Raw genomic sequence first — 72,089 nt, forward strand, 5'->3', positions numbered from 1 at the left:
GCCAATCTCCAGCCTTCTGACACCTCACCTGTGACTATTGATGATACAAATATCTCAGCAAGAGGCCCAGCAATCACTTCTCTAGCTTCGCACAGAGTTCTAGGGTACACCTGATCAGGTCATGGGGATTTATCCACCTTTACCCATTTCAAGACATCCAGCACTTCCTCCTCTGCAATATAGACATTTTGCAAGATGTCACCATCTATTTCCCTACAATCCATACCTTCCATAACCTTTTTCACAGTAAATACTGATACAAAATACTCATTCAGTATCTCCCCTTTTTCAGCAGCTCTACACAAAGGCTGCCTTGCTGATCTTTGAGGGGCCCTATTCACTCCCCAGTTACCCTTTTGTCCTGTATGTATTTGCAAAAACTCTTTGGATTCTCCTTAATTCTATTTGCCAAAGCTTTCTCATGTCTCCTTTTTGCCCTCCTGATTTCCCTCTTAAGTAACACTCGTACTTCCTTTATACTCTTCTAAGGATTCACTCGATCTATCCTGTCTATAACTGACATATGGTTCCTTCTTTTTCTTAACCAAACACTCAATTTCTTTAGTCATCCAGCATTCCCTATACCTACCAGTCTTTCCTTTCACCCGAACAGGAATATACATAAAGAAACATTAATCACAATATTTCAGCATCAAAACTCACAAAGAACTGACCCGAAAAGAACGATCTTTGTTTAATTGTTTGATCTGTGGGCAGACTGTTAACTTCAGGAACGATGGTCACACCTACATTGAATCTCTGTGGAAATGTTCCATTTACCAAGTATCCAGTGAGGACCCAAGGTGCAGTGATAGGAACTATTGTTTCTGTAGATAGAGAAAAACCCTGTTATAACATTTTACTCGGTGATCATCTGTGGTGTCACTGACAGTGAGTCAGAGGTTACAGGTGAGGGGTCAGGGTGACATTGCTGACGTGGGGCAGACACTGATGTGACAGATTGAATAATAGCCTCACAGTGAGACACAGCGCTGGGGGAGGGGACTCCTGTGCTGGCTGTTTGGTTGATGGAACCAGCTCATTACACTGACCTGCTCTCTTTCCAAACATTCACATCTTTTCTCCCATTATTTAGATGTTCATCTTTGAACGCTGTGATTGAAGTTATTTCCTGCATTATTCCAGGCAGAGAATTCCACATCATACAGGAACACACGTGGACACAACCATACAAACGGAGAGCAGGAGAAGGCCATTCAACCCCTCACACCTGAACCACAGCATTTCCTTCTCTTTTGCAAATTTGACAATTGTTAATTCGGTTTCTTCCTTGCGATTCTAATTGTTAATTGAGAAGCTTCAGGCACAATCTCCTAAATATTGAGCACTGTGTCTTTGACTGTGTTGTACTCTGCAGTTCTACTCCGCTTGTCCCTCTGACAATCTGACACACTCAGTCAGAGCTGTACCTGCCAAAACACACTGTCCTGTTCAGGTCCAGACCTCTCGAAGCCACAAAACCCTTGTTCAACAACCTTTTCAGATGAGGCACAAGACCTTTTGACTCCATTGTCAATAAATGTAAGGATTCTGTGTAGATTCTTGGTTTAAGGAAATCCCTGATTGGAACCAGAATCATCCTCCAAGCTCCTCCCTCCTTCTTTCTTCATTTTCCCACTGAAGCTTTTCTTTCGCTCCTCCAGTTCTCAGAGTTCCCTGGCTCTTTAGAATTCAAGTTTTCTTTCTTTAAGATTCCTTGGTTTCACCTTGCCTCCATTTTAATTTTTCTTACCTTTTCCTCCCATTCTATTTCAACTTTCTCTGAACTCTCTTTCCCTTATTTCTGTTCTTCTCCAAACTGAAGGCCTGTCATTTCTATCTCTAACTGTGTTACTTTCACCTGTGACATCATACTTTCATTTTCCTTTCTTCAACTGGGGGGACGTCATGGTCCCATGGTATTATTGCTCATGTATTAATCCAGAGAGCTCGGTAATGTCCTGGGGACGCCGGTTCAGGTCCTGTCAGGATAGAATTTGAGTTCAAAGGTGAACAAAAATCTGTAATTAAGTATCTGCTGATAGCCATGTAACCATTGTTGGGGATAAAACACCATTCTGGTTCAATAATACCCCTTTGGAGACAGAAACTGCTGCCCTTGCCTGGACTGGTCTATATGTGACTCCAAACCTGCAGCAAAGTGGTTGACTTTTAACAGCCGTCTAGACAGGTAGGGATGGGTAATAAAGGCTGGTGTAGCCAGCAATGCCAACACCCCAGGAATGAATGAAACACATTCACATTGTTGGATCATTACTTGAACAATCTCATCTGCATGAGATCCTACTTTACATTGTACCTTCCATTTATCTGATAATTCCCTAGTTTTAATTTTGATCAAATAACCACTGTTATTACTTTAACTCCCACAAAGCTGTCAGCAACATTAAAATGTGCAACAAACATCACCACAATGCTGCTGTTTTAGGTACCGAACCATCGCCAAGTTGTGACTTCAAAAAGAAAGACATAGATCTTTCTTAAATGCAGCAATTTAACAAAATTCATGTCCAGAAATCCAAACATTATGATCCCAGCTGATGGTATTACAGCCCAAATCAGATCCCAGATGGGTCTGTGGCTGGATCGATCATATTGTGAATTGTTCTTAGTTCAGAGTGAGACCAGTCACAAAAACCACAAGCACTCAAACGTGCAGATTGCTTTGAACAGTAAAGCAGGTAATATTTATAAGTGTAAATAAAACAGATTGAAGTGAATTATTTTCATAGAGCGTACATTTAAAGATTTCAAAACATACCCCAAAAGTATTTCTATTCCAAAAACACCTTTGACATTCTCTATCATCCCCTACAGAGCTTCAGCAAACTTTAGTTTCTCTTTCTGTCTTGAGCAACTGTTTTACACATCTGCCATCAGTGAAGAACACTGCAGAAAATCCCCAAACAGAAGCTAAATCATAAGACCATAAACCAATCCCATTTCTTCCCAAATGACAGGGGTTTTGGCCCATTAACAAAATCCATCCTTGATCTTCTAAGTGAGAGCACAATACACATCTGTTTCCCCTGTTCACACATAAAAGTTTCCCAATGTGACCAAAATCCCATTTGTGCAGAAATTGAATTCGATGCTGAAAGGGGAGAATGTGCTGAGCTATGAGGAGAAGGTGGAGAAGTGGCATTTTGTGAGTGGTCCTTCAGAGAGCTGGCACAGGCATGATGGGCTGAATGGCCTCTTACAATGTAGTAAACAGGTTATCTCTCTGTTCGATTTCCCCAGCGTGAAATAGATCACATTGTGAGAGGTAGAACAAAGAAATTATGTTTTAAACTTTGGTTCACAACAGCTGTTTCAAGAAAGAATTAGACCTTCCCAAAATGGCGAAATAATTGATTTGCAGTGTTCACAATGCTGAGATTACGTTTGTCATCTTTAGAAGGAGAGCCCAGAGACCACAAGGAGACTGTTCACAAGACAAATACTGTACCAACAGGACAGCAGTATAGTTTTGGACAGTGTCCAAGCCATCAGAGCTATTTTAATTGTATTACAATGTTCAATGTTAAAGAGACGTCAGTGAGTGAGGCTGTTTGTGGGTCTTTGGGAGAGATGGAGGGAATCACAGATGGTGAATGTGCAGTGTGTCACCTTCCACAAGGACTCCAACAGTGGGCTTCATGCCTGGCAGGGAGCCTTTATTTGTGTGAGGACAATTCAGCGATCATGGCTGAAGTCAGACAGTGAGATTGAAATCCCACTCCCACCACAAGAGGGAAACCTTTCCAGATTCTGGGACCATAAAGCCAAGTATCAAAAGAGGGTGACACTTTGACTAAATAGCAGCATGTGACCAAGGGATCCCCAGGGATTGACAGTTGTGGAATGTTTTGTCAATGTGTTTGTCAATGTAGAAAGTATTAAGCAAGAAATGTGAAAGAGTGAACAGTCACTATATTCTGTTGTTACTTTGATGGGATATCTGATATACCTTCAGCATTGCCAAAACGTGAATACTTGAACAGTTTGTCCAGACCGAGCTCCACTACTTGCTCCAAATCCGTTCCATGAACCTCTGTCTTAACATATTGTAAGTTTATGTATGTCACCTCATCATAATTCTGAAATGAGAGTAAAAAATGTCACTGTATGGTATAAACTGTACTCCCACCAAAGTGCATCAATGCTGAGAGAACTGTCCCAAGTGTCCAGGTGTGGAAGAGCCTTCATGTTCTGGAGGGACTGAGTCTGAAACAGAGTTTGGAGTTTTTAATGGGATTCCTGACAGCAGCACCTCCTGATTCATTCCCTTTCTCTCTCACTCTCTCATCTTTCATGTTGTCCTGTTCTGTCCCTTTGGGTTATCAATAACAACATTGAGATAATGTTATTGAAATGCTTCTACATTGAGCCAATGTTAATGCCCACATGTCCCAGTGTTGTGCATCTCTCTGTCTGTTTTAACACATTATTTAAACAGAGAAATTCTTTGAGGTATGAGGAATGATCACCAAATGGGACTTATCACAAGGGTATTAATCCAGAGACCCAGGTCATGTTCTGGGGACGTGAACTGAACCCCACCAGGGCAGATGATAGAATTTCAATTCATTGAAACAAATATGTGGAATTAAGGGGCAATCCAGGGTTGGGGTTGAGGAGATTCCACTCACAACCAGACTTGGCCTCTTCCACATTGAACACAGAGACCTTCAGCCTGTGATCAGCTGCCTTTCCGAAACAGGGTTAGATTGAGTGAAGACAGGAGCAGTAGGAGATCTCCCTGACTCTACAGTCCTTGTGTTGTCCCCCACCAGCCCCCTCTCTGTGAGCACACTGACCACTCCCTTCACCTGCTGCTGGAGATGGAAGCCCTGATATTCTTCTTACTGCACAAGCTGGCAGTGGGAGCCAGGCAGGCTATGGTAGCTCATGTAGAAAGTGTTAATGAGGCCCGAGGAGTAATTTCAGTCCAGCCTCATGGTTCAGGGTTGGGATGTGCACTGTCGGTGCACTGCAGGTTAGGGACTAAAAACAACATGGAATAATTTCCACTGGTACAAACACAACAGAACAGAGGAAACTCTCAGCTGTACTGACCGTGTCCTGGATGACTTGATCTGGCCCGACACAGTCAACACCCTTACAGAGGTCGATCACCTCCTGCTCTGGGTCCCGTGCAGCAATTTGATGCCCAAAAAGGACAGACACAGTGAAAAAGATTCTCAGCATCTTGGTGTTCTCTCAGATCACTGGTGGACGCACTGACAGACTCTCAGCACCTTCAGGTGGATCTGCAGTTTGAGCACAGACTTACACTCGTTATATACTCTTTGATGAAGATGGTTTTGAATACAGCTTATCCTCAGGTAGGAACGTCATGGTGGAGGAACATTCCAGCTAATTAATTATGGAAATTTCTCTTCGCTCTGACTTTACAATGGATTAACTCTCTGTGTGCTGGCTCCTGGGAACACTGAACACTTGGGAAAGCTGTTTTTGTAATTGCTACCCACTCACATGGTCAGGGTTGTCACTCTTCCCGGTTTGGGAATGCACTGGATTGGAAGATTGATCTCCCAGTCACTGGTGATGAGGAGAAAACAATTTCACCTTTGGGGTTCAGTTTTTACATCTTCATTTCCTGGGTTTCCTGCAGCTTTCCCTGCAGTCAGTTTGGACACGGGGGCTATTCTGCTCCCTGACCATGGACAGACCACTGTTTACTCACAGTAGCAGGGTAAGGCCGGTAGGGTGTTCACTGCCCTATGATTGCAGCATCTCATAAAGATCCTGTTTGTGTCTTTCCCTCCTTCCCTGAGGTATACTGAGACTGGCTGAATGATTTCCCCCCCAACTTCAAAACTACTCCCACTGATATCCAGCTCCTGACACAGCCTGTCACTGGGGTACACTTCCCCTGACACTGTTTATCACTGCATTAGTGTTCACATGGCATTGACTCTGATGGGGTCACTCTTTCTCTGACTCTGTCTCTCACTGAATCAGTTTCCTGGCACTGACTCGCACTGGATCACCATTTCCCTGACACTGACTCACACTGGATCATCACTTCCCTGTCATGGAATGTCACTGGATCACTGTTGTCCTGGCACTGACTGTGATTGGACCAATACTTCCCAGGCACAGACCGTCACTGGGTCACCACTGCCTTGGCATTTACTCTCCACTGTTTCCTGATTCTGGCAATTGGCCTAATTATGATCTTAATTCATATGTTTGTAAAACATTGTTTACAAGTAATCAAGGGCTACAGGGAAAAAGCAAGAGGATGGTGTTGAGAAACTTATCAGCCATGATGGAATAGCAGAGTAGACTAAATGGGCTGAATGGCCAAATTCTGCTCCAATGCATTATGGACTTACAATTTAATTCCTTGGAAGGAGAGGTAGAATGTGTTGTATCTGTACTGGCTGATGGCCGAAAGATAGTTGGAAAAGCAAATGAGGTGGAAGTCATAGCCACGTAAATGCAGCTGTAAAATTCAGTGATGGAGAAACAGAATTTGCACAATTTCTTCCAATATTTCACTTTTCAAATATCAATAAAAACAGCTGCTTTCAGCAACTTGAGGATATGCAGTAAAGCCCTCTGTGTTCCTGAACAGCTCCCGAGGTGATCAGAACGCTGCTCACAGACTAGATCACTGAATTGCTTCTTAAACATCATGTAATTTCACCATTGAGTGCATAAAATAGCACTGTTTATCAATGCATTTATCAATTTATTTCAGAAGAGGTTTACCAGGATGTTCCCAGGAATGGAGGATTCGGGTTATAATGAAATGCTAGACAGGCTGAGAATGTTTTCACTGGGGTGTCGGAGGGTGAGAGATGACCTTATAGAAGTTTATAAAATCACGAGGGGTATAGACAAGGTGAATGGCAGGTGCCTGTTCCTTCGGGTGGGTGATTTCAAGACAAGAGGGTATATGTTTAGGATGAGAGGAGAAAGATTTAATAACGACATGAGATGCAAGTTTTTTACACAGAGTGGTTCATGTGTGGAATGAGCTTCCAAAGGAAGTGGTGGATGCAGCTACAGTTACAACATTGAAAAGACGTTGCGATAACCACATGAATAAGAATTGTTTGGAGGGATATGGGCCAATCGCAGGCAGGTGGGATGAGTTTAGTTTGGGATGATGGTCAGCATGAACTGGTTTGACCAAAGGGTCTGTTTCCGTGCTGCATGACTTGGTGACTCTCATCCCAGTTTCAGAAACAACTCTCCAGGTTTGGTGGTGTGAAACAGTTTTCTTCAAGATCACGAGGATGCTGTCTGGAGTCAAGGGCATGTCTTATGAAGAAAGGTTGAGGGGCCTTGGCCATTTCTCATTGGAACGAAGAAGGATGAGAGGTGACTTGATACAAGATGATGTAAGTCAGAGGTAGAGTGGATAGCCAGAGACTTTTTCCCAGGATGGAAATGGCTATCACAAGGGGGCATAATTTTAAGGTGATTGGAGGAAGGTTTAGGGGTGATGTCAGAGGTAGGTTCTTTACACAGAGAGTGCTGTGTGTGTGGAATGCACTGCCAGCAGTGGGAGGAGAGTCAGATACATTACAGACATTTAGTGAGTATTGGATCAGCACTTGGATGATAGCAAAATGTTGATCTCAGAGTAGGATAAAAGGTTGTCACAACATCAAGGGCTGAAGGATCTGTAGTGTGCTATGCTGTTCTATATTCTATTGGGCTTGGTGTATTAAGTCAGGAAACCCAATGAATATTGTGTCCTGATGAATTAAATATGAACTTTTATCCATATTGCTAATTATGTCTCGTTAACTTATTGTTGTATCTTCCCAAATCTTTCCTTTGATGTTCAATTGCTTTGATCCAATCAGCTGAAACATCACTCTTGGAAAAGGGGTTAAATTTTAACGTAATTTCTTAAAGTAAGAATTCTCCCTCTGTGTAAAATATGCTTCACATTTTCCCACAGGACTCCGAAACAAACATGATCAGCAAACTGATTGTCATCCTTCCATCTGTGAGAGATGGTGGGAAAGCAGCCTCAGTATTTGCTGAGATTATCTGCTGCCCTCCGAATGTCTGAACAATTGATTCTGGAAAGAATCATCATCAAACACACCCTGACAAGCTGTCTCTCTCTGACACGAGTGATAATGAACTGGCCCAAAACAGGGCAGCAAACAGTGAGCTCCTGACCAGACTGAATTTGAATGAAATGTGTCCCAGGGACTGAAGGCAGGAAACTTCATGACGGAAATCAGCTGCCTCTTGATCAGCTCCTGTTCCTACAATTATCATCCTGAGGACGACAGACAGAATGAAGCAAAAACTCAAAATATCGATGTTCCCTCAGATCGGTGAATTCACGGTTCGATTCTCAGCATCTTCAGGTGGATCTGCAGTTTGAGCAGTGAGTTCAGATATTTTCATGCTGTTTTTGGGCCTGTTTTTGGAATAAATTACTCAAACATGAAACACAGGAGGCAAGTAGCAGCAATTTGCTTCTGGAACAGTTTCCTTCATTCCAACTTTGAGATGGATTTTGAAATGATTAACTCACTGAGTGCTGGCTCCAGGGAAGTCTGAAGGTCCCCAGCAGCATTTGCTTTCAGCTCCCACAGTGTCAGGCTGAGAGTTTCCCTGGTAATACAGAAAGTACAGTGTTGTCAGAGTAGTTTGTCAGAGTAGATGAGATAAATCAACTTCACTCAACAACCTTCCCTTGCTCTCAACGCTCCCATTAAGGAAGTCACACTCCAGGGTATTTAAATGGCTGGTGTAATCTGCAGTCTGTGCTGGGTTAGACAATCTCACCCAGGTGGCAGGAAGGTCACAACAGGAAGTTTAACCTCCTGGTGTCAGGATGGTGACTAGCATCGTCCCAGTTGAGGGAAATAGCCAGTGAGCTCTGCTGAATTATGTCTCTGTGTGGGTGCTGAGTGAGGACAGTGATGTTTAAATAACACATCACTTCCAGTGGGGTCAGAAACATCTCAGAGGTGAGAAACCACACGAGACACCCTGATGTCTCGGTGAAATACAGGGCCAGCTCCTTCCTGCAGTGATGAGTGTTACAGTCTGGTATGGCAGGAGCACTTGCTCTGTCAATGTCTTTCTGAATTCTGCTTCCTCAATGGTGAACACAGAATTAAATAATCCCCTCGGGGGGCTGTTCTCTGCTGACTGGGGTCTTCAGGTTCTTTCTTTATTCCTCAGATAATGAAGCAGTTCATGCACACACACAGCAATTCAGAGCGGGACAACATTGATGCCCAGATGGCAAGTGAAATCCATGCGGTGAAAGTGCCAGGCAGTGGCCATGTCTGATCATATTAACATTATTGGGTCCAAGTTTCAAACTCCTGGTCATGCTCATTGGCCAGAAAGTGAACTTGACCAGCCACATGAATACTGTTTCTATCCGGCCAGATTCGAGACTGCACTGACTCACCCTCTGTACAAATAAACCTTAATAAACATCACAATTCGGGTGTGCCATGGAATATTCCCAATTTCCTGGGGGTGTGTTCCCACTCCAGACACTAGACACAACAGACCTCAATATATCAATCCCCTTGACCAGAATCCCATCCATTATCTTCAGTACTCCATTTTCTCCTCTGTTGGTATATTGCATGTCAGTCTGTTCTTGCTACAGGATGGACTGCAGTGAGGTACTGCAGCTTCCTCAGCTGCTCATTCTCATTCCCTAACATTCACACTCAAAGGACAAATGCAGCAGGTAGATGGGAACACCATCACCTCCAAGTTCCCCTCTGAGACATTACTCTCCATTGTGTCACCATCACTGGCTTCATAGCCTGGAACTGCCACCTTAACAATGCTGGTGTACAGACCCCAGATAGAATCATGGAGATGTACAGCATGGAAACAGTCCCTTCAGTCCACCTTGTCCATGCTGAACAGATATCCCAACCCAGTCTCGTCCCACCTGCCAGCATTCGGCCCATATCCCTCCAAACGCTTCCTATTCATGTACCCATACAGATGCCTTTTAAATGTTGCAATTGTACCACATCGTCTGGCAGCTCATTCCATACACGTAACATCCTATCAGTCTATTCAACCTCTCCCCATACCTCAAGATCGTCCAATCCTGGCAACATCCTTGTTAATCTCTTCTGACCCCTTTCAAGTTTTGCAACATCTTTCCGATTGGAAGGAGAACAGAATTGCAGGCAGTATTCCAAAGGTGGCCTAACCAATATCCTGTACAGCAGCAACATGACCTCCAAACACCTGTACTCAATATTCTGACCAATAAAGGAAAGCATACCATATGCCTTCTTCACTATCCTATCTACTTGCAACTTTACTTTCAAGGAGCTATGAACCTGCACTCCAAGGTCTCTTTTTCAGCAACACTCCCTCGGACATTATAATTAAGTGTATCAGCCCTGCTAAGATTTGCTTTCCCAAAATGCAGCACCTTACATTTATCTGAATTAAACTCCATCTGCCACTTCCCATTGGCCCATCTGATCAAGATCTCACTGTAATTTGAGGTAACTTTCTTCGCTGTCCACTACACCTCCAATTTTGGTGTCATCAGCAAACTTACTAACTATATCACTTCTGCTCACATCCAAATCATTTATATAAATGATAAAAAGTAGTGGACCCAGCACGCATCGTTGTGGCACTCCACTGGTCACAGGCTTCCAGTCGGACAAACAACCCTGCACCACCACTCTCTGTTTTCTACCTACAAGCCAGTTCTGTATCCAAATGGTTAGTTCTTCCTGTATTCCATGAGATCTAACCTTGCTAACCAGTCTCCCATGGGGAAGCTTGTCGAATGCCTTACAAGTCCATACAGATAACGTCTACAGCTCTGCCCTCATCAATCCTCTTTGTTATTTCTTCAAAAAACTCAATGAAGTTTGTGAGGCATGATTTCCCACGTGCAAAGCCATGTTCACTATCCCTAATTATTCCTTACCTTTCCAAATAGATTTACATCCTATCCCTCAGGATTCCCTCCAACAACATGCCCACCATCAATGTCAGACTCACTGGTCTATAGTTCCTTAGCTTGTCCTTCCCAACTTTCTTAAACAGTGGCACCACGTTAGCCAACCTCCAGTCCTCCGGCACCTCACCTGTGACTATTGATGATACAAATATCTCAGTATGAGGCCCAGCAAATCACTTCTCTAGCTTCCCACAGAATTCAAGGGAACACCTGATCAGGTCCTGGGGCTTTATCTAGTTTTATTCGTTTCAAGACATCCAGCACTTCCTCTCTGTAATATAGACATTTTTCAAGATGTCACTATCTATTTCCCCACATTCTATATCTTTCATTTCCTTTTCCACAGTAAATACTGCTGCTAAATACTCATTTTGTATCTCCCCCATCTCCTGTGTCTCCATACAAAGGCCACCTTCCTGATCTTTGAGGGTCCCTACTCTCTCCCCAGTTCCCTCTTATCCTTAATGTACTTGTAAAAACCCTTTGAATTCTCCTGAATGCTACTTGTCAAAGCTATCTCATGTCCCCTTTTTGCCCTCCTGATTTCCCTCTTAACTGTAATCCTATACTCTTCTAAGGATTCACTCCATCTATTCTGTCTATATCTGACATATGCTTCCTTCTTTTTCCCTACCAAACCCTCAATTTCTGTAATCATCCCACATTCCCTACGCCATCCAGCCTTTCCTTTCACCCTGACAGGAATATACTGTCTCTGGCCTCTCATTATCTAATTTCTGAAGGATTCCATTTTCCAGCCATCCCTTTACTTGCAAACATCAGCCCCCAATCAGCTTTTGAAAGTTCTTGCCTTATGCTGTCAAAATTAGCCTTCCTCCAATTTAAAACTTCAATGTTTAGATCGTGTTGGTGGCTCAGAGGCTCAGTGGTTAGCACTGCTGCCTCAGAGTGCCAGAAACCCAGGTTCGATTCCAGCCTCAGGTGACTGTGTGGAGTTTGCACGTTCTCCCCATGTCAGTGTGGGTTTCCTCCCACAGTGCAAAGATGTGCAGGTCAGGTGAATTGGTCATGCTAAATTGCCCAGAGAGTTAGGTGCATCAGTCAGGGATAAATAGGGGGAATGGGTCTGGGTGGGTGACTCTTCAGAGGGTCAGTATGAACTGGTTGTACTGAAAGGCCTGTTTCCACACTATAGGGAATCTAAAAATATCTAGTCTCTCCTTTTCCATCAGTATTTTAAAACTAATAGAATTATGGTCACTGGCCCCAAATGCTTCCCCACTGACAGCTCAGTTACCTGCCCTGCCTTATTTCCCAAGAGTAGGTCACGTTTTGCACTTTCTCTGGGAGTAACATCCACAGACTGAATCAGAAAATTTTCTTGTACACACTTAACAAATTCCTCTCCATCTAAACCCTTAACACTATGGCAGTCCCAGGTGGACGACAGCAATTCAAACAGAGGACTGACCACCATCTTTGGGCATCAAGGAATGGTCAATAAACAACAATCTTGTCAGAATCTCCCACACCCCAAGAAGGAATAAACAACACTGAGTGTCTGCAATGTGAAATTCCTAAACCGGGTATGTTTCTGTTCAAGTGTTTTCCAGCTTCATTTTTTTGATGTCAATGAAGAACACCTGAACTACCTCTAAAGATGAACATCAGCTCCAGCCATTGCTCTGAAATGCAGACCCTGTAAATGTCTGATGGTCGTGTGGAATTTAGCTTCAGGTCTGCCTTTTGAGTTTGACTTTACTTCAGTGAATATTGGGTGGTCCAGATTTGACCAACATTTACACCATTGCTGTTCATGAGCGAGATACTGAGCTAACTTTATTACTTTGCACTAACAGAAACACAAGTCACCATTTGGCCACTTTTCTCATTAACGTCTCCATGGTGACAGAGCATTTTAATGTTGAATCATGAGTGATGCAGAAAAACATCATTCCGAGCCCTAAACTGACTTCATCCACACCTGACCATCCGAATCCCTGAATTTGACTAACTGCAAATTTTACAACATGAGACACAAAATGTACCCGTAATTCTGCCAGGCTCTTTACTCCCTGGAACAGTGACACATCTTGTGGTAAAACCTGAACCAAGCAGGAACGAGGAGGTGGGTGGTGGGTGGGAGAGTGATACCACACGACATGGGGACACCACCTGAGACTGGAGGGAATGATCCCTGGCATCGGAAAAGTGGTCCAGGCAAAGGTCTGGGAGAAATTACAACTGGGGAAGGGGAAGAGAAACCTGGAGCAGGGAGTGGTGAAGAGATGGGAGTGGGAGCTGGAGTGACACTTGGACAGACCCGAGGGTGGGAATGGAGGGACAGTCTCGAGGGGTTGAATACTGTATTCTGCCATTTTTACCCAGGAAAAATATTACAAATCATTAAAGCCCAACATTTAACTGGACTTCTTCTAAACAAAATGCAAAACCACGTCAGGTTTGTGCTGACAGATCTCACAAGAGGAGTCACAGTCTCAGAGCCTCTTCCAATGGTTAAAATCACATCTGAAGGGGAAAAGTATCATAGAATGTGTAAAAATGCAGTCAGGGAGGGGAATGAGGAAAAGGCTGTAAACTTTGATTGAATGTCAGAGGGCTCCATCACCAGGTTTACAGCAGAACAACAGTCAAAATTGATGAAGGGAATGCTGAGAGATGGGCTCAACCCATCGGGCCATCCCCACTCCAGGGGAAAATGTTAATGGATGGTTCTGAAGAATGATAAAGATCAGAAAGAGGAGTGATCATTGCCACTTTATATTTACAGTTGTGTCGATGAGTTAATACTAATACAAGAAGAAACGGTGAGTCAGTGGCTGCAGCAGGTGTCGATGAGGATAAGGTAGAAACAGCTGAAAAATGGGCAGTAGACAGGGACACCCCGTATACTGAATCACAGCTGTGTACCTCACTACACTGCACGGAGGTGGGAACTCACCCCATAGTTAAAGAGGGCTCACTGAAAATTAGGCTGTTGTTCATGCACAACATCAAAGATTCAAAATTGTTTTAATAATGAATTTCAAATCTTTGGGAGTGGAGTGAACTGTGTGTTTGTTATTCTAATTAAAGTCACATGTTTGTGCTTTACACCCTCTGGGTTGTCTCACAATCCAGATAAACTGTCATTTGGCAAATTCCAAACTGAACTCAGCCTATGAGAAATGTTTAAGAGGAACAGAGAAAATGTAAAGGTGAGAGATAAATGCTTCTGCTGTGAAGTTGATCTTAAAAATAGGAAAGGGATTGGAGCAATTGAAGGCAAAGTATAAAACCATAGGGAGGATTATCAAATTCATAAGGTCAGTGTGAAAATGGACAGCAAATTGCAGCAGTGTTCTTGAACATCGACCCATCCAGGTGCCTTTTAAATGTTGCAACTGTACTAACCTCCACCACTTTCTCTGGCAGCTCATTCCACACATGGAACACCCTTGGCATGAAAACATTGCCCCGTAGGTCTCTATTATATCTTTTCCCTCTCACCCTAAACCTATCCACTCTAGTTCTGGACTGCCCCACCCTCGGGAAAAGACTTTGTCTATTTATCCTATCCAAGTCCCTCATGACTTTATAAAGCTCTATAAGGTCACGGTTTAGATTAGAGTGGTGCTGGAAAAGCACAGCAGTTCAGGCAGCATCTGAGGAGCAGGAAAACCAATGTTTCAGGCAAAAGCCCTTCGTCAGGAATACAGGCAGAGAGTTTGAAGGGTGGAGAGATAAATGAGAGGAGGGTGGGGATTGGGAGAAAGTAGCATAGTGTGCAATAGGTGAGTGGGGGAGGGGTTGAAGGTGATAAGTCAGGGAGGGGGGTGGGTGGAGTGGATAGGTGGAAAAGAGGATAGTCAGGTAGGACAAGTCATGGGGACAGTGCTGAGCTGGAAGTTTGGAACTGGGGTGAGGTTGGGGAAGGGGAAATGAGGAAACTGTTGAAATCCACATTGATGCCCTGGGGTTGAAGTGTTCTGAGGCGGAATTTGAGGCGTTCTTCCTCCAGGCGTCTGGTGGTGAGGGAGCGGCGGTGAAGGAGGCCCAGGACCTCCATGTCCTCAGCACAGTGGGAGGGGGAGTTGAAATGTTGGACCACATGGCGGTGTGATTGATTGGTGCGGGTGTCCCGGAGATGTTCCCTAAAGCGCTCTGCTAGGAGATGTCCAGTCTCCACAATGTAGAGGAGACCGCATCAGGAGCAACGGATACAATAAATGATATTGGTGGATGTGCAGGTAAAACTTTGATGGATGTGAAAGGCTCCTTTAGGGCCTCGGATGGAGGTGAGGGAGGAGGTGTGGGCGCAGGCTTTGCAATTCCTGTGGTGGCAGGAGAAGTGCCAGGATGGGAGGGTGGGTTGTAGGGGGGCGTGGACCTGACCAGGTAGTCACGGAGGGAACGGTCTTTGCGGAAGGTGGAAAGGGGTGGGGAGGGAAATATATTCCTGGTGATGGCGTCCGTTTGGAGGTGGCGGAAATGTCGGCGGAGGATTTGGTTTATGCGAAGGTTGGTAGGGTGGAAGGTGAGCACCAGGGGCGTTCTGTCCTTGTTATGTTTGGAGGGGTGGGGTCTGAGGACAGAAATGCGGGATGTGGACAAGATGCGTTGGAGGGCATCTTTAACCACGTGGGAAGGGAAATTATGGTCTCTAAAGAAGGAGGCCATCTGGTGTGTTCTGTGGTGGAATCGACCCTCCTGGGAGCAGATGCAGCGGAGGCGGAGGAATTGGGAATACGGGATGGCATTTTTGCAAGAGGTAGGGTGGAAAGAGGTGTAATCCAGGTAGCTGTGGGAGTCGGTGGGTTTGTAAAAAATGTCGGTGTCAAGTCGGTCGTCATTTAATGGAGATGGAGAGGTCCAGGAAGGGGAGGGAGGTGTCAGAGATGGTCCAGGTAAATTTAAGGTCAGGGTGGAATGTGTTGGTGAAGTTGATGAATTGTTCAACCTTCTCGTGAGAGCACGAGGTGGTGCCAATGCAGTCATCAATGTAGCGGAGGAAGAGGTGGGGAGTGGTGCCTGTGTAATTACGGAAGCTGGACTGTTCTAAGTAGCCAACAAAGAGACAGGCATAGCTGGGGCCCATACGGGGTGCCCATGGCTACCCCTTTGGTTTGGAGGAAGTGGGAGGATTTGAAGGATTGTTAAGGGTGAGGATCAGTTCGGCCAGAAGAATGGGAGTGTTGATGGAAGGGTACTGTTGGGGACGTCGGGAGAGGAAGAAACGGAGGGCTTGGAGACCCTGGTCATGACGGATGGAGGTGTAGAGGGATTGGATATCCATGGTGAAGATGAGGCATTGGGGGCCGGGGAAACGGAAGTCTTGGAGGGGGTGGAGGGCGTGGGTGGTGTCTCGAATGTATGTGTGGAGTTCCTGGACTAGGGTGTATAGGACAGTGTCTTATAACTTCCCTGGATGTATTTCTAGGAATATCTTCCCTAAGTACAACTGTAATGCGATCCCTTATCAAAACCCCCACTCCCCCTCCTGTCTTGCCTCCCTTTCTATCCTGCCTATAGTGTTTATATTCTGGAACATTAAGCTGCCAGTCCTGCCCATCCCTCAGCCATGTGTCCGTAATTGCTCTGATATCCTAGTCCCATATTCCTAGCCATGCCCTGAGTTCATCCCACGAGGAGTTTGAACAGTTCATCCACTACACTAACACCTTCCACCCCGACCTCAAATTCACCTGGACAGTCTCGGACTCCTCCCTCCCCTTCCTAGACCTTTCTGTTTCTATCTCAGGCGACCGAATCAACACGGACATCTACTACAAACCAACCGACTCCCACAGCTACCTGGACTACACCTCCTCCCATCCTGCCCCCTGTAAAAACGCCATCCCATTCTCCCAATTCCTTCGTCTCCGCCGCATCTGCTCCCAGGAGGACCAGTTCAAAATACGTACAACACAGATGGCCTCCTTCTTCAAGGACCGCAATTTCCCCCCCGACGTGGTCGACGGTGCCCTCCACCGCATCTCCTCCACTTCCCGCTCCTCCGCCCTTGAGCCCCGCCCCTCCAACCGCCACCAGGACAGAACCCCACTGGTCCTCACCTACCACCCCACCAATCTCCATGTACAGCGCATCATCCGCCGTCACTTCCGCCACCTCCAAACAGACCCCAGCACCAAGGATATATTTCCCTCCCCTCCCCTATCAGCTTTCCATAGAGACCACTCCCTCCGCGACTCCCTTGTCAGATCCACACCCCCCACCGACCCAACCTCCACTCCTGGCACCTTCCCTTGCAACCGCAGGAGGTGCAACACTTGCGCCCACACCTCCCCCCTCACTTCTCTCCAAGGCCCCAAAGGAAACTTCCATATCCGCCACAGATTCACCTGCACCTCCACCCACATCATCTACTGCATCCGCTGCAGCTGGTGTGGCCTCCTCTATATTGGGGAAACAGGCCACCTACTTGCGGAGCGATTCAGAGAGCACCTCTGGGCCACCCGGACGAACCAACCCAACCAACCTGTAGCACAGCATTTCAACTCCCCCTCCCACTCCACCGAGGATATGCAGGTCATTGGACTCATCCACCGCCAAACCACAACAACCCGACGGTCGGAGGAGGAGCGTCTTATCTTCCGACTGGGAACCCTCCAACCGCAGGGGATGAACTTGGACTTCACCAGTTTCTTCATCCCCCCTCCCCCCACCTTGTCTCAGCCGGATCCCTCCAGCCCGGCACCGCCTTCCTGACCTGCAGTCTTCTTCTTGACCTCTCCGCCTCCATCCTACTCCGACCTATCACCCTCACCTTGACCTCTTTCCACCTATCACATTTCCAACGCCCCTCCTCCAAGTCCCTCCTCCCTACCTTTTATCTTCTCCTGCTGAACACTCTCTGCTCATTCCTGAAGAAGGGCCTGTGCCCGAAACGTCGAATCTCCTGTTCCCTGGATGCTGCCTGACCTGCTGTGCTGTTCCAGCAATAAAGTTTCAACCCTGAGTTCATCTGCCTTCCCTGTTAGGCCTCTTGCATTGAAATAAATGCAGTTTAATTTATCAGTCCTACCTTGTTCTCTGCTTTGTTCCTGCCTGCCCTGACTGTTTGACTTGCTTCTTTTCTCCACTGTACCAGTCTCAGATTGATCTCTTCCCTCACTATCTCCCTGAGCCCCACCCCGCCTTCCCCCTTTACTGGTTTAAATCTTCCTGAGGAGCTCTAACAAATCTCCCTGCCAGTTCAGGCACAATCCATCCTTCTTGTACAGGTCACTTCTACCCCAGAAGAGATTCCAATGATCCAACACTGTGGATTCTTTTCCCATAACCAGCTCCTCAGTCAAACATTCACCTGCTCTATCCTCCTATTTCTATTCTCATCAGCTCATAGTACCGAGAGTATTCCCGATAATACTACCCTCGAGGATCAATATGAACACAAGCCAGGACCAAGGAAAAATATTGCCAACTTCAGAAGAAACAAAGTTACAATAACCTTTAATACTAAACACACAATCTCAAATCCTATTTGGCTCCTAAGGTTCCAATAATTCCCGAGTTTCTTGGAGATTTACACAATTGCTCTCTCTCTCTGGGTGTGTGAAGCTGCTTTCTTCCTCTCTCTCTCTCTCTCTCTGGATGGTCAGTTGGTCTTTGCCTCTTGCCATGTTGGTCTCCTCAGAAGGCCTCCAGAAGATTCCAAGAGCAACATCTGTAGGTGTAGCCTGTTTTTATATCTTTGAGATGGTTTTCTGGAACTTTCTTTTGTTCTGGCCAATCAGGGAGATACCCTTAGTGGTTTGAAACAGAGTCAATCATTTGGATGGATTGCTGATGTTAGTTTATTTTTGTGTAGAAGGGCCCAGCACTGTACCTTGCTGTCAGGGCCCTCCTTTGTTCAGTAAATAAGTTGTTGGGAGTCTGTTCTGCATAAATGTTGCCTTTTACATTAGCAAATGGCATTAGCACCTGACTGCTGTGTTTGCACTGTGTCTGGTGTGTGGACGTTGTGATTTTAGAACTTTACTTGGCCAATGTACCCAGCATCCCTTGCTGTTTGGCCAAGTTATCAATCTATCTGTGTTTTAGCAACCAGGAGGCTGCTGAAGTACACACTGGATTAATCTAGAGTACTGTGCATATTTCTGATCTCTTTAAGAGAAAGATATACCCTTATACCTACCTTCCAGTAATACAATGACTGTTCATGAGTTCGGTTATGTATACGTGCCCATATTGGAAATTTGACCAATTCCATCAAAGTCCCATTTTAGGAATTCTGGGATCCTGTTTATAAACACTGCCCTCTACTGGCAGTCAATAATTTTAACTCCAACCAAGAATACTGTACAGCATTTATTCTCAATTGAATACTATTCAGCTGAATTAATGTCAGCAGGAAGCATTTCATTAACCATTTGCACTCACTGTTCCCATTGGCTCATTAGTTCAATTATTCTGATCAATGGCTTTATCCAAGTTTCTCACTTCATTGGCCCTAGAATTCTGATCAGAATTCAGTCATTGTCACCGACACACTTCCCCTGTTCCCCCTGACCTGACACCACCCCCGTAATGACCATGTCAGACCGGACAGACCCCCTCAACCTGACAACCATGACCTGGATTGACCCAAAACTCCCTCACTTTTCCACCAAGCCCAGGAGCCTACAGATCCCTCATCACTGACCCAGTACTCCCCTTCTCCCCAAACACAACCCCATTGGAACTTGACCTCCCCCCACCCCATAACCAGCAAAACAACAGCCCCTCCCTTTCACTAGACTTGGTACCCCCTTTGACCCAAAATGGCCCTTGCTCCTGCCAATGGGATTGGAACTACAACCACCTGCATCACCCATCACCACCCAACACCCACCCAGCCCCTCCCTCACTGACCTGAAACCCCACCCAAACTGACCCAGGTGGTACTGACCCCACCTTCCAGACCCGGTAGCACCACACCCCATCCCTAAAGCCTCTGGAGCTGACACTGCCCCCTCAACCCAGAGAATCATAGAGTCATACAGTATAGAAACAGACCCTTCGTTCCAACTATAATCCCAAACTAACCCGTCCCACCTGCCTGCTCCTGACCCATATCCCTCCCAACCTTTCCTATTCATGGACTTATCCAAATGTCTTTTAAACACTGTAATTGTTCCCACATCCACCACTGCCTCTGGAAGTTCAATCCACACACACAAACCACCCTCTATGTGAAAAGGTTTTTAAACTCTCTCCTCTAACTTTAAAAATGTACCTCCTTGTCTTGAAATCCTCCATCATAGGGAAAAGACAACTATCTATTCCTCTCATTATTTTCTAAACTTCTTTCAGATCACTGCTCAACCTTCTACGCTTCAGTGAAAAACATCCCAGTTTATCTCACCTTTCTTTATAACTCAAACCGTCCATACCCAGCACCATCCTGGTCAATCTCTTCTGAGCCCTCTCCAGCTTGATAATACCCTTCCTATAACAGGGCAACCAGAACTGCTCACAGTTTCCCAGAAGAGGTCTCACCAATGTCCTGCACAACCTCAACATGAGGTTCCCAACTCCTATACACAAAGGACTGAGCAATGAAGGCAAGCATGCCAAATGCCTATTTAACCACCCTGTCTATATGTGACACAAACTTCAAAGAATTATGTACCTGCAGCTGTAGTCCGTCTGCTCTACAAAATTACCCAAGGCCCTACCAATTGAATGGAATAAGCCCTACCCTTGTTTGTTGGACCAAACTACAATGCCTCGCATTGATCCAAATTGAACTCCATTTGCCATTTTTCAGCACATTGGCCCATCTGATCAAGATCTCTTTGTGATCTTAGAAAGCCTTCTTCACTGTCTGCTATGTCACTACTAATCATGCCTTCTACATGCTCATCCAAATCATTTCTATAATTGACAAACAAAAGAGGACCCACAACCAATCCTGTGGCAACACCGCTGGTCACAGGCCTCCAGTCTGAAAAGCATTACTCTCCACCATTGCTCTCTGTGTCCTGCCATTAAGCTAATTCTGTATCCAATTGGAAAGCCAATTGGCAATCGGCAAGCCAATTGGCAATCCCATGTGACTTAACTTTACTCATTAATCTCCCATGGAGAAGGTTGTCATTCGCTTTACTAAAACCCAAATAAACAACGTTTAACGCTCTGCCATCATCAATCATGAAAATACTCAACCAAGTTTGTGAGTCACGATTTTCCTCACACACCATGCCAACTATCTTTAATCAATTTGTCCCTCTCTAAATGTCCATAAATCCTATCTTTGATAATCACTTCCAACAATTTACCCACAACCACAGTCAGACTCACAGGTCTATCATTACCCAGTTTCTCTTTACACCCTTTGTTAATCCAAGGTACAACATCAGCCACTCTCCAGTCATCAGGCACCTCGCCCATAGTTACAGATGTTGCAAATATTTCTGCAAGGGGTCTTGTAATTTCCTCTCTTACTTCCCACAACAGTCCGAGATTCCTTAGATCAGTCCCCAGAGATTTATCCACCTTCGTGTTCTCTAAGACCTCCCAAACTATCTCCTCGAACATAGAACATAGAACATTACAGTGCAGTGCAGGCCCTTCAGCCCTCAATGTTGCACCAACCTGTGAAATTAATCTGATGTCCATCTAACTTACACCATTCCATTATTATCCATATGTATGTCCAATGCCCATCTAAATGCCCTTAACGTCGGTGAGTCTACTACTGTTACAGGCAGGCTATTCCACACCCTTACTACTCTCTGAGTGAAGAGACTACCCCGATACCTGTCCTAAATCTAACACTCCTCAATTTAAAGCTATGTTCCCTCATGTTAGTCTTCACCATCCAAAGAAACAGGCTCTCACTGTTCACCCTATCTAACCCTCTGATTATCTTATATGTCTCAATTAAGTCACCTCTCAACCTTCTTCTCTCCAACGAAAACAGCCTCAGTTCCCTCGGACCTTCCTTGTAATACCTTCCCTCCAGCCCAGACAACATCCTAATAAATCTCCTCTGAACCCTTTCCAAAGCTTCCACATTCTTCCTATAATGTGGTGACCAGAACTACACGCAATTCTCCAGGTGCAGCCTTACCACTGTCTTGTACAGCTGAAGCATGACCCCATGGCTCTGAAACTCAATCCCCCTGCCAATAAATACCAATACACCATATGCCTTCTTAACATCCCTATCAACCTGGATGGCAACTTTGAGTGATTTATGTACCTGGACACCGAGATCTCTCTGTTCATCTGCACTGCCAAGGATTTTACCATAAGCCCAGCACTTTGTATTCCTGTTACTTCATCCAAAGTGAACTACCTCACACTTTTCCGCATTTAAACCCATTTGCCACTTCTCAGCCCAACTCTGCATGTTACCTGTGTCCCTCAGTAACCCATAACATCCTTTGGTACGAGCCACATCTCTATCTACCCTCGTGTTGTCTGCAAATTCACTAACCCATCCTTCTACACCCTCCTTCAGATCATTTATAAACATGACTAACAGCACTAGCCCCAAAACAGATTCTTGCGGCACACCACTGATAACTGATCTCCAGAATGAACATTTCCCATCAACCACCACCCTCAGCTTTCAGCTCGCCAATTTCTGATCCAAACCGCTAAATCACCTTCAATCCTGAAACTTCGTATTTTGTGCAATAGTCTACCATGTGGAACCTTATCAAACACCTTACTGAAGTCCATATACACCACATCAACTGCCTTACCTTCATCCGCCTGTGTCACCTTCTTGAAGAATTCAATAAGGTTAGTGAGGCACGATCTACCCTTCACAAAACCTAATCAAATTAGTCCTTCCCAGATGATTATAAACCCTATCTCTTTTAATCTTTTCCAATATCTTACCCACCACCAAAGTAAGGCTCACTGGCCTATAATTACCAGGGTTGTCCCGACTCCCCTTCTTAAACAAGGGAACAGCATTTGCTATCCTCCAATCTTCGGGCACTACTCATGTCGACAATAATGACATAAAGATCAAAGCCAAAGGCTCAGCAATCTCCTCCCTGGCTTCCCAGAGAGTGTGAGGATAAATCCCATCCGGCCCAGGGGTCTTAACTATTTTCAGATTTTCCAAAATTGCTAAAGCCTCCTCTTTGTCAACCGCAATCCCATCGAATCTTATAGCCTATATCCCTATGTTCCCATTAACATTGCCCTTTTCCAATGTGGAGATTGTTAAAACATATTCATTAAGTGCTTCCACTATGTCCTCAGATTCCTCACACAACTTTCCACTACTATCTTTGATTGGCTGTAATCTTACTCTAGTCATTCTTTTATTCCTGACATACCAATAGAAAGCTTAAGGGTTTTCCTTGATACTATCCACCAATGACCTCTCATTTTCCCTTCTGGCTCTTCATAGCCCTCTCTTTAGATCTGTTCTGGCTAACTTGTAACTCTCAAGCCCCCTAACCGAGCCCTCTCGCCTCATCCTCACATAAGCCACCTTCTTCCTCTTGACAAGAGATTCAACTTCTTTAATAAACCATGGCTCTCTCTCTCGACAACGACCTCCCTGCCTAACAGGGATATACTTAGCAAAGATCCGCAGTTGCTGTTCCTTGAATAAGCTCCTCATTTCAAGACTGTCTATCCCCTGCAGTTTCCTTCTCCATCCTATGCATCCTAAATCTTGCCTAATCACATCCTAATTGCCTTTTACTCCAGTTATACCTCTTTCCCTGCAGTATATATCTATCTCTGCCCATTGTTATTGCAAACATAACTGAATTATGGTCACTATCGCCAAAATGTTCACCTACCTCCAAATCTAACACCTGGCCGGGTTCATTCCCCAGTACCAAATCCAATATGGCATCGCCCCTTGTTGGCCTGTCTACACACTGTGTCAGAAAACCCTCCTGCACACATTGAACAAAAACTGGCCCATCTAAACGACTCGAACTATAGCATTCCCAGTCAATATTGGGGAAGTTAAAGTCCCCCAAACCGAATACCCATTTACTCTCGCTCCTATTGAGAATCATCTTTGTTATCCTTTTCTCTACATCCCTGGAAAAATTCAGAGGCCTATAGAAAACTCCCAAAGGGGTGACCGCTCCTCTCCTGTTTCTAACCTCAGCCCAAACTACCTCAGTGGATGAGTCCTCAAACATTATCTCAGCTGCTGTAATACTACCCTTGATTAACAATGCCACACCCCCGCCTCTATGACCATCTTCTCTGATCTTGCTGAAACATCTAAATCCCGGAATCTGCATCAACCATTCCTGTTCCTCCTCTAGCCATGTCTCTGAAATGGCCACAACATTGAAATCCCAGGTACCAACCCATGCTGCAAGGTCATCCACCTTATTCCGGATGCTCCTGGCATTGAAGTTCATACATTTCAAACCAACACCCTGCTTGCCGGTGCCCTCCCGCGACTTTGTAAACCCATCCCTGACCTCACTACCCTCAACCTCCTGTATTCTGTAAGTATAATTCAGGTTCCCATCTCTCTGCTGCATTAGTTTAAATCCCCCTCCCAGAGAGAATTAGCTAAGTTCCCTCCCCCCAGGATATTGGTTCCCTCTGGTTCAGGTGAAGACCATCATGTGCGTACAGGTCCCACCTTCCCCAGAAAGAGCTCCAATTATCCAAGAATCCAAAACCCTCCCTCCTGTACCGTTCCTGCAGCCAAGTGTTCAGCTCCACTCTCTGCCTGTTCCTCCCTTCACTAGCACGTGGCACAGACAACAAACCAGAGCTAACAACTCTGTTTGTTCTAGCTCTGAGCTTCCACCCTAACTCCCTGAATTTCTGCCTTCGATCCCCACCTTTCCTTCTACCTATGTCGCTGGTGCCTATGTGGACCACAAGTTGGGGCTGTGCCCTCTCCCCCTCAAGAATCCTGAAAACACGATCAGAGACATCACAAACCCTGGTACCTGGGAGGCAACACACCAATCATGAATTGCTCTTGTTCCCACTAAACCTCCTCTCTGTCCCCCAAACTATGGAGTCCCCAATGACTAAAGCTCTGCTCTTGTTCCTCCTTCCCCTCTGAGCAACAGGGACAGACTTTGTGCCAGAGACCTGTGGCCCATTGCTCACCCATGGTAAGTAGTCCCCCCTCAACAGTATCCTAAATGGTATATTTATTGTTGAGGGGAACCACCACTTTCCTATCCCTGACAGTAACCCATTTACCTTCTTCTCGTGGCTGTGGAGTAACTATCTCCCTGTAACAACTCTCAATAACCCTCTTTGCGAATGATCTGAAGTTCCTCCAGCTCCAGTTCGCGAGGAGCTGGTGTTGGGGGCACTTCCCACAATTGAAGTCAGCGGAGACACTAGAGGTGACCCTTACCTCCCACATACTGCAGGAGGAACATTCAACTGCCCAAACCTCCATTCCCACTATTCTAAATTCCCAAATACATCGCTGGAAAAAACATATAACATGACTGAAAACATTTATCACCGTACACACTGACACACAGAATTTTCTTTTTGGTTAGAGGAGAAGGATGGGTGGGAGACACTACCCAGGTAGTGTTTCGGGTTAAGCAACAGCCCAAATATGTAACCTCGTGACCTCTCTGACTGCCTCCAGGAACGGAAGAAAACCGGAAAGATAAAGAAATTTAAACTGTACACTCACATATCCCAACAGGCTCCGCTGCTCCCTGGTGACCTCATGACCTCTCCAACTACCTCCAGGAACTGAAGAAATGGAGTCGAGAGAATGCAGAGAAATTCTGCTGCTTTAAAAGCAGCAAGGTTTATTTCTCTCCATTCTCTATTTCTTTCTCCACAACAAAAACTGATGCAAAATATTAATTTATTATCCTTCCCATCTCCTGGGATTCAGCACAAAGACAACCTCCTTGATCTTTAAGAGGCCCTACCTTCTCTGTAGTTACCCTCTTGCTCTTAATGTATTTGTAGAATCTCTTCAGATAATCCTTAACCTTATCTGCCAGTGTTATCTCATATCCTCTCTTTGCCTTCCTGATTTATCTCTTAAGAATGCCTCTATGACTCCTTATATTGATTAAGAGATTCAGTTGAACCAAGTTGTCCTTCTCTAAAATAAGATTCTCTTTTATTCTTGCCTAGAACCTCAATACCTTTATCCGTCCATTGTTCCTTCATCTTACCCGCCTTAATCTTCACTCTAACAGGTACAAAATGTCTCTGAACTTTCATCATCACCCCCTTGAATGCCTGCCACTTGTCAGTCATCCTTTCACCTGTCAACAGTCTACTCCAATCAACGTTTGAAAGTTCTTATCTCATCCCATTAAAATTTGCCTCACTCCAATTCAAATCTTTAACCTTTATGGAAGGTGTATCCTTCTCCATAACCATTTTGAAGCTATTAGAATTGTGATGGCTAGACCCAAAGTGTTCCCCCACATTTACTTCAGTTTCCTGCCCAGCCTTATTGCCCGAAAGAAGCTCCAATTTTGCTCCTTCTCTCGTAGGAGCAACTGCATATTTATGAAGAAATTTCTTCACCATCCAGACCTTTAACACTGTGGTAGCCCCCATCAATGTTTAGAAAATTAAAATTCCCCATTATTACAACCTTATTGTGCATATATACATGAGATCTCCCTATATATTTGTTTTTCATTTTCTCTCTTAATATTGGGGGGCCTACAGTATAATATCATCAAAGTGATCTTTCCATTTATATTTTCAATTTCTACACATATAGTTTCGCCTGATGATTTTTCAGAAATATCTTCCCCAGTTCCATGTTATTGATGGTTATGTCTGCAGGACGTGGGTTTGGTTGTGAATCCTATCAGATCGCATGGATCAGTTGTAGCAGCAGTTAGAGGCAATGAGGAATTTACAGGAGCTAGGGGGTGTGATGGATAGCAGTTGTAGGAAAGGAGAAAAAAATCACAGATACAGTCAGGTAGATGGGTTACGTCCAGGAAAGGTAGGACAGAAATGTTGCATGCAATTGTGGTCTCCCTGCGACAGAAGGATGGTATGAAACTTGAACGGGTTCAGAAAAGATTTACAAGGATGTTGCCAGGGTTGGAGGGTTGAGCTATAAGGAGAGGCTGACTCGGCTGGGGCTGTTTTCCCTGGAGTGTCAGCGGCTGAGGGATGACCTTATAGAGGTTTATAAAATCATGAGGGGCAGAGGTAGGTGAATAGCCATGGTCTTTTACTGGAATGGGGGAGTCAAAAACAGAGGCCATAGGTTTAAGGTGAGAGGAGGAAGATTTAAAAGGGACCTGAGGAGCAACTTTTTCACACATGTGTGGAATGAGCTGCCAAAGGAAGTGGTGGAGGCTGGTACAATTTAAAAGGCATCGGGATGGGTATATGAATAGGAAGGGTTTACAGGACAAAGCCAAACCACTTGGCAGGCAGCCCAGACCATAACCTTGTGATTCAGTAAGTGTACAGTGAAAATTACATGGAGCGAGGTAGCTAGGTTGACTACCAGGTTGTATTCCTGATGAAGGGCTTTTGCCTGTAACATCAATTTTCCTGCTCTTGGATGCTGCCTGGCCTCCAGAGTTTTTCCAGACCCACTCTAATCTAGACTCTGATCTCCAGCAGTCCTCACTTTCGTCTACCAGGTTTGAAAACAGACAAAACATTATTCACAAGAATACAGTATGAAACACAAAGAACGGAATAAAGGAAACCTACAGAACTCAGTCTATCCAAACTAGACTAAATTATGCTGTTCCGAATTTATACAACAGTCGCAATAAGCAAACACCTTTTGAAACACAATTTAAAAAAAGGAACAGATGCTGCAGGTTGAAGTTTAAAGGGCAGAAAAAGAGAGAGCAGGTTCACACACAGTCCCCTGCTGAACTCCCAATTGGTTTTGGACCGAACTCAACTGCTCAGCTAGAGGAAGCCCATTCCTGATGAACGGATATTGCCTGAAACATCAATTTTCCTGCTCCTCAGATGCTGTCTGAGGACCTGCTGTGCTTTTCCAGCACCACACTCTTGACTCTGCTCAGTTAGAGAGCTGACCACTCCCCTTCCATTATACAGGTCACTTCTGATACATGACCACTTTGGCCTGAAGTCTCACCTGTTTGTATATAAACAAAAAGACCTCTCAACACCGTTTAATATCTGTAGCAAACCAGTCTAATCAGCACTGGGAGCGTTTACGGCCCCTCTTTAAAAAACCAAGGACATAGTTGCCTTGAGAAAAGGAACAGCTTTTAGAAAAAAGGAACCAACTTTGTGACAAGGGAAATGGGCCAAATGTTGGCAAATGGGACGAGATTAGTTTAGGATATCTACTACACTTCTAAACCATGACCACTTTGGACTGAAGTCTCATCTATTTGCATATAAACAAAGAGGCCTCTCAATGCTGTTTAATCTCTGTACTTAACCGTCTAATTGGCACCGGGAGCGATTACGACCCCTCTTTAAAAAACTAAGGACACAGACCAACCATCACACAGACCAACCATCACACAGAGCAACCCTCGCACAGAGCAACCATCGCATAGACTAACCATCGCACAGACCAACCATCGCACAGACCAACCATCACACAGACCAACCATCGCACAGACCAACCATCGCATAGACCAACCATCGCACAGACCAACCATCGCACAGACCAACCATCGCACAGACCAACCATCGCACAGACCAACCATCACACAGACCAACCATCGCATAGACCAACCATCACACAGACCAACCATCACACAGACCAACCATCACACAGACCAACCATCGCACAGACCAACCATCACACAGAACAACCATCACACAGACCAACAATCACACAGACCAACCATCACACAGACCAACCATCACACAGACCAACCATCGCACAGACCAACCATCGCACAGACCAACCATCACACAGACCAACCATCGAACAGACAAACATTGAACAAACCAACCATCGTACAGACCAACCATCACAAAGACCAACCATCGCACATACCAACCATCGCACAGACCAACCATCGGACAGACCAACCATCGAACAGACCAACCATCACACAGACCAACCATCACACAGGCCAACCATCGAACAGACCAACCATCACACAGACCAACCATCACACAGGCCAACCATCACACAGACCAACCATCGCAAAAACCAACCATCACACAAACCAACCATCATACAAACCAATCATACATAGACCAATCATTACACAGACCATTGCACAGACCAACCATTGCACAAACCAACCAACATACAGACCAACAATCACACAGACCAACCATCGCACAGACCAACCATCGAACAGACCAACCATCACACAGACCAACCATCACACAGGCCAACCATCACACAGACCAACCATCGCACAGACCAACCATCGCACAGACAAACCATCGCATAGACCAACCATCACACAGACCAACCATCGCACAGACCAACCATCACACAGGCCAACCATCACACAGACCAACCATCGCACAGACCAACCATCGTACAGACCAACCATTGCACAGATCAAGCATCACACAGACCAACCATCACACAGACCAACCATCACACAGACCAATCATCGCACAGACTAACCATCTTACAGACCAACCATCGGACAGACCAACCATCGAACAAAACAACCATCACACAGACCAACCATCACACAGACCAACCATTATACAGACCAACCATCGAAAAGACCAACCATCGCACAGACCAACCGTCACTCAAACCAACCATCGCACAGACCAACCATCGCACAGACCAACCATCGCACAGACCAACCATCACACAGACCAACCATCGCACAGACCAACCATTGCACAAACCAACCATCATACAGACCAACCATCGCACAGATCAACCATCACACAGATCAACCATCACACAGACCAACCATCGCAAAAACCAACCATCGCAAAAACCAACCATCGCAAAAACCAACCATCACACAAACCAACCATCATACAAACCAACCACACATAGACCAATCATTACACAGACCATTGCACAGATCAACCATTGCACAAACCAACCATCATACAGACCAACCATCACACAAACCAACCATCACACAGACCAACCATCACACAGACCAACCATCACACAGACCAATCATCGCACAGACCAACTATCGCACAGACCAACCCTCGCACAGACCAACCATTGCACAAGAACTATGGATTTTGATTCGAAAATCAAAGGTGGGTCACCCATCAGATCTTGTACTGGCTCAGCCATTTCCAGTTACGGGTAATATTTGTCCTTTTTGCAAGAACTGCTTCAGTGATGACTCAGGAACTTGTATCAGCTACACCAAGAGTCAGCACGAGAGTATTCCAGTGAAGTGCATTTAATGTGGTTTGAAAGTGAGCCTTCACACCTGTAATAAGTCAATTTAACTTAAACAAGTCTGGATGGTGAGTGGATTAGAGGGAAATGTGCAGATGGTGGCGATCCACTGTTATCTGCTGTCCTTGTTCTTTGAGATGGAAATGCTCAAGGCTTTAGAAGATTCTGTCGAGGAACTTTGGTGAGATTCTGGAGAGGCACGGTGGCACAGTGGTTAGCTCGGGTTCAATTCCCACCTCAGGTGACTGTCTGTGTGGAGTTTGCACATTCTCCCCGTGTATGTGTGGGTTTCCTCTGGGTGCTCCGGTTTCCTCCCACAGTCCAAAAAAAAGTGGAGGTTTGGTGAATTGGCCATGCTAAGTTGCCCGTAGTATTAGGTGTAGGGGTAAATGTAAGGGAACGGGTCTGGGTGGGTTGCGCTTCGGCGGGTCTGTGTGGACATGTTGGGCCGAAGGGCCTATTTCCACACTGTAAGTAATCTAATCTAATCTTGGAGAGTATTCCATCATACTCCTGCCTTGTGTTTTGGACAGGCTTTGGGAAGTCAGGAGGTGAGTTATTCACTGCAGATTTCCTAGTTTCTCACCTGCTTTCACTGAATTTCAAAAGACAATGGTTCGATTGCCTCTTATTGGATATATATAGGTTACTAGGGGCTGCATGTGACTTAGTGGTCAGCTCGACTTTCTCATAGTGGCAACAACCTGGGTTTGAATTCACTCCCTGGGGCAGGAGTGGAGTTTATGCATTCTCTCCGAATTTTTGTGGATTTCCTCTGGGTAACCCGGTTTCCTCCCACAGTCCAAAGGCGAATAGGTTAAATTGCCCAGAGTGTCCAGAGATATGCAGGTGAGGTAGGTGAGCCATGTTAAATGGAGGGTTACATGGGAAGGTAGGAGGTGTGTCTGGGTGGGATGCTGTTCAGGGGGTTGTTGTGGTCTCAGTGGGCTGAATGGCCTGTCGTCACATTGTAGGGTTTCTATGATACTTCTGATAGACAACTTGTCACAGTATCCTCTCACCTGTTTCATTTATTACCTCCACCTTTATGAATTCTACATCTTCTGATTCCAGATCATTTCTTACTATCCTTACTATTCTATCCCACACCAACAATGCTACCCCATCATATTCCCCCTCACCCCTTGCCTGAGGCCTGCTGACCCTCCGGTATAACTCTGCACCAGCAGCCACCTCTGTCTAATGAGAGAGAACAGCCTCTGGGACGATGGTGACTTTCACTGTAACTACAATACCATGGGAAATAGGAACAGGAGTGGGCCATTCAGCCCCTCGAGCCTGCTCTCCCATTCCAAAGGATCAGGGATTTGAAGAATACACTACAATAGATAGGAAAATAAGTTGTAATGAAGAAATTAGAAATTTACAAAAGAATTATCAAAATTTGACAGATTGGAGTTTAACTTGGTTAAGTGGACTGTTACTCGTTTTGAACGGAGGTTAGAAAGGCAATTTGTTGTCTAAACACAGAGAAACTTCAGAGTGTTTTGATACAGAGGGGCTTGGGCATGAATAGCAGAAACTAGTGTGCAGACACTGCAAATGGGAATTTTGCATTTATTACAAGATGAAAGTAGGAAGAGGGGCTGAAACTGTACAAGGCATTGTTGTGACTGCTCCTGGAGTGTTGTGAAACTGAAAACCTTTCGACACACATCAATCTTTGAGCCACACATGTAACTCCTTGCCTTTACATTAGCAACATCCGTTTGCCTGGAGCTCAGGTACACTGTGGGCCAAATGCCCTCCGTTAATGCAGGATCAATCCTCTAAAATAGGAGAATTATTACGTTCAATCTTCAATATGTCGACACATTTGTTTCAGTGAAATGTGGGAGTATTTATTGAATATTAAATTCATGACATGATCATTGACCTGGATTTCCCTCAGAGTAAAGAATTGAACAGGAGACCTAGTGTTGTGATGCATCACCCTCTTTATTTCACAGCGAGAAAACATTCCCAGCGAGAAAACATTCCCAGCGAGAAAACATTCCCAGCAGTTAGAAAAACACAAACACTGCCTCAAAGACAATAGCTTCTTCATTCCACACAAGGAGCCTGTGAATGAATGGTTGTTAACAGGAATCATATTGGAATAGATCATTTCCTCAATTACACATTCAGTCAGTCGATATATGGGTAGAGCTCTCAGGGTGGGTTGGAGCAGATCTGAAGCTGAATTTTATCCTAACATCAGACTCTGGATTCTGATTTCACGTTGGGATTTTTCTCCATTTTATGGACCAGTTTGAAGCTGCATCCTTCCTGGTTCCCAGAATCTTCCACTTGTCCTTCCTCACCTGGATCCAGCTGTTTTCTGAACCTGCACTGACCTGAGTAAAACTGAACTGGATTGAGAAACAACCTTTCTCCTCATTCCCAGCACAATGTCCAGTGTCTGACCATCAGGAATGTCAGGAAAAGGGAATATTCTACTGCCCACACAGAGGGCAGAATTTTCACCCTGGCCTGGTGTTCCTGACGGCAGTAACCACAGTGTCCCCCACTTCCACTCTCTTCATTCTTGTTAGTTCCAATTCAAATGTAAATTCGACCAGTGAGACTGGGAACACATTCCTCACTAATATATAATTCTCCGTGTGTCTGGATGTTTCTGGTTCCAATTGCAAGACCCTCACCTTCCTCCAGGCTCCAGTCCACATGGGCATAGCTTTAGGGTGAGAGGGGAAAGATATAAAAGAGACCTAAGGGGCAACTTTCTCATGCAGAGGGTGGTATGTGTAAGTGGTGGAGGCTGGTACAATTGCAACATTTAAGAGGCATTTGGATGGGTATATGAATAGGAAGGGTTTGGAGGGATAAAGGCCGGGAGCTGGCCGGTGGGACTAGATTGGGTTGGGATATCTGATCGGCACAGACGGGTTGGACGGAAGAGTCTGTTTCCATGCTGTACGTCTCTATGACTCTATGACTCTATAACTCTCACTGACCCCCTATAACTCTCACTGACCCCTCCTGGTCCTGAGCCTCAATGCAAGTTCCCACTCTCCTACTGCCTTCCCTTGTGCTGCAGAGTTCAACAAGTGCAAACTCTGACCTCAGACACCACAGCACAAAGCTGACTGTTATGTGTAACCTGATGTTTATTGAAATGTGCCTTGTGAATCTCATGTGTCACTGACTTTCAGATAAAGGTTTGACATCATTACAAAAGAGTCACAACAATGAATATTGATGGAATACAAATCCATTCCATGTAGGAATACTCCACAGGGCAGTTCCAGCACCGACCCACCTCAGACAACCAGGCTCTGTAATACCTCCCACTGTCAATGAGCTCTGACCACATCAACGTGAAACATTCTGACCCAGCATGACTGAGATTAAACAGAAGTATAATCCATCACCAGGACCATCCCTGTCTTAGGCCGTGCACAATTCATTCATTTCAAACAAGATTAGAGAAAAGAACATTTAATCCCTGCCTCCCAGTGAAGGACCCAGCTCCCCGTCAACAGTTGAATTTAACCCTGTGTATGTGTTGAATTACGAATTTAAACTGATGTCACCAATGCCTCACAGAAATGGTTGATCAGGAATGAATCTGAAACACTGGGCAAAACTTGTGTTAAAAGGAACATGAGCATCCAGGACTGCTCTGTCAGGGACAGTCAGAGTGACCAGAGCTGGAACCTAATGTCTGGTTAATGTGTGGTTTGAAAGTTCATGTACGCATTCAGCAAACAATGAGGAAAACAAAGAGCATGCTGGTCTTCACTACAATGGGAGTGAAGAGTCCGAATCTCTCACTTCAGTGATAAATGTGGGATCACAATCTTTTGGTCTCTTTACATGAGGAAGGATGTATTTACCCTGAAGGGGAATGCAATGACTGCTCATGAGGCAGATAATAAACTACAAACATCCAGGTCCCCGAGCTTCTTCTCTCTCTTAAAAATCATATCCCTTACTTTATTTATAATTGCTATAATGATTATTGGCTAAAAGAGAGGCAAGGATGGCAGCTCAACACCCCTGGACACAGAGTTTTCAGGCAGGACAGAGAAGGGGATATAAAAAGGTCAGTGTGCCAGGAGCCTTACCAGGAGCACACTTGCAAAAACGAGGTCTTTCTGAGAGTGAAAGGTTGGAGTTCATCATAGCAAATGGGCAGGAGCATGATCAGTTGATGGTTCATTGTCATAGTCTAAGGGATTTTCCAAAAGTAATGTAGAGACAGGTAGAAGATTTTGCATAAAACATCCAGGTTGTGTGTATTAGATCAGTATAAAATCCTGTGTTCAGATTAATGGCAACTGCCTGTACAGAAAGTGAAAGAAAAAGGCTCTTTTAAGAAGTTCTTAGAACAGAGTATTAAGCTGAAGCTGTAGATGTTGGTGGGGGGGGGGGGGGGGGGGGAGTACGTGGTGGAGAGAGAGAGAGAGAGAGAGAGAGAGACAGAGACAGAGACAGAGAGACAGAGAGAGAGGCAATCTGCGAGTAACTGCGGTGACAGGGGTTGAGGTAGACTGGGAAATTAAAGTTGAAGTGTTCAAGCTGCAAGAGGATTTTGTGTGTACATCTGAGTTAAGTTGACGAAAACGAAAACATCCAAGTGTTTTATGAGTCAACAGATCAGGTTCAAGGAATGTCAGATGTTTGGGTGTTGATGGAAAGACAGACCCACATGTCCTGAACCTGTGTTATGAAGTTGAAGGTGTACCTTTAAGAGAGAGTGAATGCAGGCCTCTGTCATGTAACTGACTGCAGGCAGAAAGCGGACTGGACAATTTGAAGATGTAACATTTGGGCTGTAACATAAGATACCTTGTTTTTTTCACAGCCGATTGAATTCAACCAATCAGTTTAAACTATGCCCCAAGATAGTAAAAACCAATCGAATTTGAATTTGACAACATCAAACCAATGAGATGATCCGATATCTTGGAGTATAAAAAGCAGGTATTTTGGACAGTTAGCCAGAGACAGAGAGCATCTACTGTCATGCAGAGTGCCTGCAACACTGCTCCCCGAAAGGTACCTTTCTCATATGAAACATCTTTACAGCAGAATGCTGAAAATGACCCAGGGAAATCTGCAGAGGAGAACTGACACTGCTGCCTGGTTTTGAAAATTAATTTGCTGTAAATTTAATAGGGGCTATATTGTTATAGAGTGGGAGGTAGATAAATAAAGGAGGTTTACAGTTCTAGATAAAGAATAAGTTTGTTTTTCTTTAAATAGTGAGATTTGGGGTAGTTCTCTTACTTTGACAGATGGTGAGGTAATAAGCATTTCTGTGTGTTTGGTTTAATTAGTTGAAGGGTTTACCTTGTGTTATAACACCTGTGTACTGTGGTATGTCTCAATGAGTGAAATGTTTAGTACTAACCATAACCTTTATTGTATAATCTTTCTTTTTGGTTTGCATTTAATATTGTCTTTCTTACCAGGAAGATTATTCCATGACACAAACTTACTTACTCCGGAATTTGAGTCCAAATCCCAACAGCTAGGTAAATCCTTTCTTAGATTAGGAGACCGTGCTAATCCAGGTTAAAGCCAAGATGTAACTTGCATATGAATAAAACAGTTTAAGACAGAGTTAAGCGCGATTGACTGTTATATGTCTGTAAAGGGAACAGAACTTTACAAAACAAAATCATTTGGAAGCTTTAAAAAAAGTTACTTCCATTAGCCCCCATTTGCTATAGAAATTAAGAGTAAAATGTCCTGGTTCAAAGGGTTGGTTGTCTTCTTCCAAATCCTTCAGGAATTCAAGCACATGTTCTTCATATTGTTTCTCTTCCAGTTTCCTATCAATTGCCCTACAATATGAATATAGGCATTTCATTCTCATTCCTCGTGACAAACGCTTTCTGGATCTGAGTAGATTAACAGGTCAATATGAACAGGTGACAGCCATTCAGGTCATTGAGAACCCTCCACCATTCAGTGCAATCCCAGCTACAGGAATGTCATCAATAACCTCACAGAATGGGCAGACGTGTGGCAGATGGAATTTAGGACGGGGGAGTGAGGTGAGACACTCTGGGAAAAGGGATGTTGGAATCATTATCGATGATGAAAATGTACCAGGGACAGGGAGATCTGAGGGATATTGACCAGTGAAAGATGCAGCACATATTAAGGAAGCATGGGGGACTTTGAGCTTCATTACTAGGGGTAGTGAGTACAAATGGGGGGAGATCATGCTGAAGCTTTGTAAACTGCTGGTTAGGTCACAGCTTAAGCATTGTGTGAAGTGATAATCACTCACACTTTAGGAATGATATTTGCACCTTGTGAGGATGCAGAGGGATTTTACCAATAGGTTTAGAGTGGAGAAGCTGGGAAATTTGTCCTTGGACAATTGGTTGGAGCTGTACCAGACAGTGACATGAGTTAGGTAAGGGAGACAAAGAAAAGCTGTTCTCGCTGACTCATGGGACAAGAATGAGAGGGAACCGTTTCTGAAGGTGATGTCAGGAGGATGTTTTAAAATCTTTATTCATGGGCTATATGAGTATTTATTGCCTATCCCGACCTGCCCTTGAGAAGGTGGTATTTAGCTGCCTCCCAGACTACTTCTGTCTATTTGGTGTAGGTACATACACAATCCCGCTGGGGTGGTGGGGGTGTTCCAGGAATTTGACCCAGAGAAACAGAAAGGACGGTAATAGATTTCCAATTCAGGAATTTGCAGGTGGTGGTGATCTCACATATCTGCTGCCCTTCTCCTTCCAGGTGAGATGAGGAGGGGGGGGGGGGGGGGGGGGGGGGGGGTGCTGGAGGGGTTCATGGCTGTGGAAGGCGCTATCTTCGTAGCAAAAGCAGAAAGTGCTGGAGAAACTCAGCAGGTCTGACAACATCTGCGGAGAAATAACCTGTGATGAAGGATCACTGGACATGAAATGTTAACTTTGTTTCTCTCTCCACAGATGCTGCAAGAACTGCTGAGTTTCTCCAGAACTTTCCATTTCTGTTTTATATTCCCAACATCACAGTTCTTTGTATTACTTTGCTGTCAGGTGTCGATGGTGGAGAGAGTAGATGCTTGTGAATCTGATGCCAACCAAGTGAACTGCTTTGATGTGGATGGTGTCAAGCTGCTTGAATGTTATTGGAGCTGCCCAATGGCAGTCAGGTGGGCAATATTCCATCACACTTTTGCCTTGTAGATGCGGGACATGTTTTGGAGAGTTAATAGGTGAGTTATTTGTTGCAGGATACCTCTGACCTGTTCTTGTAGCCACAGTAGTTATATGACTAGTCCAGTTGATTTTTTTGGTCAATGGGAACTCCCAGGATGTAGATAGTGGGGGATTCAGGGATAGTAACACCACTGAATGTCAAGTGACAATGGTCACTTTCTCCCCTGTTGGAGACAGTCATTGCCTATCATTTGTATTGAATGTTACTTATCATTTGTCAGCCCAAGCCTGGATACTGCCCAGGTCTTGCTGCTTTGCACAAGGGCTGCTTTAATGTCTGATGAGTGACAAATGGTGCTGGACATTGTGTAATCATTAGTGAATATCCCACTTCTGACCTTATAATGGAGGGAGGATTATTAATGAAACAGCTGAAGATGTTTGGGCCAAGGACATTATCCTGAGGAAATCCTGCAGCATTATCCTGAACCTGAGATCACTGACCATGTGCAACCCATCCAGTTAGTACTGGTTCCACTTCCCCAGAACCAGTCCCAATGTCCCAGGAATCTGCAACCCTCCCCTTGCACCACCTTTCCAGCATGTGTTCAATTATAATTTCCTGGACTTTCTACTCTGACTCGCACGTGGCAATAGTAGTAATCCTGACATCACAACCTTTGAGGTCATACTTTCAACTTACTTCCTAACACCCTTTATTCTGCATTTAGGACCTCATGCCATATTTTATCCTCTGTCATTGGGACCAATGTGTACCATGACCACTGGCTGTTTATCCTCATCCTCCAGGATATCCTGTAGTCACTCTGAGACATCCTTGACCCAAACACCAAGGAGACAGCATCCGATTCTGGAATCTAATTTGTTGCCAGAGAAACATCCATCTATTCCCCTTCCAGTTGAATCCCCGATAGCTATTGCATTCTCACACTTTCCCCTCCTCTCCTTTGCTACAAGGTGAACCGTGGGAAACAGATGTGGCTGTTACTGGTCCTCTCTGAGGGACCATTCCCCCCGACAGTATCCAAAGTGTCTGTTTTGCAGGAAATAGCCACAGGGGGTTCCTGCACTGCCTGCCTAGCCCCTTACTCTGCCTGGTGGTCACCCATTCCCTTTCTGCCTATGAAATCTGAGCCTGCAGTGTGACCATCTCCCTGTATGTGCTATTCGCAGTACTCTCAGCTTCATGGATGATCCACAGTGTCTCCAGCCATTCCTCCAGTTCTGAAAGCTGAGCTTCAAGGAGCTGCAGTTGGAGGCCATTCCTGAACCCCTGCTGGCCCTAGGCAGTGGAAATGTGATCAGCTTCCCAAGTAGAGCAGGAAGAGCACACCATGGCTTTGAGCTCTCCTGTCATGACTTACTGTTTTGATCAAGATCTACCCTGGCTCAATGGCGAGTGCAGAAGGGTATGCCAGGAGCAGCACCAGGCACATCTGTAAGTGAGGTGTCAAACTGGTGAAGCTACAAACCAGGACTACATGCGTGCCAAATACCACAAGCAGCAAGTGATAGACAGAGCTAAGGGATCCCACAGCCAACAAATCAGATGGAAGCTCTGCAGTCCTGCCATATCCAGTTGTGAATGGTGGTGGACAATTAAACAGCTCACTGGAGGGGGAGGCTCCACAAATATTCCCTCTCCTCAGGGATGGGAGAGACCAGCAGATGAATGCAAAGGACAAGGCATTTGCAGCAATCTTCACCAGCAGTGCCGAGTGGATGACCCATCTCTACCTTTTCCAGTGGTCCCCAGCATCACAGATGCTTATCTGAAGCCAATTTGATTTACTCTGCATCAATATCAAGAAACGGTTGGTGGCACTGGATACCACAAAGGCTGTGGACCCTGACAACATTCTGGCAGTAGGACTGAAGACGCGTGCTCATGAATTTGCCACATCCCGAGCCAAGCTGTTCCAGTACAGCCACAGCACCACTGCCTTGTCTCCCTTCCCTTCCTAAGCAGCTTATTTTATGTGCAGTCTTTCCCTGTTTTCCCTGGAACATCAGCGGCTGAGGGGTGACCTTATAGAGGTTTATAAAATCATGAGGGCATGGATCGGATAAATAGACAAAGTCTTTTCCCTGGGTGGGGAAGTCCAGAACTAGAGGACATAGGTTTAGGGTGAGAGGGGAAAGATATAAAAGAGACCTATGGAGCAACAGGGTGGTATGTGTATGGAATGAGCGCTATCAGAAGAAGTGGTGGAGGCTGGTACAATTGCAACATTTAAAAAGGCATCTGGATGGGTCTATGAATAGGAAGGGTTTGAGGGATATGGGCTGGGCGCTGGCAGATGCTACTAGATTGGGTTGGGATATCTGGTCAGCATGCACAAGTTGATCCGAAGGGTCTGTTTCTGTGCTGTACATCCCTAAGACTCTCTCTGTAACTCCCAGCCTTAGTTATTATGTTCATACGTAACTCTGTTTTGGACTTCCTTCCTTTTGTCCCCTACTCTGACATCACCTATTCACTGAAGAGCTATACCAGACTCAGTGTGAGATTTCTCTCTTCACAGATGCTGGCAGAGCTGCTGAGTTTGTATCACCCCTCAACACACTGGTTCCAGTGCAGTGATACCAAGTCTGCAGGGCCTCTGTGTGGAGAGACTGTAGAAGTTGAGATTACTTACCTTAGAGCAGAAAGGGTTAATAAGTGATTGGAGAAAGCTATTCAAAACCATGAAGGGTAAAGGAGGAGAAACTTTGTGGCTGGTGGGACTTGAACCAAGGCCTAAGGTAGGGACATTACCATTACAACATAAAGAGCCCTCCATTAAGTTCACCATTATATCAGCCGCTAAACTCACCTGACAAAGTACCAACTATCAGATGCATTTCCAAATGTAACCGTTGGATCTGTAGGTGCTGGTGGACTCTTGACTTGAGGAACTAGAAGCAGATAAACAATGTAGTTCTGTAAAATTGTTCCATTTACCACGTGGCCAGAAATTCCCCAAGGTGCAGTGACAGGAACGATTGTTTCTGTAAATAAAAGATATTTTATTTGATGATCATCTGTGGTGTCACTGACAGTGAGTCAGAGGTTACAGGTGAGGGGTCAGGGGTGACATTGCTGAAGTGGGGCAGACACTGATGTGACAGATTGAATAATAGCCTCACAGAGTGACACAGCGCTGGGGGAGGGGACTCCTGTGCTGGCTGTTTGGTCGATTTTTAACCAGATCATTACACTGATTTGCTCTTTTCACACCTACACGCAAATATTCCCTCATCGTGGAAATATTTATCTTTCGAATGTTGTGACTGAATTTGCTTCTATCACCATTCCAGGCAGTGCTTTCCAGATCACAATACTACAGGAAAAGTCATTCTCGTCTGACCAGACTGTAGATAGGGCTACTGTCTCATGAGAGAGAACTGGTGGTGGTTTAACCGGAGGGTCACCCCACCTAATGTCAAAGGAGAGTTTGAGGACGTTTTCCTTCATGGTGACCTCAGACTGTGCAGAACTTGAACCCATGCTGTTGGCATTAGGCTGCCCCTCAAGCCAGCTGTACAACGAAGTCAGCTAACCAGCCCCTTGACAACTGCACATTGTTGCAACTGGATGTAGGTTTGCTCACTGAGCTAGAAGGTTTGTTTTCAGACGTTTCGTCACCATACCAGGTATTATCATCAGTGAGCCCCCAGATGAAGTATTAGTGGCATGGCCCACATTTTATTTGTGTTTCGGTTTCCTTGGGTTGGTGATATCATTTCCTGTGATGACAACATTTCCTTGTTACAATGACTGAAATTCACATACTCTCATCATTAACACCTCTCCCACAGTTTCTCCTCCTTTACCCTTCGTGGTTTTGAATAGCTCTCTCCAATCACTTCTTAACCCTTTCTGCTCTAAGGTAAGTAACCCCAACTTCTACAGTCTCTCCACACAGAGGCCCTGCAGACTTGGTATCACTGCATTAAATCTCTCCAGCACTCCCTCCAGTCAAATATTGGGACATAGATATCTCACCTAGTTTGAATCTCCCAGCCAGTTGGAGGATAGAGATAAAAAACCTGCAGCTGCTGGAATCCAAGGTAGACAAACAGGAGGCTGGGACAACACAGCAAGCCAGACAGCATCTGGAGGTGAAGTTGACACTTCAGGTGTAACCCTTCTTCAGGACTGTGGGTGGGTGTAAGTGGGAATGGCAGACAAACGGAATGGGAGGAGCAGAGTGTAAAGTGGGGATAGGTGAAGACAGGTAGAGGGTACCACCTGGTTGGTCAATGGGAGGAATGAATCTGGTTGGTGGCAGGGAGCAGTGGAAGGGATGGGGACGGCTGGGAAGGGGGTCGGGGGAATGGGGCAGGAGATTATTTGAAATTGGAAAACTCAACATTGAATCCTCCAGGCTGTAGGCTACCTGGCAGAAGATGAAATGTTCTTCCCCAAATTTGTAGTGTGGTTTGTTGTGGGAATGGAGGAGGCCAAGGATTGTCATGTCAGAAAGGAAGTGGGAAGGGGAATTAAAATGGGCGGTGGCTGGGAGGTCTGGCCAGCCCCTGCAAGCCCGGCTGTGATGCTCGGTGAACCATTCCCTGAGTTTATGTTCTGTCTCCTCAATGTAGAGAAGATGACATTGTGAGCACCAGATACAGTAAACTAGGTTGGAGAAGAGGGAGGTGAACCTCTGTCTCACCTGAAAGGACTGTTTGGCGCCATGGATGGGAGGTGAGGGGGGTGGTATCCGGCAGATTTTGCATCTTATCCGGTTGCAATGGCAGGTACCTGGGGATTTGGGGGTTGGGTGGAGGGGGGGGTGGGGGGGTGTTGGGGAGAATGGCATAAACCAAGGACTGTCTAAAGGAGTGGTCATTGCGGAAGGCAGAGAGGGGTGAGGAGGGGAACATGTTCTTGGTGATGGGGTCTAGTTGGAGTTGGCGGACGTATTTAAAGATGATACTTTTGATGCGGATACTGGTGGGGTGGTAGGTGAAGACAAGGTGGACCCTGTCTTTCCCGTGTTGTTGAGGAGAGGTTAGGGCAGTGGAGCAGGGAATGGAGGTGGTGCAGTGGAGGGCTATCTGGATGACAGAAGCGGGAAAAGCACGTTTTTTCGAAATAGGTGGACATCTGGGATGCTCGCACATGGCATGTCTCTTTGTCTGAGCAGATGTGGCGAAGGCAGAGGAATTGGGAGAATGGGTTGGAGTTCTTGCAGGAGGGAGGAGGTGTAGTTGTGGGAGTCTGATGGTTTAGAGTAAATGTCTGTCTGGAGACTGTCACCAGAGATTGAAATGGAGAGGTCACGAAAGGGGAGGGGTGTGTCCAAGATGGACCAAGTGAATTTGAGGGTGGGGTGGAAGCTGTGGGTGAAGTCGATGAACTGCTCCAGTTAGGCCTGGGAGCAGGACGCTGCAATGATTCAGTCATCGATGTAATGGCGGAAGAGTTGGTGCACAGTGCCTATGTATGTACTGAAGAGGGACTGTTTGATTATAGCTAACAAAGAGGTAGGTGTATCTGGGGTCCATCCAGGTGCCCAAGGCCTTGAAGGAAATGAGAGGAGTTAAAGGGAAAGTTATTATAGGTGAGGATCAGTTTGGCAAGGTGGAGGGGGACTGGATAGGTCTGTTGGAGAGGAAGAAGCAGAGGGTCTGGAGGCTGTCCTTGTCGGGTATGGATGTGTTTTAGGACTGCACATCTATAGTGAGGATAAAGCACTGTGGGCCAGGGAACTGGAAGTTGCTGAAGAGATGGAGAGTGTGGTTAGTGTTGCGGATGTAGGTAGGAAGTGACGAGACCAAGGGGGAAGAGGATGGAGTCGAGGTGGGACAAGATGAGTTTGGTGGGTAAGGAGCATGCTGAGACGATGGGTTGGCTGGGGTAGTTTTTTTTTTTAGATTACATTACAGTGTGGAAACAGGCCCTTCGGCCCAACAAGTCCACACCGACCCGCCGAAGCGAAACCCACCCATACCCCTACATTTACCCCTTTACCTAACACTACGGGCAATTTAGCATGGCCAATTCACCTGACCCTGCACATCTTTGGACTGTGGGAGGAAACCGGAGCACCAGGAGGAAACCCACGCAGACACGGGGAGAACGTGCAAACTCCACACAGTCAGTCGCCTGAGGCGGGAATTGAACCCGGGTCTCAGGCGCTGTGAGGCAGCAGTGCTAACCACTGGGCCACCGTGCCGCCTGGGTCGGTGAATCTTGGGGTACAGATGGAACCAGGCAGTATGGGGCTGGGACAGAGGTGAGAGGCAGTGGAGGGGAGATCACCACCAGAGGCAATGAGGGCTCGGACAGTGCAAGTGTTTTTGGCCTGTTGGGTTGCAGTGGGGTTATCTGCAAGGGGGAGGTAGGATGTGGTGTCGGAGAGTTGGCATCTGGCCTCTGTGACAGAGGTTCAATCTCCAGACCTTTGTCAGCGGGTTTTGTGAACCAGGGTTGGTGCGGAGATAGTGGAGTGCTGCAGGTTCAGAGGGGGTGATGTTGGAGTGGGTGAGGAGTTGGAGAAAATGAGGCGCTGATGTCATGTTGACGATCAGAACTCCCCTTCCCATTCCCTTTCCAACCTGACCGTCCTTGGCCTCCTCCATTGCCACAACAAACCAAACAACAAATTGGAGGAACAACACCTCATCTTCTGTCACGACAGCCTACAGCCCGGAGGACTCAACATTGAGTTCTCCAATTTCAAATAACCTCACTTCCCATCCCCTGACCCCCTTCCCAGTCCCTTCCCTTCCTTTCCACTCCTCCCAGACACCAACTGGATTCATTCCTCCCATTGCCTAATCAGATTGTACTCTCTACCTGACTTCACCTAACCCCACTTCACCACCCTGCATCCACCACCCCCTTTGTCTGCAGCTTTATCTGCAGAAGGGTTACACCCAAAATGTCGATTTCTCCACCTCCTGATGCTGCCTGGCTTGCTGTGTTCTTCCAGCCTTTGCTTGTCAGCCAGTCAGAGGTATCAATTTATTGAAGGCCCAGTCTGCTGGCAGGGATCGGGAAGTGAGTGATATTTTGAGGAGGGATCAAGGGGATAGGAACATGAGGGAAGGTGATTGGGTTAGGGCCTGGTGGTGGTTTTCAGCAGCGTCCCTAAACACTGGCTGTGCCTGTGATTGCCACAGATTGTGGTAAATCAAGGCCCAACCTGACCAGCAGATGCCCCACGAATAACTTTCAGGAAGGCTGCCATATTTCTCTCAAATCAGGTAAATGGCAGCTTAAGGCTCTTAAATGGCCATAAATTGATCACTGAAAGACTGTAATTGGTCATTGGTTCAGGAAGGTTGAACATTGACCCTCTCACTAAGATTGTAATTGAGTTGGAAAGGGAATGGGAAGGGGAATTCTGATTGTCAACATGACATCAGCGGCTTCATTTTCTCCAACCCCTCACCCACTCAAACCATAAGACCATCAGATATAGGAACAGTTTTAGGCTATTCGGCCCGTCAAGTCAGCTCCACCATTCAATCATGGCTGACATATTTCTCAAACCCATTCTCCTGCTTTCTCCCCGTAACCCTTGATCCCTTAATCATAGGATAGATATTTCCTAATTATTTGTCACTTCTGCAGAGGGGAAAATCCCACCCAATGTTTCCGGTCATTGACCTTGCATCAGAACTGGACAGGAGTTTTAAAAGTGTTAGACACTATAATCAGTGCACATGGGGTGAGCTGGTTTATTGGGTTTGTAAAAATTTGATTGTTTTGGTCCTACCTCTGTTTGTTTGAGTCTGTTGTGGTTCTGTTTGCCGAGCTGGGAATTTGTGTTGCAGACGTTTCGTCCCCTGTCTAGGTGACAACCTCAGTGCTTGGGAGCCTCCTGTGAAGCGCTTCTGTGATCTTTCCTCCGGCATTTATAGTGCTTTGTATCTGCCGCTTCCGGTTGTCAGTTCCAGCTGACCGCTGCAGTGGCCAGTATATTGGGTCCAGGTTAATGTGTTTGATGATAGAATCTGTGGATGAGTGTCATGCCTCTAGGAATTCCTTGGCTGTTCTCTGTTTGGCTTGTCCTATAATAGTAGTGTTGTCCCAGTCGAACTCATGTTGCTTGTTCTCTGTGTTTGTGGCTACTAAGGATAGCTGGTCGTGTTGTTTCATGGCTAGTTGGTGTTCATGGATACGGATCGTTAGCTGTCTTCCAGTTTGTCCTATGTAGTGTTTTGTGCAGTCCTTGCATGGGATTTTGTACACTACGTAGTGGACCCAATATACCGGCCACTGCAGCGGACAACTGGAACTGACAACCGGAAGCGGCAGATACAAACCACTATAAATGCCGGAGAAAACGTCACAGAAGCGCTTCACAGGAGGCTCCCAAGCACTGAGGATGTCACCTAGACAGGGGACGAAATGTCTGCAACACAAATTCCCAGCTCGGCGAACAGAACCACAACAACGAGCACCCGAGCTACAAATCTTCTCACAAATGTTTGAGTCTCTGTGTCGCCCTGAATGTGATAGTGCCAGCATGAAGCATAGTCCATGTCTATACAGGATGGACCATGGATTGATGTCTGTGAGAGCCGTTGCAGCACGTGAGATCAAGATGAACAAGGTATTTGTAAGATGGTGGTTTCAGCTGACAATGTTTCCCCACATCTTCAAACATCCCGATTCTTTTTTTTCTTGGCCCGTGCTGGTGGGAATGAGTTGGTCAGTGATGCCTGAGGCAGAGAGGTGTACAACACAAAGGGAGCCAGGGATTAGGGAGACCTGCCCCCCCCCCCAACTCTCCCCAGCCCTGTATTGACTAATGGATCCACAGGACTGACCCACTGCCCAAACTACAGAGGTACTGACTTCCCAACAGAGAACTCCCTGAGCAGGTGCCTCACTGTGGTCAATCCCCTGGATGGTGTCCTAGGCTGTGCCTGATTTACTGTATCAGGACCCCTAACTGAGTGTCTCCACGGCCTGCACTAAGGACTACTCCACTAAGACATGGCCATTTGGTTGCCGATCATGCAGTGTGTGTTTGCCACGGAAGATGCTGGCACTGAGAAATGGTGCAGGTATAAGATTGCAGCAATAATAAGGCATTGAACAATCTAGAATCCCCTCTAATTGGCAACTTGCTGCCATGCAACTCAGCGAGTTGCTTGCTCGAGTTGAGGTTGGCTTCATGGGACTTCTCACCTGATAGCCCAGATCCTGAGAAGAGTCTGCTCACTGTTTGAAATACACTTCCCACTTCCCAGATTGTAGGACCACAGAGCTGTATTTAATAAAGCAGTTTCCAAATTAACAATGTGATCAAGCACCCCTCTGGGATTCACATTGGCAAATTCATTAGGAAATGTGTCAGTCTGTGGAGAAGGTTTCAGACAAGACTAGTTAGAGACTAAAGGAGTATTTTATATTTTGTTGCAATTTAAAGGGATATGCAATGTACCTTCAGCATTGTTAAAAGCTGAATAATTGAAAAGAATTTTCAAGCCAGTATCCACTGCATGAACCAGATCCATATCATCAACCTTTGTTTTAATCCATTGGATGGCTGGGTATTGCATCTCTTTATAATTCTAAAACAAGAAGAGAAATTGAATTATCACACGAGAAAATTAACCCGACACCAAAATAAACATCAAATGAGAAAATTGTCATAAAGTTTAAGGACTACTTTAGGTTTTTTTTGGACTGTGAACTAAAATGGGGAAGAGTACTCCTTGAGACTAAGGAAACTATGTCAGAAGATATTTGCAGTTTTAGGAATAAGTTACTGGAACACATTGAGTTTATAGAATCAGAGGTACAGCACAGAAACAGACCTTTCGGTCCAACTCATCCATGCCAATCAGATATCCTAAACCTGTCCCATTTGCCAGCACTTGGCCCATATCCCTCTAAAACCTTCCTATTCATGTAGCCATCCAGATGGCTTTCAAATATTGTTATTGTACCTGCCTTCCCCACTTCCTCTGGCAGCTCATTCCATACATGCACCTCCCTCTGTGTGAAAAGGTTGCCCCTTAGGTCCATTTTAATTTTTTCCCCTCTCACCTTAAACCTACGCCCTCAAGTTCTGGACTCCCCTATCGCCAGAGAAAAGACTTGTCTATTTATCCTATCCAAGCCCCTCATGATTTTATAAACTTTTAAGGTCACCCCTCAGCCTCTGATGCTCCAGGGAAAACAGCACCAGCCTGTTCAGCCTCTCCCTCTACCTCAAATCCTCCAACCCTGGCAACACCCTTGTAAATCTTTTCTGAACCCTTTCAAGTTTCACAACATCTTTCCGACAGAAGAGAGACCAGAATTGCACGCAATATTCCACAAGTGGCCTAACCAATGTCCTGTACAGCCGCAACATGACCTCCCAACTCCTGTACTCAATACTCTGACCAATAAAGGAAAGCATACCAAATGGCGCCTTCACTATCCTATCCACATGCAACTCTATTTTCAAGGAACTATGAACCTGCACTCCAAGGTCTCTTTGTTCAGCAACACTCCCGAGGACTTTACTATTAAGTGAATAAGTCCTGCTAAGATTTGCCTTTTCAAAATGTAGCACCTCACATTTATCTAAACTAAACCAATCTGCCATTCATTAGCCCATTAGCTTGATTTGGTGCATTGCTTTATTTGGGCAGTGAGGTTGAATTCCAAAAAAAACTCAGCTCTGCCAATGTTTCTTCACAGCAATTTTGCCCAGAAACAATCTTTTGAAAAGCTTTTTAATCAGCATCAGTTATGGGCTCAGGAGGGCTCAGCATTGTAACAAAAACTTGAATGGTTCCTGAGCAAGTTGTAATAGCCATTAAGACCAAAGGCTTGTGAAATATCTTCCTTTGTAACATCATACCGATCATATCAAAGTTGAATCATGCCATTTGAGTTTAAACATGTACAGCCAATTTCCAAACACTGATGCTTCAAGTCATATATGAAGTACCTCACTGTAGTTTATTTAGAAAACACAGGAACACCAGTGCTTAGTGGTTAGCACTGCTGCCTCTCAGCACGAGGGACCTGAGTTTGATTGCAGCCTCTGGTGACTGTGTATGGAGTTTGCACATTCTCCCTGTGGCTGCGTGAGTTTCCTCCAGGTGCTCTCATTTCCTTCCACAGTCCAAAGGTGTGCAGGTTAGATGGATTGAATAGGTGGATCGGCCAGGCTAAGTTGCCCATAGTATTCAGGGATATGTAGGTTAGGTGCATTAGTCAGGGAAAACGTAGCGTATTAGGATAGGGGAATGGGTCTGGGTGAGTTACTTGGAGGGTCGGTGTGGACTTGTTGGGTCAAGCAGCCTGCTTCCATACTCTAAGGATTTTACAGATTCACATGGAAAGAACATATAAGGCAATTAGAGAATGTGTTTTAGCTACTGGCAGCACAGTGGCTCTGTGGTTATCACAGTTGCCTCACAGTACCAGGAACCCATTTCAATTCCATCCTCTGGTGACTGTCTTTGTGGAGTTTGCCCATTCTGTGTCCATGTGGGTTTCCTTTGGGTGCTCCAGTTTCCTGCCACAGTCCAAAGATGTGCACGGAAGATGGACTGGCCAAGTTAAGTCCATGGATGTGTAGGTTAAGTGGATTAGGTATGGGAAATGTAGAATTACAGGGACTGGGAACAGTGTTGGGTCTGGGTGGGATACTACTCAGAGGGTCGGTGTGGATTCAATGGGCTGAATGGCCTGCATTGACACTGTCAGGCTTCTGTGTAATTGCAGTTTGATGACTTGATAACATGCCTGGCCAAAAATGAGTTCACAAAAGCAAGGGTGATTTACCTAGGACATATCAAGGACAATATTACAAAGAACTGAATTAAAAGTCACACAACACCAGGTTATAGTCCAACCGGTTTAATTGGAAGCACTAGCATTCGGAGAGCCGCTCCTTCATCAGGTGGTTGTGGAGGACACAATTGTAAGACACAGCATTTATAGCAAAAGTTTACAGTGTGATGTAACTGAAATTATACATTGAAAAATACCTCGACTGTTTGTCAAGTCTCTCATCTGTTAGAAAAACTAGACGTAAAATAAAATCCAAACATTTCTCCTCGATATTCATTTGCATTGTCATTGCCGAATCCACCAATATTCTAGGTTTAACCATTGATCTGGACAAGCCAAATGAGTTCCAAGGGAGATTCAGAGACTCTGAATTCTGCAGTGAATAGCTGACCTCCTTTCTTCCCCATGCTTGTCTCCCATCTGCAAGCCACAGTGCAGGAGTGTGAGTGAAGACTTTAACTTGCCTCTTCCAACAACATTCAAGAAGCTTGACACCATCTTGGAAAACACAATCCGTTTTATTCTTGTGCCTGTTCATTACTGGCAACATCCACTCTCTATTCTCTATCGATGCATTATGGCAATAGGGTGCACAGTGTTACCGGTTAATGTTTCTCTAACCTCCAGAATTACTGCAGTGAATGTTCAGTGCAGTACCTCCAAGTACATGCTTCTTTAGAAAAAGAGAGCATAGCTGCATACAGCACTCTGGACGCAGTCTCACCAAAGCCCCTTGTACAAGGGCAATGAAACCTCCTCATTCTTGCTCTTCAACTCTCTTTCAATAAAGGCCTTTATTCAATATTCCATGTTTTAAAATGTATTATTTTAGAGAATGTGGCTATCATTGGCAAGCCCCTCCGTTGTTGCCTGTCCATCTCTTCGATCTGAGTGACTTGCCAGGCCATTTTAGACAACATTTAAGAGTGGTGCACATTACTGTGGATAAAGTCACAAGTAGACTAGCCCAGGTAAAAATAGCAGATTTCCTGTTCTCTAGGCTATGAGTGAACCAGATGTGGTTTACAATAATTGATAATAGTTCCATGGTCACCACTGCAGAGAGTAGATTTTCAAACCCAATTCTAGCCACCAATATGGGATTTGAATCTGTGACCCTAAAGCAGTTGCAACAAAACCAAAAACTGCAAAAGTTGGAAATCTAAAATAAAAATAAAAAAACGCTAGACAAGCTCAGCAGGTCTGGCAGTATCTGTGGAAAGAGTTAGAGTTTCGAATCCGATAGGACTCAACTTCAGAAATAGTCACATCACACTTAAACATTTACTCTCTCCACAAATGCTGTCAGACCTAATGTGTTTCTCCATCAGTTTCAGTGTTTATTTCTCCAAAGCATGAGATTGTCCCTCTGGATTATTGGTCACTATGCCACCATCTTCCCCCGTCCTGATCGTTTGCCGTGCCTTTATGCCAACCTGCTGAGTTTCATGTCCTGGACATCCAACTATCCCTGAACACCAACATTGAAAATTCTTTTCACAGATGAAAACAATTCTTTCCTTTTAATTCATACGTGGGATGGGGGCATTGCTGACTAGACCAGCATATACTGCCCATCCTAATTGCCCAGAGAGCAGTTAAATGTCAATCACATTGCTGTGGGTCTGGAGTCACATGTAGACCAGAAGTTGGCAGTTTCCTTCCCTGAAAGACATTTCTGAACCAGATGGGTTTTCCCAACAATTGACAATGGATTCCTGGACATCACAGAATCTTAATTTCGGATGATTATTGAATTCAAATTCCACCATCTGCCATGGCGAGATTCAAACCCAGGTCCCCAGAACATTACCTGTGTCTCGGGATTAAGAGTCCGGCGATAATACCTCAAGGCCATCAGCTCTCCATTTAATTCACCTTCTGATCTAATTCTTTGATTAAAGTGAATAACTTTACATTTTCCCACATTATACTCCATCTGCCCATGTGTTGCCCATTCACTTAACTTACCTGGCAGATTCCTATTATCCTGTCAGCGGCTAAAATCTCCACCTGGCTTCACAACAGCAAACGTAAATACTTGACACTCAGTCCTATCATATAGATTGTAAATAGCTAAGGCCCCAGCATTGATGGTTACAACACTCCACTAACTGACAGTCTACCAACTTATACACATCCTGTCTAACCTTACCCTTTGGTATCAATCTCTAAATCTTAACTGCCCAATTCACGACAGCAGCTTGTTTAAGAATCTACCCATGCCACTGAAATCTATACAGATTGATTAGATTCCCTACAGTGTGGAAACAGGCCATTTGGTCCCACCAGTCCACACAGACCCTCCGAAGAGTAACCCACCCAGACCCATTTTGTTCTGACTAATGCACCAAACACTATGGGCAATTTAGCATGGCCAATCCACCTGACCTGCACATCTTTGGATTGTGGGAGGAAACCCACACAGACACGGGGAGAATGTGCAAACTCCACACAGACAGTCGCCCGAGGCTGGAATTGAACCTGTGTCCCTGGCACTGTGAGGCAGCAGTGCAAACCACTGAGCCACCGTGCTGTCCTTGCACTAACCTTCACACTTCAATTTCTCCAGCAATGATGATATCCTGAAAACCAGACACAGAGTAGGGAACACAACCTTCGGACTACTCAATTGTGACTACACAGAATATAATTTATCTCCCTTACTGTTCTCATCTCCAACACAAACAGGTTGCCCTCTCACCCAGCATTTGCATGGCTACTTTCTCCACAGAGTCATCGTCTGTTTGTCCTTCACCCTGCTATCCTTGTTCTCTCTGACTGATGTCACACTAACTTCCCTGTTTTTTACTCTCCCTCCAGTCTTGAACATCTCTGTTAGAACTGTTCTGTTCTAAACTACTGACGCTGTTAGAGAATCTGGGCAGTACAGAAGGTCACAAACCATTGGACCCAGTAATCCTACAGTCAACTTCTTTAAGAATCCTAGGATGCAGGTTACCAAGTGCTGGGAATTTATCAGGTGTTTAATCCTGGAGATTTTCTCATATTTACTCTCTTTTATACTGAGTAATTCCACAACCTCTTCAGATCTTTGATGTCCCACTATTCAGTTTTTAATAAAATATTTTTTGTGTGAAGACAGATTCAAGGTGTGTGTTTTATATCCCTCCCACTTCCCTCTTCCCTGTCATTTTCCTACCTTTGTTTCTCAGAGTTTAACAATTATTTTTGCTTCTGTCCCATCTGCTTGTGCAAGCTCGTGTAATATGTAAATTCCTGTCTGGTATGCTGCCACTGTCTATTATTCCCTCTCTTATTAATATTCAGTCATTGCCTGTTCTGGACATTTACTGGAATTGTCAGAAGAATCTCTTCTTTAATCTAGTATTACCCTGAATTAATTTGGTCAGACATTGGTCAATCAGTTTTCCTGTGGAGTTTGTGTTTCTCAATGGAATATGTCCACATAAAAAATAATGCAAAATTCTTCAAGTATTTGCTAATGTTAATCAACCTTCACACCTTCTCCTGTCCACTAACCAATGCAGAGTGACCCCAACATGGTCAGAGAGCAGTATCTCACAGCTGACTTATCTTCTGTTTGCAGCCTGCTGGATTGAAATGACTTTGCAGCTGTCCAGGATTGGGGAATGGGAAGATTCCACTCACAACCAGACTTGGCCTCTTCCACATTGAACACAGAGACCTTCAGCCTGTGATCAGCTGCCTTTCAGAAACAGGGTTAGATTGAGTGAAGACAGGAGCAGTAGGAGAGCTCCCTGCCTCTACAGTCCTCGTGTTGACCCCCACCAGCCCCCTCTCTGTGAGCACACTGACCCCTCCCTTCACCTGCTGCTGGAGATGGAAGCCCTGATATTCTTCTTACTGCACAAGCTGGCAGTGGGAGCCAGGCAGGCTATGGCAGCTCATGTAGAAAGTGTTAATGAGGCCCGAGGAGTAATTTCAGTCCAGTTTCATGGTTCAGGGTTGGGATGTGGACTGTCGGTGCACTGCAGGTTAGGGACTAAAAACAACATGGAATAATTTCCACTGGTACAAACATGACAGAACAGAGGAAACTCTCAGATGTACTGACCTTGTCCTGGATGACTTGTTCTGGCTCTGGACAGTCAACATGAGTACAGAGGTCGATCACCTCCTGCTCTGGGTCCTGAGCAGCAATTTGATGCCCGAAGAGGACAGACACAGTTAAGAAGATTCTCAGCATCTTGGTGTTCTCTCAGATCACTGGTGAATGCACTGACTGACTCTCAGCACCTTCAGGTGGATCTGCAGTTTGAACACTGAGTTGTAACTTTTATATACTGTTTGATGAGGGTGATTTTGAATACAGCTTAGCTATATTATGTATTGGGGAAATGCTCCAACTCATTGACTATGTAAAATACTTTTCGTTCTAACTTTGGGATGGGTTCATAAATCATTAACCTTCTGTCAGTTGGTTCACGGGAACTCTGAAACCTGGGAAAACGAGTTTTGTAATTGCTATCACTCATCACTGTTGTGCTGACACTTACTCTCCCCTGGTTACTGTTTCTGGTGGTGGTGTACCTATGGTCTTAATTCATCTATTTCTAACTATTGAAGAGGACCAACTCTGGGTAAGAGGCAGGAGAATGAGGTTGAGAAACGTCAGCTATGATCGAATGGCGGAGCAGACACAATGGGCTGAGTGGCCTAATTCTGCTCCTATATCCAAAGATGTGCAGTTTAGGTGCATTGGCCGTGGTACATTGTTATGCAGTGGCCAGGGGTGTGTCGGCTAGATGAGTTAGCCAAGCTAAACGTGGAGTTATGGGAATGGAGTAAGTGGTTAGATCCAGGTGAGATGCCCTTCAGAAGGGTTGGTCCTGAATTGATGGGCCAAATGGCCCCTATCCATACTGTAGTGATGCTATGATTCTATGTCTTATTAATTACTAGATATATTAATTACTTTGAAGAAGAGATGGAATGTGTTGCAGTCATACTGGCTGATGGCACAAGCATCACTGGGCAAGCAAATTGAGTGGACATTATGGCCACGTGAATGCAGCTGTAAGACCAAAAGATGGAGGAACAGAATTTGCTCAGTTCCTTCACACATTCCACTCTTCAAAATATTCCAGATTCAAACGAACGTATTCTCTTTAGAACTTGTCACTTCCCTGGATCTACCTCTGCGTGGAATCATTCTTGCTGTGAACTGAATAATTAATAGTTCATCAACTTCGAATGATACAACCCCCTGAGCTATCCCTTTCCTCCTCTTCTATCAATTCTTGGGGAGCAGCTATTTAGTGAAGTCCTTCATAAAATTTGCGACAAGAACTCAACAATTCCATGGCCTGTCTTGAACCTCCTCCCTCATTGACAGGCCTTGACAGTCTGTTCTGTCCATTGGGCCATGGGGAAGTTCCCATTTTTATTTGAGGTGTCTTTAAAAACAACATCTTCCAGCAATTGAGAATGTGAAGTAAAGCCCTCTGTATTCCTGAACAGCTCCCAAGGTGATCAGAATACTGTTCATGGATTAGATCACTGAACAGCTTTTTAAACTTCATGTTAAGTTCCCTACTGAGTGCTTGAATAACACCATTTATCAATTTATTTATCAGTACCAATTTCCAAAACATTCACAAACACTTTCTCTTAGAAGATAACACATGTCCTGGCTGGTCAAGCCAAGTCTCTAAAAGGCAAATCCCACTGGGATGTCTGTAAATTTCCATTAATACACATTTAGAGATATGGAAGGTGTCAATAGACAATAGACAATAGGTGCAGGAGTAGGCCATTCAGCCCTTCGAGCCTGCACCGCCATTCAATATAATCATGGCTGATCATTCCTAATCAGTATCCTGTTCCTGCCTTATCTCCATAACCCTTGATTCCACTATCTTTGAGAGCTCTATCCAACTCCTTCTTAAATGAATCCAGAGAGTGGGCCTCCACTGCCCTCTGGGGCAGAGCATTCCACACAGCCACCACTCTCTGTCCTGAGCTCTGTCCTAAATGGTCTATCCCGTATTTTTAAGCTGTGTCCTCTGGTTCGGCACTCACCCATTAGTGGAAATATGTTTCCTACTGCCAGAGTGTCCAATCCTTTCATAATCTTATACGTCTCAATCAGATCCCCTCTCAGTCTTCGAAACTCAAGGGTATACAAACCCAGACGCTTCAGTCTTTCAGTGTAAGGTAATCCTGCCATTCCAGGAATTGACCTCGTGAATCTACGCTGCACTCCCTCAATAGCCAGAATGTCTTTTCTCAAATTTGGAGACCAGAACTGCACACAGTACTCCAGGTGTGGTCTCACCAGGGCCCTGTACAGCTGCAGAAGCACCTCTTTGCTTCTATACTCAATTCCTCTTGCGATGAAGGCCAGCATGCTATTAGCCTTCTTCACTACCTGCTGTACCTGCATGCTTGCCTTCATTGACTGGTGTACAAGAACACCCAGATCTCTCTGTACTGCCCCTTTACATAAATTGATTCCATTGAGGTAGTAGTCTGCCTTCCTGTTTTTGCCATCAAAGTGGATAACCATTCATTTATCCACATTAAACTGCATCTGCCAAGCATCTGCCCACTCACCTAACCTGTCCAGGTCACCCTGTAATCTCCTAACATCCTCATCACATTTCACCCTGCCACCTAGCTTTGTATCATCAGCAAATTTGCTAATGTTATTGCTGATACCATCTTCTATATCATTAACATATATTGTAAAAAGCTGCGGTCCCAGCACGGATCTTTGCGGTACCCCACTGGTCACTGCCTGCCATTCCGAAATGGAGCCGTTTATCACTACCCTTTGTTTCCTATTAGCCAACCAATTTTCAATCCAATCTAGTACTTTGCCCCCAATACCATGCGCCCTAATTTTACTCACAAACCTCCTGTGTGGGACTTTATCAAAAGCTTTCTGAAAGTCCAGGTACACTACATCTACTGGATCTCCCTCGTCCAACTTCAGAGTTACATCCTCAAAAAATTCAAGAAGATTAGTCAAGCATGATTTCCCCTTCATAAATCCATGCTGACTCTGTCCTATCCTATTACGATTATCCAGATGTGCAGTAATTTCATCCTTTATAATAGACTCCAGCATCTTTCCCACCACTGAGGTCAGACTAACTGGTCTATAATTTCCTGCTTTCTCTCTCCCACCTTTCTTAAAAAGTGGTATAACATTAGCCACCCTCCAATCCTCAGGAACCGACCCCGAATCTATTGAACTCTGGAAAATAATCACCAACGCATCCACGGTTTCCCGAGCCAGCTCCTTCAGTACCCTGGGATGCAGACCATCAGGCCCCGGAGACTTATCAACCTTCAGACCTAACAGCCTCTCCAACACCAACACAATTCTGGGGGAATTGAAAGGAAGCTGCCAGCAGAAAGAGTTAACTCACTGTGAGTCTGAGACGGTGGGGGAGGGAGGTAAGTCACTGAGTGATTTTGTTGTAATTGTTCAGGAAAACTGCTTAAATCTGCTGTTCATTTCAAACTGACCTTTTGAATTTGATAAGCCTTTCTTTGGTTTTACCATTTGTCTTCAATTGTCTCCAATCCCTTTAGTATTTTTAAGATCACTTTCACATCAGAAGCATTTATTTCTTACCTTGGCGTTTTCTATATTTCTTTTCAATGTTTTTCAAAAGCTGAGTTCGGTTTGATATTTGCCAAACATTAGTTTATCTGGATTGTGAGAATAATTTGAGAGTGTAAAGCACAAAAACTTGTTTTTAATTAGAATCAATAAAACACACAGTTCACTCCACTCCCAAAGATTTGAAATTCATTATTAAACCATGATTGAATCTTTGATGTTGTGCATGAACAACACCCTAATTTTCAGTGAGCCCTCTTTAACTATGGGGTGAGTTCCCACCTCTGTGCAGTGTAGTGAGGTACACAGCTGTGATTCAGTATACGGGGTGTCCCTGTCTACTGCCCATTTTTCAGCTGTTTCTACCTTATCCTCATCGACACCTGCTGCAGCCACTGACTCACCGTTTCTTCTTATATTAGTATTAACTCATCGACACAACTGTAAATATAAAGTGATGATGATCACTCCCTCTTTCTGACCTTTATCATTCTTCGGAACCATCCATGAACATTTTCTTCTGGGGTGGGGATGGCCCGATGGGTTGAACCCATCTCTCAGTTTTGCCTTTCTCAATTTTGACTGTTGTTCTGCTGTACACTCGGTGATGGAGCCCTCTGACGTTTAGTCAAAGTTTACAGCCTTTTCCTCATTCACCTCCCTGATTGCATCTTTAAAAGTTTGTTTCATACTCAGTGCAGATCCCACCAGCATGGTCCTTCTTCAGCCCCTACACAGATTCTTCCTGCTTGGATTTTGTCTCCCTCCTGGCTCCTGCACAGCTTCGTCCAGTCCGGATACAGCCGACTTTATTCTTGGTCCCTGCATGGATCCCTCAGTGTGGATCTGACCCATTCCCAGGGTAATTACTCTAGTGTGGAGTAGACAAAGAGGAGGCTGGAAGAACACAGCAAGCCAGGCTGCATCAGGAGGTGGATAAGTCAACGTTTCAGGTATTAACTCTGAAATGCCCAAAACACTGATTTCTCCACCTCCTGATGCTGCCTGACTTGCTGTGTTCTTCCAGCCTCCTGTTTGTCTACTTTGGATTCCAGCATCTGCAGATTTTTTGTCTTTATTCTAGTGAGGAGTCTGACTCCTGAACTCTCTTGGCTCATGTGTGGTATATCCAGCGCAGAATTTGGCGTATCCTCTATGATCATCCCTCACTTCCCTGGCCCTAGTGCATTTTCTCAAACATGGAATAACCTCTGTGGGCTTCCCCAGCACCTCCTGCCCTGAGTACTTCTTCCCGATTCCTGAGCTGGCCACTGAGGTCTAGGGTACACCTGATCAGGCCCTGTGGATTTATCCACTTTTATGCATTTCACAACATCCAGCAGCTCCTCCTCTGTAATATTTACATTTTTCAAGATGTCACACATGACTCCAGACCTTCAGCACTGTGGTTCACTCTCACTGCTTTCTGAAGTGGCCTAACAAGTGACTCAATTGTGTCAATCGCATGACAATGAATCCACCTGCTGATTACCATGTACTGTCCTCTGTTGGCTGATGGATTGGTACTCCTCCATGTTGAGCAACACGTCGAGGAAGCACTGAGGGTGGCAAGGGTGCAAAATGTCCTCTGGGTGGGAGACTTCAATGTCCACCACCAACAGTGGCAGCAGTACATGTGATTGAGCTGGTCAGCTAGACTGGGTCTGTAACAGGTGGTGAGGGAACCAACAAGAGGATGGTTCACCGTTGATTGCACAACCTACAGCACCATTCACAACTCCTCAGATTCCGAAACAGTCCGAGTTCAAATGCAACACGATCTGCCCCAGAAGGCTGTGGAGGCCAAGTCTCTGGATACTTCCAAGAAAGAGTTGGATGGAGCTCTGAAGAATAGTGGAATCAAGGGTTATGGGGATAAGGCACAGGATACTGATTGAGGATGATCAGCCAAGATCATAATGAATGGTGGTGCAGGCTCGAAGGGCAGAATGGCCTACACCTGCACCTATTGTCTATTGTCCATTGAACAATATCTAGGCTTGAACTGACGGGTGTCATGTAACATTTGCACCACACAAATGACCATCTCCAATCGTAGATATTCTAACCACTCCCACATGACATTCAGTGGTGTTACCATCACTGAATCCCCTGCTACAATTATCCTGGAGATTGCCATTGAAACTCAACAGGACTAACCACATAAATACAATAGTTACAAGAGCAGGTCAGAGGATTAGAATAATGTGGCATGTAATTCAGTTCCTGACTCCTGAAGGCCTGACCACTATCTACAAGGCACAAGTCAGGAATGTGATGGAATACTCCCCACTTGCCCGACTGTGTGCAGCCCCAACAACAGTCAAGACGCTTGACACCATCCAGGACAAAACAGCCTGCTTGATTGGTATCACATCCACAAACATCTGCTTCCCAACACTCAGGAACAGCAATTTTGTACTATCTACAAGATGCACAGCAGAAATTCATCAAAGACAGCACAATCCAACCCAAAACAACTTTCATCTCAAAAGACATGGGCAGCAGATACATGGGAACACCACCACCTTCAAGTTCCCCTCCAAACCACTCACCATCCTGACTTGGAAATATATCGCTGTTTTTTCAGTGTCACTGGGTAAACATCCAGGAAGTCTCTCCCCAAGGGCATTGTGGGTCAACCTCAGCACATGAAGGACTGCAGCAGTTCAAAAAGGCAGCTCACCACTTTCTCAAAGACACTGAGGGTGGGTAATCAAAGCTTGTCAGTCAATGATGCCCATGTCCATAAAATCATAAGACACAGGAGCAGAATTAGGCCACTCAGCCCTTTGAGACTGCTCTGCCGTTCGATCTTGGCTGATACGTTTCTCAATCTCATGCTCCTGCCTTTTCCCTGTAACCATTGATCCCCCTATCAATCAACAAACTGTCTATCTCAGTTTTAAATGCTCTCAATGACTTGGCCTCGATAACCTTTTGCAGCAATGGGTTCCACAGATTCACCACCGCCTGGCTGAAGACATTTCTCCTCATCTCATGTCTAATGGTCATCTCCCCACTCGGAGGCTTTGCTCTGAGGTCCTCGTCTCCACCACTAGTAGGAACAGCCTCTCCATGTCCAGTCTATAGCCCTCTATGTTATCTGTAAATTTCAATGAGGTCATCCCCCCCAGCGCCTTTTTAAACACCATCGAGTACAGCTCCAGAGATCTCAACTGCTCCTCTTCTGACAAGTTCTTCATTCCCGGGATCATTCTTGTAAACATTCTCTGGACCTCCCTTCCAATGCTCACACTTTCTTCCTTAGATATGGGGTCCAAACTACTCACAATGTTTCACATGTGCTCAGGCCAGAACCTTACACAGCCCCAGCAGTACATCCCTGCTCTTGTATTCGAGCTCTGCAATGAATGTTAATATTTTATTTGCCTTCCTAACTGCCAATGAAACCTGCAAGTTAACCTGAAGAGAATCCTGAACTAGTAATCCCAAGGACTTCTGTTCTTCGGATTTCTGAAGCCTTTCACCATTTAGAATACAGAGCAGAGAGCATCCGAGGAGCAGGAAAATCGATGTTTCGGGCAAAAGCCCTTCATCAGGAATACTTTCCTGATGGTCCTCAGATGCTGCCTGACCTACTGTGCTTTTCCATCACCACTCTGATCTAAACTCTGGTTTCCAGCATTTGCAGTGCTCACTTTTGCCTACCATTTAGAATATAGTCTAATTTTCCTGCAAAAATGCACAACTCACACTTTCCCATGTTGTATTCCATTTGCTACTTCTTTGCCTCCTCTCCAACCCTGTACAAGTCCCTCTGAAGCCTCCCTGCTTCCTCAGCACTACCTGTCCTTCCACCTATCTTTGTGTCTTTTGCAAACTTAGCAACAATGCCCTCAGTTCCTTCATCCAGATCATTAATATATAACATGAATAATTGTGGTCCCAACACTGATCCCTGTGGAAATCCACGAGTGACTGGGTGCCATTCTGAAAAACACCCCTTCATCCCCACTCTGCTCTTTGCCAGTCAGTCAATCCTCTGTCCATGCCAGCATCTTGCCCCCAATACCATGGGCTCTTATCTTATGGAGCAGCTTCCTGTGCTGCAACTTGTTAAAGGTCTTCTGGAAATCCAAATAGATTTTACCCACTGCCTCTCCTTTATGTCACTGGATTATTATCTCCTCAAATAATTCCAACAGATCTGTCAGGCATGACCTCCCCTTGATGAAGCCGTGCTGACCCTGCCCTATTTTACCAAGTATCCCACAATCTCATCATTAATAATGGACTCTAAATTCTTGCTAATGACTGAGGGCCTGCTAACTGGCCTGGAAGACGTTTACTGATCGTAATTGTTTCCTCACTCAGTGAATTGCTGTCGAGGTAATCCATATTCAGAACCCATACTCAAAATGTTTCCCTCGACAGGTGCAATTTTAACCGCTGACCAAGATCAGTCAGCAAATTCTGTCGCAAATTAACAGTTTAGTCAGGAGAAGCCCAGCTAAATGTCAGACTTTATTGTTTTGGAACTTTTCTGCTGTGTGAAAATGGCAGAAAAGAGCATTTAACCCCTCGAGACTGTCCCTCCATTCCCACCCTCTGGTCTGTCCAAGTGTCACTTCAGCTCCCACTCCCATCTCTTCACCACTCCCTGCTCTAGGCTTCTCTTCCCCTTCCCCAGTTGTAATCTCTCCCAAACCTTTTCTCAGACCACTTTCCTTATCCCAGGGATCATTCCCTCCAGTCCTCATGCCGTGTGTTATCATTTTCCCACTCACTAACCACCTCCTCGTTCCTGCTTGGTTCAGGTTTTACCACAAGATTTGTCACTGTTCCAGGGAGTAAAGAGCCTGGGGGAATTACAGGTACATTTTCAGTCTCATGTTGTAAAATCTGCATTTAGTCAAATTCAGGGATTTGAATGGTCCAGGTGTGGATGAAGGTCACTTGAGGTCTCACAACAATGTTTTTCTTCGTCTCTCATGATTCGCTATTAACATATTCCATCACCATGGTGACCTTCCTGAGAAAATGGGCGAATTGGTGATTGTATGTCTCTTCATGAAAAGTAATAAAATTAGTTCAGTATCTCACTCAAAAACATAAATGATCAAATCTGGACCACCCAATGTTCACTGAATTTCACTCAAAGACAGACCCAAAAGGCAGACCTGAAGCTAAATTCCAATTGTCTATCTGTAAATTTACAGGGTCTGCATTTCAGAGCAATGGGTGGAGCTGACATTTACATTTGGAAATAGATCAGATCCTCTCTGGCATAATAAAAGTTCTATACAACAATGATACAACTTACCAATTTTTATACTCTTTACCCCAATCACAGAAGGCAAGCACGCCATCTGCCTTCTCCAACACCTTATCTACATAGTTGAGCTTTAGGAACTGTGGTTCTGTATACCTCGATCCCTCTGTATGTCCCTGCTTCTGAGGTTCTGCCATTCACTGTTTTCCTCCTTCCTGAGTGAGAACTTCCACAATGTATCACCTCACATTTGTCTGGATTAAATTCCACCTGCCGTTTCTCCACCCATGTCTCCAGCCGATCGATATCCTGCTGCATCCTCTGGCAATCCCATTTACTATCCACAGCTCCCCCAATCCTTGTGTCATCTGCAAATTTACTAATCAGACCACATTTTATAAGAAGCCATCAGGTAATAATCTGGAAATTAAATGAAATTCAGCTTTGAGTGAATATGCGAAGATTGGGATTGGTGTTTCAGGTCAGGAAAGTCAATCAGATTCATTTTATGGATAATTATCTGTGAATTTTCGGACAAGTCATCAATTGTGTCTGATTAACCTCTTGTTGGATCTGTCCCAAATCTCTCCTTTGATGCATAAAGAGGAATTGAACAGTCAGCTGAAATACCATGTTTGGGCAGCACGGGGGCTCAGTGGTTGGGCGGCACGGTGGCTCAATGGTTGGGAGGCACGGGGGCTCAGTGGTTGGGAGGCACGGGGGCTCAGTGGTTGGGCGGCACGGGGGCTCAGTGGTTGGGAGGCACGGTGGCTCAGTGGTTGGGAGGCACGGGGGCCCAGTGGTTGGGAGGCACGGTGGCTCAGTGGTTGGGCGGCATGGGGGCTCAGTGGTTGGGAGGCACGGTGGCTCAGTGGTTGGGAGGCATGGGGGCTCAGTGGTTGGGCAGCACGGGGGCTCAGTGGTTGGGCGGCACGGGGGCTCGGTGGTTGGGAGGCACGGTGGCTCAGTGGTCAGCACTGCTGCCTCACAGGGACCCAGTCTCGGGCAGCTGTCTGTATGGAGTTTGCACTTTCTCCCCATGTCTGCATGTGTTATCTCTGGGTGCTCTGGTTTCCTCCCACAGTCCAAAGATGTGCAGGTTTGGTGAAGTGGCCATGCTAAATTGCCCATAGTGTTCAGGAATGTGTAGGTTAGGCACATTGGTCAGGGCTAAATGTAGAATAATAGGGTAAGGGAATGGGTCTGGGTGGGTTGTTCTTCAGAGGGTCAGTGTGGACTTGTTGGGCCAAATGGCCTGATTCCACATTGCAGGGATTCTATGTGATCTGTGTGAAAAGGAATTAGATGTTCATGTAATTTCTTAAAGCAGGAATTCTCCCTCTGTTTCTGAGTCCCGTGTGAAAATGTGAAGCTTGTTTTACACAGAGGGAGAATTCCTGCTTTAAGAAATTACATGAACATCTAATTCCTTTTCACACAGGACTCAGAAACAAACATGATCATCAAACTGATTGCCATCCTTCCATCTGTGAGAGATGGTGGGAACGCAGCCTCAGCACTTTCCTGAAAGTATCTGCTGTCCTCCGAATGACTGAACAAGCTGATTCTCGAAAGAATCACCACAAATCAAACCTGAGCAATTTTCTGTATTGTCAGGAATGTACTTAGAGTCATAGAGTCATAGAGATGTACAACATGGAAACAGACCCTTCGGTCCAACACGTCCATGCTGACCAGATATCCCAACCCAATCTAGTCCCACCTGCCAGCACCTGGCCCATATCCCTCCAAACCCTTCCTATTCATATACCCATCCAAATGTCTCTTAAATGTTGCAATTGTACCAGCCTCCACCACTGGTCTCTTTTATATCTTTCCCCTCTCACCCTGAACCTATGCAACTCCCCGACCCCAGTGAAAAGACTTTGCCTATTTACCCTATCCATGCCCCTCATAATTTTGTAAACCTCTATAAGGTCACCTCTCAGCCTCCAACGCTCCAGGGAAAACAGCCCCAGCCTGTTCAGTCTCTCCAACCCTGGCAACATCCAACATCCTTCTCTGAGCCCTTTCAAGTTTCACAATATCTTTCCGATAGGATGGAGACCAGAATTGCACGCAATATTCCAACAGTGGCCTAACCAACATCCTGTACAGCCACAACATGACCTCCTGACTCCTGTACTCAATACTCTGACCAATAAAGGAAAACATATCAAACGCCTTCTTCACTATCCTATCTACCTGCAACTCCACTTTCAAGGAGCTATGAACCTGCACTCCAAGGTCTCTTTGTTCAGCAACACTTCCTAGGACCTTACCAATAAGTGCATAAGTCCTGCTAAGATTTGCTTTCCTAAAATGCAGCACCTTACATTTATCTGAATTAAACTCCATCTGCCACTTCTCAGCCCATTGGCCCATCTGGTCCAGATCCTGTTGTAATCTGAGGTAACCCTCTTTGTTATCCACTACACCTCCAATTTTGGTGTCATCTGAAAACTTACTAACTGTACCCCTTATGCTCGCATCCAAATCATTTATTTAAGTGACAAAAAGTAGAGGACCCAGCACCGATCCTTGTGGCACTCCACTGGTCACAGGCCTCCAGTCTGAAAAACAACCCTCCACCACCACCCTCTGTCTTCTACCTTTGAGCCAGTTCTGTATCCAAATGGCTAGTACTCCCCGTATTCCATGAGATCTAACCTTGCTCATCAGTCTCCCATGGGGAAGCTTGTCGTACGCTTTACTGAAGTCCATATAGATCACATCTACTGCTCTGCCCTCATCAATCTTCTTTGTAACATCTTCAAAAAACTCAATCAAGTTTGTGAGACATGATTGCCAATGCACAAAGCCATGTTGTCTATCCATAATCAGTCCTTGCCTTTCCAAATATACATGCATCCTGTCCCTCAGGATTCCCTCCAACAATTTGCCTACCACCGAGGTCAGGCTCACTGGTCAATAGTTCCCTGGCTTGTCCTTACCACCATTCTTAAACAGTGGCACCACGTTTGCCAACCTTCAGTCTTCTGGCACCTCACCTGTGACTATCGATGATAAAAATATCTCAGCAAGAGGCCCAGAAATCACTTCTCTAGTTTCGGACAGAGTTCTCGGGTACACCTGATCAGGTCCTGGGGATTTATCCACCTTTACCCATTTCAAGACATCCAGCACTTCCTCCTCTGTAATCTGGACATTTTGCAAGATGTCACCATTTATTTCCCTGCAGTCTATGTATTCCATATCCTTGTCCACATTAAATACTGATGCAAAATACTCATTTAGTATCTCCCCCTTTTTCTGCGGCTCCACACAAAGGCTGCCCTGCTGATCTTTGAGGGGCCCTATTCTCTCCCTTTTGTCCTTAATGTATTTGTAAAAACCCTTTGGATTCTCCTTAATTCTATTTGCCAAAGCTACCTCATGTCACCTTTTAGCCCTCCTGATTTCCCTCTTAAGTATACTCCTACTTCCTTTATACTCTTCTAAGGATTCACTCGATCTATCCTGTCTATACCTTACATATGCTTCCTTCTTTTTCTTAACCAAACCCTCAATTTCTTTAGCCATCCAGCATTCCCTATACCTACCAGCCTTTCCTTTCACCCTAACAGGAATATACTTTCTCTGGATTCTCGTTATCTCATTTAGATTAGATTAGATTCCTACAGTTTGGAAACAGGCCCTTCGGCCCGACAAGTCCACCGACCCTCCGAAGAGTAACCCACCCAGACCCATTTCCCTCTGACTAATGCATCTAACACCATGGGCAATTTAGCATGGCCAATTCACCTCACCTGCGCATCTTTGGATTGTGGGAGGAAACCGGAGCACCCAGAGGAAACCCACGCAGACACAGGGAGAATGGGCAAACTGCACACGAACAGTTGCCCAAGGCTGGAATCAAACCTGGGACCCTGGTGCTGTGAGGCAGAAGTGCTAACCACTGAGACACTGTGCTGCCCTGAAGGCTTCCCATTTTTCAGCCGTCCTTTACCGGCGAACATCTACCTCCAATCAGCTTTCGAAGATTCTTGCCAAATACTGTCAAAATTTGCCTTTCTCCAATTAAGAACTTCAACTTATAGATCTGGTCTATCCTTTTCTATCACTATTTTAAAACCAATAGAATTATGGTTGCTGGCCCCAAAGTGCACCGCCACTGACACCTCAGTCACCTGCCTTGCCTTATTTCCCAAGAGTAGGTCAATTTTGCACCTTTTCTCGTAGGTACACCCACATACTGAATCAGAAAATTGTCCTGTACACACTTAATAAATTCCTCTCCATCTAAACCTTTAACACTATGGCAGTCTCAGTCCATGTTTGGAAAGTTAAAATCCCTGACCATAACCACCCTATTATTCTTACAGGTAGCTTAGATCTCCTTACAAGTTTGTTTCTCAATTTCCCTCTGACTATTAGGGGTCTATAATACAATCCCAATAAGGTGATCATCCCTTTCTTATTTCTCAGTTCCACCCAAATAACTTCCCTGGATGTAGTTCCTGGAATATCTTCCCTCAGCACAGCTGTAATGCTATCCCTTATCAAAAATGCCATTCCCCCTCCTCTCTTGCCTCCCTTTCTATCCGCCCTGTAGCATTTGTATCCTGGAACATTATCCTGCCAGTCCTGCCCATCCCTGAGCCATGTTTCTGTAATTGCTATGACATCCCAGTCCCATGTTCCTAACCATGCCCTGAGTTCATCTGCCTTCCCTATAAGGCCTCTTGCATTGAAATAAATGGAGTTTAATTATTAGTCCTACCTTGTCCCTGCCTGCCCTGATTGTTTGACTCACTTCTGTTCTCAACTGTACCAGTCTCAGATTGATCTCTTTCCTCACTATCTCCCTGGGTCTCAACCTCCCCCCGCGCCCCCACACACCTTACTAGTTTAAATCCTCCTGAGCAGCTCGAGCAAATTTCCCTGCCAGTATATTAGTCCCCTTCCAATTTAGGTGCAATCTGTCCTTCTTATACAGATCACTTCTACCCCAAAAGAGATTCCAATGATCCAAAAATGTGAATCCTTCTCCCATACACCAGCTCCTCAGCCATGCATTCATCTGCTCTATCCTCCTATTCCTGCCCTCACTAGCTCATTGTGTTGTAACTGTCCTGGCTAAGGGAGTGGCAAGTTCTGGAGCACAAGTCTTCAGTACTATTGCCAGAATGTTGTCAGGGCCCATAGCCTTTGCAGTATCCACTGTCTCCAACTGTTTCTTGATATCACATGGAGTGAATAGAATTGGCTGAAGACTGGTATCTGTGATGCTGGGGACCACTGGAGGAGGCCAAGAAGGATTATCCACTCAGCACTTATGGCTGAAGATTGCTGAGAAAGATTCAGCCTTATCTTTTGCTCTGATGTGCTGGGCGCTCTCATCATTGAGGATGGGGATATTTGTGGAGCCTCCTCCTCCAGTGAGTTGTTTAATTGACCACCACCAGTCACAACTGGATGTGGCCGGACTGCAGAGCTGAGGTCTGATCCCTCGATCTGTGCCAAATGCCTTCTCCACTACCCTGTTTAGCTGTGAGTTTACATTCAAGGAACTATGGGCCTGCACTCCAAGGTCTCTTTATTTGACAACACTCCCCAGGACCCGGACAATACATGTGGAAGTCCTGCCCTGGTTTGCCTTATCAAAATGCAACACCTCACGTTTATCTGAATTAAACTCCATCTGCCATGCCTCGGCCCATCAGCCCATCTGATCAAGGTCACATTGTACTCTGAGGGAACTTTCTTCACTGCCCACCTCACCAGCAATGGTGGTGCCATCTGCAGACTTACCGAACCATTTCTCTTGTTTTCACATCCAAATGTGAAATTATAGAAATGACAACAAGCAGTGGATCTAGCACTGATCCTTGTGACACACTTCCAATCACAGGCCTCCAGTGTGCAAAACAAACCTCCAACATCATCCACTGTCTCCTATCTCCAAGCTAATTTTGTATCCAAATTGCTAGCTGTCTCTGAATTCCAGGTGATTGAACCTTGCTAATTAGTCTATCATGTGGAACCTCATCAAACATTTGGCTGTTCACCCTATCATTCCCCTCATAATTTTATAAACTTTTACAAGGTCACCCCTCAGCCTGCAACGCTCCAGGAAAAACAGCACCAACCTATTCAGCCTCTCCCTATAGCTCAAACCCTCGAACCCTGGCAACATCCTTGTAAATCTTTCCTTCACCCTTCAAGTTGCACATTATTGTTCCAACAGCTGGGGGAGCAGAATTGCACGCAGTATTCCAAAAGTGGTCTAACCAGTGTCCTACACAGCTAAATGTCAGACTTTAATGCTTTGAAAGTTTGCTGCGTGAAAATGACAGAATAAAGTATTTAACCCCTCGAGACTGTCCCACCATTCCCACCCTCTGGTCTATCCAAGTGACACTACAGCTCTCACTCCCTGCTCCAGGCTTCCCTTCCCCTTCCCCAGCAGTAATCTTTCCCAAACCTTTTTCCCGTACCACTTTCCTGATGCCAGGGATCATTCCCTCCAGTCTCAGGTGGTGTCCCCATGCCGTGTGGTGTCACTCTTCCACCCACCACCCACCTCCTCGTTCCTGCTTGGTTCAGGTTTTACCACAAGATGTGTCACTGTTCCAGGGAGTAAAGAGCCTGCGAGAATTACAGGTACATTTTCTCTCTCATGTTGTAAAATCTACATTTAGTCAAATTTGGGGATTTGAATGTTCCAGGAGCAGATTAGGTCTCGCAACAATGTTTTTCTTCATCTCTCATGGTTCAGTATTAACATATTCCATCACCATGGTGACCTTCCTGAGAAAATAGGCCAAATGGTGATTGTAGGTCTCTTCGTGAAAAGTAATTAAATCAGTTCAGTACCTCACTCAAAAACAGAAATGGTGTAAATGTTGGTCAAATCTGGACTACCAAATGTTGACTGAAGTAAAGACTGACCCAAAAGCTAATTTCAATTATCTATCTGTATATTTACAAGGTCTGCATTTCAGAGCAATGGGTGGAGCTGACATTTATGTTTGGAAATAGTTCAAGTGTTCTCTCGTAATACAAAAATTCTGTACAGCAACGGTACAATTTACCAATGTTTACGCCCTAGTCAGAGAAGGCAAGCATGCCATCTGCCTTCTCCACCACTTTATCTACATAGTTGCCGTTTTAGGGACCTATGGTTCTGTATACCTCGATCCCTCTGTATGTTACTGCTTCTAAGGTTCTGCCATTCACTGTTTTCCTCCTTCCTGAGTGAGAACTTCCACAATGTATCACCTCACATTTATCTGGATTAAATTCCATCTGCCGTTTCTCCACCCAAGTCTCCAGCCGATCGATATCCTGCTGCATCCTCTGGCAATCCCATTTACTATCCACAGCTCCCCCAATCCTCGAGTCATCTGCAAACTTACTAATCAGACCACATTTTACAAGAATCATCAGGTAATAATCTGGAAATTAAATGAAAGTCAGCTTTGAGTGAATGTGCGAAGATTGGGATTGGTGTTTCAGGTCAGGAAAGTCAATCAAACTTATTTTGTGTACAATGAAATATGGATTTTGAGACATGTCAACAACTGTGTTGGATTAACCTCTTGATGGATAAAGAGGATTTGAAAATCAGCTGAAATACCATGCTTGGAAAAGGAATTGGATTTTCATATAATTTCTTAAAGCAGGAAGTCTCCCGCTGTGTAAAACATGCTTCACATTTTCCCACAGGACTCAGGAACAAACATGGTCAGCAAACTGATTGTCATCCTTCCATCTGTGAGAGATGGTGGGAAAGCAGCCTCAGTATTTGCTGAGATTATCTGCTGCCCTCCAAATGTCTGAACAATTGATTCTGGAAAGAATCATCATCAAACACACCCTGACAAGCTGTCTCTCTCTGACACGAGTGATAATGAACTGGCCCAAAACAGGGCAGCAAACAGTGAGCTCCTGACGAGACTGAATTTGAATTAAATGTGTCCCAGGGACTGAAGGCAGAAAACTTCATGACCGATATCAGCTGTCTCTGAGAGTCACAGAGATGTATAGCATACCGACCAGATATCCTCAATTAATGTGGTCCTATTTGCCAGCATTTGGCCAATATCCCTCTAAATCCTTCCTATTCAGGTACCCATACAAATGCCTTTTAAATTCTATAATTGTACCAGCCTTCACCACTGCCTCTGCAGTTCAACCCATACACACACGACCTGCTCTGTGAAAAACCTGCCCCTTATCTATTCCCTCTCACCTTAAATCTATGCCCTCTAGTTTTAGACTCCTTCAGCCTTGGAAAAAGACCTTTGCTATTCACCCTATTCAGACCCCTCATGATGTTATACACCTCAATAAGGTCACTCCTCAACCTCTGACACTCCATGGAAAATACCTGCTGCTTATCCAGCCTCTCCCTATTGCTCAAACTCTCCAACCGCTGCAGAATCCTTGTAAATCTTCTCTGTACCCTTTCAAGTTTAACACCATCTTTCCTATAGAGGGAGAAATCAGTATTTCAAAACTGGCCTGAACAATGTCCTGCACAGCCACAACATGTTGTTGGGGCTGTGTGTGTGTTTTTTTGAATAAACTAGTCAACAACATGAAACACAGGAGGCAAACAGCAGCAAATTGTTTCTGGAACAGTTTCCTTCATTCCAACTTTGAGGCGGATTTTGAAATGATTAACTCACTGAGTGCTGGCTCCAGGGAAGTCTGAAGATCTCCAGCAGCATTTTGCTTTCAGCTTCCACAGTATCAGGCTGATAGATTCCCTGCTCTTACAGAAAGAACAGTGTTGTCAGAGTAGTTTGTTCCATGAGATAAATCTACAAACCCTTTCCTTACTCTCAATGCTCCCATTAATTGGAGACGCTGGTGTTGTATAGTGCAATGGGGTCACCTGTAGTGTGACATGAACCCAAGGTCCTGGTTGAGGCCATCCCCATGGGTACCGAACTTGTCTATCGGCCTCTGCTCGGTCACTTTTCGTTGTTGCCTCTCCTGAAGTCCGCCTTGGAGGACGGTCACCCAAAGGTCTGAGGTCGAATATCCCAGACCCCTGAAGTGTTCTCCGACTGGGAGGAAACACTCCTGTCTGGTGATGGTTGCGCAGTGTCCATTCATCCGTAGCCGTAGCCTCTGTTTGATCTTGCAATGTACCATGCCTCGGGGCATCCTTGCCTGCAGTGTATGAGAGAAACAACATGCAAGGCGACAAAACTACACCAGGTACATGTACACCAAGAACAAGAAATTGGAGAAACTTGGCATCACCACCAGCAGGAGCCAAGCCCAACCCAGCACCACAGTGTTCCTGTAAATCCGTTTTTTACTTTAGAATCAGTCTGACCATTGTGGCACAGACAGCCTCACACAAAAAACCTTCAATACATTATCTGGACTGACATGGCACCAATTGTTAAAGTTCACTTGAATGTGACTTTTAAAAAAGGTTTTGCAATTTACATATGAAAGAACTGAAACTAACATCGTCATTCTAAAAGATGTGAAACTTAATAAACAATCCAGGTCTTTTTCAATATATAATTTCAGTTACATCACCATGTAAACTGTTGCTAGAAATTCTGTATCTTACAATCTTATTCTCCATAACCCCCTATAAGACCATAAGACATGGGAGCGGAAGTAAGGCCATTCGGCCCATCAAGTCCATTCTGCCATTCAATCATGGCTGATGGGCATTTCAACTCCACTTACCCGCATTCTCCCCGTAACCCTTAATTCCTTGTTTATCAATTTCTGCCTTGAAGACATTTAGTGTCACAGCCTCCACTGCACTCTGTGGCAATGAATTCCACAGGCCCACCACTCTCTGGCTGAAGAAATGTCTCCGCATTTCTGTTCTGAATTTACCCCCTCTAATCCTAAGGCTGTGTGCACGGGTCCTAGTCTCCTCGCCTAACGGAAACAATTTCCTAGTGTCCACCCTCTCCAAGCCATGTATTATCTTGTAAGTTTCTATTAAATCTCCCCTTAATCTTCTGAACTCCAATGAATACAATCCCAGGATCCTCAGCCGTTCCTCATATGTTAGACCTACCATTCCAGGGATCATCCGTGTGAATCTCCGTTGGACACGCTGCCAGTATGTCCTTCCTGAGATGTGGGGACAAAAACTGGACACAGTACTCCAAATGGGGCCTAACCAGAGCTTTATAAAGTCTCAGTA

At 45.2% G+C, this 72,089-nt stretch overlaps 1 protein-coding gene across 1 annotated transcript; it reads right to left on the bottom strand.

Annotated features, from left to right (window-relative positions):
- Nucleotides 1–34,672: 34,672 nt before the first annotated feature.
- Nucleotides 34,673–53,310, bottom strand: LOC148151758 (heme-binding protein 2-like). Its single transcript, XM_087976529.1, has 4 exons — nt 53,179–53,310; nt 46,765–46,894; nt 40,192–40,366; nt 34,673–36,028 (listed from the first exon to the last, which is right to left on the bottom strand). The coding sequence occupies exons 1-4, from the start codon at nt 53,308–53,310 to the stop codon at nt 35,863–35,865; spliced, it is 603 nt and encodes a 200-aa protein (XP_087832655.1). The 3' UTR covers nt 34,673–35,862.
- Between the last annotated feature and the right edge of the window lie 18,779 nt (nt 53,311–72,089).

The sequence above is a fragment of the Chiloscyllium plagiosum genome, unplaced genomic scaffold (assembly GCF_037043375.1).
Source record: "Chiloscyllium plagiosum isolate Xiang-an unplaced genomic scaffold, Cpla_swu_hap1 HiC_scaffold_3, whole genome shotgun sequence".
Lineage (NCBI taxonomy): Eukaryota > Metazoa > Chordata > Chondrichthyes > Orectolobiformes > Hemiscylliidae > Chiloscyllium > Chiloscyllium plagiosum.

Bases quoted from the DNA above. Each gene is read 5' to 3' on its own strand.
- LOC148151758 (XM_087976529.1), bottom strand. From the start codon at position 53,310: ATGCTGAGAATCTTCTTAACTGTGTCTGTCCTCTTCGGGCATCAAATT. The intron at 40,367-46,764 runs GTACATTGCATA...TTTTATTTACAG, and splicing joins AGCTTTTAACAATGCTGAAG to AAACAATCGTTCCTGTCACT. The intron at 36,029-40,191 runs GTGAGTTTAGCG...TTCATATTGTAG, and splicing joins GATAGTTGGTACTTTGTCAG to GGCAATTGATAGGAAACTGG.